This window comes from Ambystoma mexicanum, chromosome 6p (assembly GCF_040938575.1).
Source record: "Ambystoma mexicanum isolate Mex_15411 chromosome 6p, UKY_AmexF1_1, whole genome shotgun sequence".
Classification (NCBI taxonomy): Eukaryota; Metazoa; Chordata; class Amphibia; order Caudata; family Ambystomatidae; genus Ambystoma; species Ambystoma mexicanum.
In genome coordinates, this window is record NC_090935.1 from 744,072,887 (window position 1) to 744,144,975 (window position 72,089).

The following is a 72,089-nucleotide window of genomic DNA, read 5'->3' on the forward strand; positions in this document are numbered from 1 at the left end:
TGGAATGCACTGCCCACTGCATTGAGAGCTAACCTACCCTACTCCAGCTTCAGATGTAAGGTAAAAAAACTGGCTCTGGTCCTATGAAAATTCATTTTAGCTGTACCTAACGGCCGTGATACTCCTGAAACCCAGTCTAAGACTATTTTGCGTTTACCCTTTTTTACCTTTTTGTATATACGTATTCTCAATACTGTAACATGTCAGTTCTCATTTCAACTGCTCGTATTGACATGTATGCACTGCACTGACATGCTTCTTATCCTCTGTATGCAACCTAAGCTTAAGTTTCCTTGTACCTGCTGGGCCCGGCTACCCCAGGGTTTTGTGCGCATTATCAAATAATAAACTAAACTAAACTAAACTACAGTCCCCCTACCAGCACTTATGTCTGCACTTACCTTGCAATTGCCACCAGCTGGCCGTTTTATTATCTTATTTATTCTACTATCCTACGTACTGCACTTCTCCTCTCCTTTCCCCCACGCACTTTTCCCTTTCCCCCTTGCCATGAACTTGCACAATCTGAATGACACCTGGCCTAGTAGGATCGCTGTCTGTCTTCCCTTGTTCCCCCTCCCTTGCCTCGTCGCGCCTTCAAACACTTGTGTATAGGTACGTTGTAAATGCCTTATCATATCATATCATATCTGTGTCTCTCTTCCCTTCTGTGATCTGGTGGCACAGGTGCAACACTTTCTCTGATGCCCCCCTAGCTCTTAGGTGTTTTATCTGTCTCTGCAGCCTAGTGTTAATCTCCCTCAGTGCTTTGTTCTTAAAGTTATTGAATGAAGATGTTGTTTACTCTAACCAAGTAGCAAATGCCGCCCACTGTCTGGGCCTTATTTTGCCCTTATGTTCTTATAAGTCTCGTCTTAGTGCTCCCAATTTGTCCAAATTAAATGTTCCTCCTATGTGCAACTGAGTCTGTTTACCAAGTCACATCAGATAATGGCAGTAGTCTAGGACGTCACAGGTAGGGCTGTTAAAGTTAGTAAAACATGTAATCTGCAGGTGAGCCATTTGGAGGGGCTCCTACCTGTGTTGACTGACTTTTGCTTATGTATAGTCCCTACATTTTATCTCCAGACAATCCGCACTCACTTGCCCCTGTACCACTCACTCTTTGACCCTCCTCCTTACCGGTCCTGATAAAGGACAGGATTAATTGGAGACTCATAGGTGTGGTACTGAAAGAGCTATCGGGCACTCAACCTGTAAGCATCCATCTTTCCCTATTTAATTATTGCTGGGCGTTATGCCCCAGTAGAGGCCTTTTTTAATATTTCCTTATCTAAAACAGTGCCTGTATCTAAACAGAATCTGATTGCATTTAGACCAATCCAGATAGATATATCTGAAACCTGCAAGGTTTATTCAAAGACTAACCTAACTAAATCACCATTCCCAGTATTTTGCCAGATCAATTTGAGGGTAGAAATAATATACACATGCCAAAACCACCTCAATAAAACAGGCAAAAACAAATATTAGAATGTCATACCCAAGCCAGAATTTCCAACCCATAGCTGCATATCCCCTAAACCGATCCTCCTGTTGCTTAACCATTCTGATAAAAACCCTTGGCTCCCCTTAGCGGCTATGCATGCACAACAGTTACAGACCTGGACATCCTCCTCCCGATAAACCCCTTGGAGTTTTTAACTAGGATTCCTTACCTTTTCTGGTTGTCCATATGTGGACTTCCAGAGGAGGCCACTCGCCGGTCTGTTGCCCTACCCTTTTGGCGACAAGTCCGAGTTGCTGCACCAATCTGTGAAAGTCAAAATAATTGTCTTAATTTTCAGAGATGGTTAAGCAAAAGGATGTAGTTATCTGCTTGCAGGACAAACTAACAGAATTCTATCCATGTATGTAATTATTTATTGTGCATTTGTAAGGCACTTATACATCAAGAAATTGTGTTTCAAATCGCCAACAGGGTAACGTGGAGGGAACATGGGAACGAAAGGCAAATACAATAACTATGAAGAGAAAGAAAGAGGCGGTCCTACCATGCCTTGTGAGCATTCAGAGCTTGCAAGTGCAGAGAGAGAGAAGGGATGAGGAGGGGTGCACTGCTAGTAGTTCCACAGAGGGAAGTGCAAGGGAGTATGTTGCAAGCAACTGTAAAGTGCCTGGCAGAGATCACATGGTAAGAGTGGTCAACTGCCAATACAATAAGTGCGGCCTGTGAGACAGCACAGGCCAGTGGGCACCCAAAGGCAAGAACTGGGAGTTGGCGGAAGCTGAAGACGATTTGGGGGGAGGCCAGGAACCGGAAGGACAAATAAGGGCCCTGGTCACCAATCTCAGCGACTGTGGGGTTTAGCATGGGAGGGAGAGGGGGAAGGAGGAGGTGAAAAAGAAAGTCTTGAGGAGCTTCCGGAATTTGAGGAGATCCGGCTCAAGACAGAGAGGAGGGGGGAGGCTGTTACAGAGGAGGCAGTCAGACGAGGAAAGAGATCGCCCACCAGCTTGCTGTTTAGAGAAGCGCTTGACACGCAGAGAGATGGCGTCGAGGAGCGCATAGATCTGGAGGGAGAGTATTTGGTGAGAGCCAGTTGTAGGTAGCATGGTCCCCGGCCCCAAACAGCCTTATGGTGATGCAGAGGGATTTGAATTTGATTCTTGCAGCAACCGGGAGCCAGTGGAGAGATCTTAGGGCTGGAGAGATACGGTCCCTGGGCTTGAGGCCAAGGATAAGTCTTGCAGCCCTATTCTGGATAAGATGGAGGGGGGGGGAGAGAGGAAGATGGTAGATTAAGGAAGAGGCTGTTGCAGTAGTTCAGCCTAGAGAGTACCAAAGCTCTAGAGACACTGAGCTTCTGGGGGAAAGTGAAGAAAGGAAGGATTGCTTAGAGGAGGTGGAGTTGAAAGTGGGTCTTCTTGGCAAGGTACTGCATTTGAGGGAAGAAGGAGAGAGAGGAGCTTTCTCGCTTCAGATGAAGGAGAAGGGGAAGAGCCCATAGAGGGTGGCCAGAGTGAAGGGAAGAAAGAGGGAGCAGGAGTCCCATTGGGAAGGATCTCAGTCTTGCTGGCGTTGAGGCAGAGATCATTAGAGGCCCAACAGGACTGGATGGCAGATAGGCAGTCAGGAATGACAGAGGAAGTAAGGAGAGGATCAGAGGGAAGTTTGAAGAAGAATTGTGTGTCAACTGCATAACACTGGAAGTAAGGGGAGAAAGTGGAAATGAGGTGAGCAAGAGGAGAAAAATAGATGTTAAAGAGCCAGGGAGAAAGATTGGAGCCCTGGGGAACGCCACAGGTGGAGATAGAGGTGGGAGGGGAAAAAGAGCCCAGGATAACCTGGGAGGGGCAGTCATTGAGAAAGGAGGTCAGCCACTCCAAGTGCCTGGTCGAGATACCAAAGGTATCGTGGAGCTGTTTTATGAGGATAGAGTGTTTGACCGGATCAAATGCAGAGTAGAATGAGGACATCTGGAGAGTTACAGTCAAGAGATGTGAGCAATTCCTCACGGTTGTTCAGGAGAGCAGTTTCTGTGCCTCTGGATGCTTGGAATCCAGATTGGTGGTCGTGGAGACAACTGACAATCTTAGTATGCTGGGTCAGTTGGGGGAAGACCAGCGTCTCCAATAGTTTCCCAACAGAAGGCGGTGTTAGAGATGGGGCGTTAGTTACGGGGGTTGGTGGAAGGTTTATTCAGGAGGGGCCGCACAAGAGAGTGCTTGAGGGAAGAGGGGAAATACAAAGTAGCAAGAGAATGATTGCAGAAATCAGCAAGTGCAGGGGCAAGGGAACTGATATTGTCCTTATTAGTTCTGGAAGAACAGGGGGAGACCTGTTTGGAGGAGACCTTCATAGAGGGGACAACCATTGTGACCTCAATGGATGTGATAGGAGAGAAGTAGGAGTGAATGGCAGAGGGGGGATGGGAGGCCAAAGGTGACAGGGCGATGGAAGGAGGGGAGTGTGAAAAGGAAGAGATAGTGCTCTGGATGTCCTGTGTTGTTGCAGTGAAGTGTGTGGCCAATGCATTGCAGAGGGCCGGAGGGGGAACAGGCGAGGTGGAGCCTGCGGAAGGGTTGGCTAGTTCCTTGCAGAGTTTAAAGAGTTCAGCCGTATTGTTGGATGCTCCAGAGACACAAGTCTGGATGTGGGCTTTTTTCATGGAACGAATGTCTGTATTGCGTTTGGAGAAGGCGACAGACCAGTTTGAGCCTGAAGTCTGCCACTTCCGTTCCGCAGCTCTGCACTTGAGTTTCAGGGCTGCAAGTTCAGAAACGTACCAGGTATTACACTTGGCGGCATGTTTCAGGTGGATCCTCATGACTGGGACAAGAATGTCGAGAGTGTTAGTGATGGAAAGTTGTAGGTTGCTGAGAGCGGAGTCAGAGGTAGCGTCTGCAGTGGGAGCAGAGGGCGGATGAAGGTGGATGCAAAGGCAGCAGCTGACACTTGTTTCATTGGGCGGATGTCCGTGAACGAGGTTGGCAGAGCTGGGGGTGGTGCGGTCAGAGGGCAGAGAGGACACAGGTGAGCGGAGAGGAGGGAGTGGTCTGACCTGGAGAGTGGGGTGGTGAGTGGGGCGGAGAGCAAAAGATCAGTGTGGATCAAGGCATCGAGAGCCATGAACCCATTCCAACCAACTAACCTGCCCTGCCCTCCAGATCCATCATGTTTATATACTATTCCCACCTTCCATCTAAAACAATAATCCCAATTTGTGTCAAACCGCAATCCAACATCTGGGTGCATTCTGTGAGACAACAGAATGATGTTTCATTTTTGGGTAAACATGGCTGCTCAGTTCTGCTCTCGTCCTCCTCGGGCAAAGGGCATAGGGCATCCACACCACTGACGACTTCTGTTGTTGAAGAGAGGCTTATTGTCTCTGCTAGCTTGAACTGGCATGATACATTGGCTTCAATTCAACGTCCTTGCTCCAGTTCCCTGTGGCAGGCAGAAATCTCACAGTCTGTGGGTTTGGCGCACATGTGCAGTCCAGTTCATAATGATCAAGCATGGGCTGCAGCCAATAGAGGCAATGGGTCGTTCTATCCAAAGTCTGCTGTGAGTGAAAAGAAAAAATAATAAACACTAGGGTGAAGAAAATGGGATGATGTCATGATGGCTGGTATATTTTTGACCTGAAAAGAAGAAAAGAAACAGCCCAACCCGCCTTCCTTTTGTGTTTGTGGCACTGATCAGTGGTTTATTGGTTATGGTCTGCATTCTTCCGCAGCAGTAGTTCTACCTCTGATGCTGTTAGAAGTACTAATAGTGCTATTACCGCTGATATTTGAAATAATACTACTACTCCTGGTTATTGTAATAATAATACTAGTAGTAGTACAGGCAGTAGTATTATAACTACTGATAGTACTACATCAGCCACTATTGCTGATCGTAGTACTACTGCCAGTCATGGACTAACAGTAGTAGAAGTGTGAAAACCCTTTTACAAACATCTCTATTAGCAGTAGTAGCAGCAGTATTAATACTGCTAATTGCATCAAAAGTAATAGTACCATTACTGGTACTACTATTACTGCTACCGGCAGTTATACTGTACTACTACAACTTGTAATACAGTACTGGCACTGCTAGTACTATTGTAACAAAAGGTGCTACTAGCAGCAGTTATATTATTGCTGCTGGTAGTAATGGTAATATTGTTGGCAGTAGTATTATTCAGTAATAACAGAGGTAACAGTAGCAATACTACTTCTGATACTATTACTGTTGGCGGAGAAAGATTAGTAAGTAAGTAAACTTGTTGGTGAAATTAATTCTGAAGCATTGTGTGGACAGTCTCAAGGCTGGAATTTCCATGAATGTATTGCGATTAGTATGTTGAGTGATTTTGGTGGCAAAGCCTTGCAAATGTACAAAGATGTATGAGAACATTATTTGCATATGATCTATTGTGTATTTCAAACCCACTGTTATTAACTGTTATTACTCTAAGATGTACAACTAAGAGCAAGCAGAATTAGTAGGATATGTTGAGGGTCCTCTCATTTGGTCGGAGTGAACAGAACATCCTCATAACATGCATGGATTCCAATGCTAAGGGGGGCAGGTCTTAGTTATGGTTCACCACATCAATGAAACCCCTGAAGTAGGCATTTTTCGGGCCATTTTCTCTAGTAAGATAGGATGTTTAAAGAAAGGAATGCATTTCACCCTTGCTTCTGAGTCTACTGTCATCTAGAATATAATTTATACGTTGTGTGTCCATAAGAAGTCAGTACTGTGCTTGCAGGATGATATTTCAGTCACTGGTCCGAAAATATTTGAACATGAGGAAAATGTGCAAACAGTGTTAAATATTATGCAGGAAAGAGGTTTAACTATGCAAAAAGAAACATGTCATTTTAGGATAATGAAATTACTTTGATTAGGTCATAAAATGTAATGTAAAGGAATAACACAAAAAGATCAGTTGGTCAATTCAACTAAAGCAGTCAGGCTAAATACTTGGCCTAATTGCATTTTACTAAAAATGTGTCCCAATGTTTGCTGACTAGGTAAGGAACGTTTTAAAAAGTTGATGAGGAAATGGGGAGTATTTACTTTGGAAGAATAGTGTTAAAGAGGAATCCAGCAGATCAAGAAAGACATGTATTTTGCGTGGCCTTTTGTACAATTTGTTGCAAATTCTAAAACAATGGGGGTAATTCATGGAATCAAGCGCAGAAGTGGCGCACGCAGGTGGCGCACAGAGGGAGCGTGCGCCAGCTCGCGCCAGCCCCGTGTGCTAAAACCCATTTAGACGCACAACGTATTCATGGATACTTACATCCATAACCACCCGTGAGGCAGCGTGGCGCAGCCACCCTGCAGCAGCACCAGTTACGCCCCCAACCGCGCACCATGCACCAAAATCATCCACACAAATCCCCTACATGGTGCAAAGGCCAGTGGACCAGCATACAGCCCCCCAACAACGAAAATGTGCTAAATAAGCCACACAGCCCACACGCGAGAACGCAATCACGTGAAAAACTCCCTGCGCACCCCTCGGAATATGCGTACCCCGCTCGCACCAGGCCAATCGCGTGCAAAACTCCCTGCACACCACTCGGAATACACGTAGCCCGCTCGCGCCAGGCCAATCACGTGTAAAACTCCCTGCGCATCCCTCGGAATACGTGTACCCCGCTCGGACCAGGCCAATCGCGTGTAAAACTCCACACGCACCCCTCTGAATATGCGTACCCTGCTCGCGCCAGGCCAATCGCGTGTAAAACTCCCCGTGCACCCCTTGGAATATGCGTACCCCGCTCGCGCCAGGCCAATCGCGTGTAAAACTCCCTGCGCACCCCTCAGAATACGCATACCCGCTCGCCCCAGGCCAATCGCGTGTAAAACTCCATGCGCACCCTTCGGAAAACACATACCCCACTCGTGCCAGGCCAATCGCGTGTAATACTCCCTGCGCACCCCTCAGAATACACGTACCCCGCTTGCGCGAGTCCAATCGCATGTAAAACTCCACGCGCACCCCTTGGAATACGCGTACCCCGTTCACGCCAGGCAAATAGCGTGGAAAAAATTCCCCCTATGGTGCGTGCTGGCTGTGGGGCATGTTCAGTGGTGATGGGCCAGCTGCGGGGCATGGTCAGGGGCGTGGGGGGGGCCTGTAGTGTGGACTGCCTGTGGGCCATGGGATGGGGTGATGGGATGCCTGTGGTGCATGTGCAGGGGCGATGGGCTGCCTGCGGGGCATGTGCCAGGGTGATGGGCTGCCTGTTGGGCATGTGCAAGGGTGATGGGCAGCCTGTGGGGCATGTGGAGGGGTAGAGGGTGGACCACTGTGGTGTGGTCTGGCTGCAGGTGTGCATGTGGCTCCTCACCACACTGCTGCATGAATCTGGGGGTACGGAAGTGAGAATTACACGTGATTCCGATGGTGGAAGCGGGATACGTGTATTCCGGTGTATGCGAGTGAGAATAACATGCGATTACACTTGTGCAAGCGGGGTACGTGTATTCCGTGGTACGTGAGTGAGAATTACACGCGATTTGGAAGTCTGTGCCCTCCCCACGGCCCACAGGCAGCCCACACCACAGGCCACCCCGCCACACCCCTGACCATGCCCTGCAGCCAGCCCATCACCCCTCCTCATACCCCGCAGGCAGCCCCTCACCCCTGCACATGCCCCACAGGCAGCCCACATGGCACCATGCACTTGTGAGCCCCAACACAAGTCCCCCCCACCAATGACGGGCACCTGCCACCAGGCCCAGACTCATGTCCCTCCACCCCACCCCCATTGATGGCAACCTGCCAGCAGGCCCCGACTCATGTCCCCCCACTGCACCCCCATTGATGGCAACCTGCCAGCAGGCCCGACTCATGTACCCCCACCCCACCCCCATTCACGGCAACCTGCCAGCAGGCCCCGACTCATGTCCCCCACCTCCATTGACGGCAACCTGCCAGCAGGCCTCAACTCATGTCCCCCCAAATACCAAACACCTAAGATTCATAAAACTCTTGTGAACCCACCGCGTAGGCCTATTGTTGCGGGTATTAATTCCATTATTGAACCCCTCTCCATCTTTGCCGATCACTACCTTAAAAGGTATGTATCGCTGATGAAATCTTATCTAAAAGACACTAAAGACGTTATCAACAAGTTTGAAGATATAGAATTCAACCAAGAAACTCAATTTATGTTGACCCTCGATATAGTGTCTTTATACACTAATATTCCACAACAGGATACTCTGGGGAAAATTGAAGAACTTCTCCTGACTCGACTTGATGCTGATCCAGTCCCCACATCTTTCATAATGTGGTGCATCTCTTTGGCTCTTACAAAAAACTTTTTTGAGTTTGCTGGTGTTTTTTTTCAACAAATAGAGGGGACCGCTATGGGGGCCACTATGGCCCCCAGTTTGGCAAACCTCTATTTTGAATTTTTTGAGAAACAATTTATTATTCCAGTTAACCCTTTAAGTAATAACATCAAAGCCTGGTCACGCTATATTGACGATGTACTCGTTATATGGGAAGGTACACATGAAACTGCTGTTGCCTTTTTAAACTGGCTTAATAGTCTCAATAGACATCTTCAGTTTACTTTAACCATTGAACAAGAGGCAATGAACTTTCTTGACTTGACCCTATACCATGAAAATGGCAAAATTAGAGTTTGGCCTTTCCATAAAGAGACTGAGAAGAATTCTCTCTTGCACTACCAGTCACACCACATTAAACACCTGAGAGATAACTTGCCCTTTGGGCAATTTCTCAGGTTAAAACGTAATAGTTCCAGCAGAGAGTCTTATGAACAAGAAGCTCAACGTCTTAAAGGTAAACTCTCGAATAGAGGTTACCCGAAGAGACTTATTAAAAAAGCGGCTAAACGTGCCTTCAGCAACAACAGATCAGCTCTCCTGGAGGAAAAACCCCAAAAGAATTTGGGTGATCGAATTGTGTGTGTGAACACCTTTACCAACCATAGTTTAGCCATTCGCAGGATTATCTCTAAACAATGGAAAGTGCTTAAAACTACTAAGTCTGATCCCCGTTTACCTCTTTTTGCCTATACTAAATCTACTTCTATAGGAAATCTAGTTAGCCAAAGCAGATTTCGCAACCCTTCTGTGCCGAAGACCAGTATTACTAGTCAATGGGGCCTTCCCCCCATCACAGGTCATTATCCTTGTGGACAATGTGTGGCTTGTAAAACTACATCCAAATCCCATGAAGTCAACATAGGCTGCGATATAATCTGGACTCAGAAATCTTTTTCTAATTGCATTACTGACCATGTAGTATACATGGTCACATGCCCTTGTGGTCACATGCCCTTGTGGCCCTTGTGTAACATCTCTTGCAGCGACTGTGAGATTAATGTCCCCATTGCTAAAGAACTAAGGGGGCAGTTGCCTCTTTTGCCACCTCGGCACCTTTGTGTGTTATCTGATCCGTTAAACAAACTGCCTTTGACTACCTATCATTTGGAACTGAGCGAGGGGTGGTATCTCTTCTATAAAACAGACTGTTTTTTGACAACATATTATTAGAGTTGAGTTGGGAGTGCTAAACAGCATCTCTAACTACATGGTATTTGAAGCTGAACCCGGAGTGATGTCTGTTTTAGTTAAAAGCACACAGTCTCATGCTGAGTGCATTCAACTAGGTGAAGTATAAGCATTGTTTTCTGCTGAAATGTATCCTGTCTCTTGCTTGAATGCACATCATACATATAGCAACAAGCTGCAGGCCTTCATGAAACGACAACTAAGTGCAGGTGACTATCACATGCATAACTCAGCGGGAAGATTAAAGACATCTCAAATTAGAGCATGTAAGGTGTGAGATGGTAAACCAGTTGTTATCATCACATAGCATTCTTGTACTCATAAACTGGGCTTTACGTCTGAAACCAAAACTACAATGGCAGTACAAAAATACTGCATGAAGTGTGCCGAAAGCCAGGACTTGAACATCTGAGCACTTACAGGACACAACTCAAGAGCTTTTTGCCTGGTAAACAAGCAGCAGTGGGTTCGTGCACATAGCCATTCATCCATATTTTTGGTATATTTCCAGGACTAAAAAGGGGCTGGACAAAGGTGTCTCAGTGACATTTTGTTATGTGGTCACTCTAGTCATCCCACCCCCTCCGCTGAAATATGTTCTAACAATCAATATACACATAAAAAGCCAGATAACAAAATCTAATATGTATTGCTGCATGGGAACGGTTATTGCAAGTACTCCTGCCCAAACTTGCAACAGAAAACATCTGGTTTAGTGCAGCACAGGCAACATGAGTGCATGGGTTTACGCCCCATCGCACCTAACCACCACCTTAACATGGAACCCAGGACAGTAATAAGACCTCATCAAGATGGATACGTAACAAACTTGAGGTGTACCGATTCAATATAACCCTAAATCTCTAATAGGACTCCTGAGAGCCTCAAAGCACCTGCCGCTTCCAAGACCTTTCAGTATAGTAGAACCTTCAAACCACACACAAAGCAGGGCTCCAGTCCTGAATAAAATAGTGCGGGGACTGTGACACACTCATTGAGAAGTGACTTGATAGGAAGTGAACATGAGACATTTTTCTGTGGTATGACACAGACCTCATTTAGTCTTGCTAGGTTTAGTGGTGCTGCCTTTCAACTGCGCAACCTCGGTTCAAGTCCTGCTCTCGGTTCAAGCCCTGCTCTCGGAACTGCACATTTTAAGTGTGTTCAGGAAATGTATATACTTTTTTTAAAATCGTTAAACACACAGGGGGGGGCGCATGCCCTGTCTCGAAAAAGTAGGCAGACGCCATCCACCCGCATGGTCCCTCGACTTGTGGCTGGATAATGCAAATGGCAGATTTATCCCCACTAGCACCATCCCAACCACAGGAACCTTGGGAAGCAGCTCAGGGCTAATCACACCTTTATCTCTATCATATATTGTGCCCTGTCAGGGGCTCTCCCAGTCCTGTCATCTACGAAATCTTCTGTTTTTCCCTTTAGTTAGAACACATACTCAAGTGTTAATGCAACAAACAACATAGAACCATACGATCACGCAATACTCTGGTACGTTTGGCCCACACTCATCAACGCCACATGTTTAGTACCTGCCTCTCCCTTATAACCGTCCCCCTCTTTTGTTTTCGCAAAACCATATGCCACAAAGTCATCACAAACTTCGAGATGCACTACACAAGATCAGTTTATATTATATTACATTACTATTAATTTGGATAATTACAGCACTTATTACAGTACATAGATGGGGGAGGTATCTGCAATGAAGCACTAGCTAAACATTTGATTATTATAATTAAACTTGAAATCATGGAGAACGGTTGGTTTGAACATTGTTATGGGTTCTCGCCTCAGAGCATTGAGTGGGCACTTTAAGGACGTCCAATGAACTGTCATGTTGGCGCTGTAATATGTAGGTTTGGTAGGTGGGGGTGCCATTCAAGGTTTCTGTGGGTTTGAACCTTGAAGGTAGAGTGGGGGGTGATTTCATTTGTTTGATTCATCTTAAAGCTATAGCAAGAAATTATGAAATATGTTCAATGAAAAACACGCAGAAAAAAACGTGTAGAGCATGTGTCTGGAATTTCTGTTTAGGGCCTGTTTGCAACTGTTGAACATATTACCTTGATTGTTTTATCTTCAACCTACTCTGAACTTGCACAATGTCACCTTTTTAACCAGCTTGGTAAAACAAATGTTTCCTTAAACCAGTTTGGCCTGTTAGACCCTATTGTTGTGCCACGACCCTGCACCCGCTTGTTCTATTTGTGCCCACTGGTTTCCCCCTTATTGACTTCTAAAGACGCCACTCTTCAGCATTGACTTCCAAAAACATCTATGAACAGCCGCTCACTACCCCCGGGCTTTTTGTAAGTGCCTGTCTGAATTTCCTAACGCTTAGCTACTCCTCTTAAATTTCATTTTCGCTATTGAAGCTCTTGCCTGTGTGCGTTGCTATTCCCAAGTACAGCCTCAAGTCACATTTCCTACGAAATGGCCGTCTACTCTGGATTTTCTGTCAGCACAGTCACGCCTTGTGGTCTATTTGCGATGGGGTCACGTCAAAGGCAAGCCTTGCGACAGACATTCCTACGGTGTCTGGGCTTCCTGGCTGCTGCAGAGAAGTTTTTGCTGAGTTGTAATGTCATCAAGTTCACCGTGAGGGTCCGCCGCTAAAAATAGAAAGCCAGCCATGCAGTGGGATTCAAAATGGCAGGACTACTCGGAAAACGAGGGGCTTACTTTCCATGCTTCGTGTGCGGTCTCGTGGTCATCAAATTCAGACGATGATTATAATGCATGGTCAAACTTATTTCACATCTAATTCCATCCACTCCAAGCTTTTCCTATTGTACTCGTTCCACAGTTAATTTTCTGGCATTATGAGTTATGGCTTCCGCTGACATGTATTCCAATTTGTATGTTTCCCAAAGTTATCATTTGAAAATATTGCAGGATTAGCTTTCTTGCCTTTGGCCACAACAAAGGCCATCACATTTCAATTTATACAAATAGGCATGCATCCATGTGGCTTTGAAGCTAAGCACCTTCTGTTTTGTGTGGAATGTGAAACATTGTCTGCAGCCACATGCTCATTCCAGCTGAACAAGAGCAAAAGGAACCTAAAAACTGAAGTGGTCTTAAAAAATAATGGACCCCAGTGTAGTGTCTGGTCATGTGTACGATAACCAGGAAGTAATAGCATTCTTCAGTTCACTGCCACCTTTAGCACTACTACTCTGTGTAATAACAGAACTCGCTTGGCCCACAGAAGACACAACTCTTCTGCACCTAGGATGCTTATCCTCTCACAAGATGCTAAATGCATTGTGATCTACTGAACATGCCACCTAACATCCACAATCAAAGTAAATACCTAGAAGCGCCACAAAAACAAAGCAAATAATAAGCATTCACATGTACTATCTCAGCTCATCATGCTTTCATTATGAGAAAACAATGCCTAATGGTTCATATTTCCAACAAACCCACTTTAGGGGACACAATAGGAGCTTTGTTGGTGTGAAGGATTGCCATCTGACAAGGGCGTAGATGCCTTTGCTTTGTTGGTTTTCATAATAAAAAAATGATGCAGGTAATTCTGTCTAAGAAAGGGCAGGCTGCAAACCAGGACCCCTTTCAACCAACTCCATGCCAAAAAGCATAGCGTACACCTGTGCCCTCCAGAATCAGTATCCTGATCTGCGGTGCCAGCTCTCCAGAGGCACAGAGCAGGCTCAGGGGTTACAGGTGACAACTGGACAGCTAAGTCACCTCAGGGCAGGGGCTGCATTTAAGATATGCACCTCTGTTCCTGAAGCAAATGACTATGAGAGTTACTACCCTGATGGCAGTTGTACATTTTAATATAAGCCATTCCTGATTTAGGGTATGGCCGCTAGTATCTCTCATACTAATTAAATACGCATGAAATTGATATCATGCATGTGTCAGCACTGTGAGCCCAGCTGAGCTTTGGAAGGGTCATGTGTATTCTGGTAAAACGGCTTGGCCCTGCCAGCTTGCAAAGGAGGGGCCTGAATGGACAGGCTTCTCCTTTGAACCTTTGTGAGGTCTTGTAACACCTCTCTCCAGCAGGAGCTTGTCATTGGAAGCACCCATCATAGGGCAAACACATCCCAAAAGCACTAGCCTCAAGCCAGGGTGCTGAATACCAAAAGGGCCTTTGATGCTATAAACAAAGGAAGGGGGAATAGCTAGTCTAGACAGGGGAGCTCATCATAGTTGGATGAAGATTCCGCCATCTTGTGTTTCTCTATATCTCTCTTTCCTTCCTGTCTCAACTTCCTTTAGCACAAAGCACATTGGGTATGATGTCAGAAGGTAAGGACCACTGCTCTCAAGGACAGGTTTTGAACCATTAAAGCAGGCTTGCTTTACTCCAATCACCTGTGGGCTTTTGCTTATAAAAGAGGGAGTCTCCAGCTACTTTAATTCACTTTCGGACTTCAAGACGCAAGGAAGAATTAATTTAGACCTCTTTTGAGAGGGTTGGTCTTTTCAAAGCCTTCCGTCAGTGAGGTTATGGAGCAGTCCAAGGCAGAGGCAAGCTCTGCTTCCTATCCACTCCCAGGGCACGTTGGGGGTGACTCTTGCTGAAGATCAGGACCTGCCACACTACACCAAATCTCCCTTGGCTGGAAGAGCAGAACGTGAACAGACTCATCCTGTCCCAGACCTCCTGGAGTGGGTCTCACAACATCTGGAGGGCCAGATCAGCCAAGTCTCCCTGTGCTGCCACATTGAACTGCATTCAAACTGTTTTCACCGTGATCAAAACAGATGTACTCGCCGGTGTGGCTTTTTGCACTCCATCAAACTGTAACTAACACTTCATTGCACCTGTTGAACTGGCTCGCTGAAGCATCATGCCAGGTGGAGTATGCCATCTGCTAGTCTCGAACAACCTGCTCGCCACTGCAGACCAAACTCGAACCGTTGCCTCTTTGAAGGAAATATCTCATACGAGCGTGTGAAACACAGCTCTTGGGCACAGAAATGGCAGTGGCCATCTTAACTTGGTCTTCTCTTAATACAAAGTATTCACCCCCCATCTCAAACACCTTCTCCATTACCTATTTGAACTAACCTGGCAGTTTAATTTGTATTATCTCTAATTTAAAGATATTAGAGATTGCTTTAAAAACAGAAACCACTCCTGCCGACGGCAACAGAAGCCACTGTTCACACTCTAAAGTGAACCCTAATCAATCCTCAGACTAACAGTAGTCAATTTAAGAACATTCACAATTCCTAAACATCATTAATAAATTGTAAATCTAGCCACAAACGGCAAATAATTCCCCAATAATCTCACAGCCATCCTAAAATGAATAGATGTTATGCAAAAGATAATCCATCAGACATTAATCCCGCATGGAAGATAAAACAAGCTTCACCCCTCGTACAGTTAGGAACATCTAATCAACTTTAGTCATTATTTATGTGAACACAAGAGAAAAGACCACAGCAGGACCCATATTAGAAAGCCAAAGGGGGCTTAATTCCTATCAGTTTTCGTGCCGCTCACAGTCTGATTCAGTTCAAGTATAGTTAATTACTTAAGTATAAGTTAAGTATAGTTAGTTACTGTTAATCATTGATGATGGTGATTTTTAATAGGTTAAAAAAATTCCCCTATTTCAAAAATCTCCTATCTCTACCATCAGGGTCAAGGCATTCATGTACATTACAAAAAGAGATAGGTCCAATATTATTAAAATAAATCCTAGTATTCTCATAGAACAGGTCTCCCTCTCCAATTGATGATCTGGCACTAGTATCCTGAAATAATGTATCCAGTGCAATGTGTAACAGTATTTATCACTGATAATGTATTAATAATCATAAACATATATACATTCTATATAGACCCTTACATCACACAAAGTGGCTGTGTCTAATGCATATAAATCACTTCATTTTTCTTAAAACCACCAACATTGAATCAATAAACAGACACTGATGACAATACATTACAACATCACACAATAAACGTGTCATAAAACCACATGTTCCCAACATGTTTCAGTTCTTCTTGCCCTTAAATGGCTGAACATTTTTCAGGGGAAACAATTTTTTTCTAAAATGATTTCTTCAACGCCGTGTAGTAGGGGTCAAAAAGCATCAACCATCGGATGCCCTAAAAACCTTCAAATGGTACTCCATCAATAACAAACTTTTTGTATAGATTCGCCTGTAGCCCCTTCAATCAGGCTATTATTTATCTTAATGGTCCATTAGTCACCACAGATATTTTGATAACTGTTAGGTCCTAAGGATGACAACAGCAACACCGGTGGAATTTTCGGATAGACACCTTCCTATGCCCACATGGAAAGTTCCAATTGCACTGATGGATTACATCTGCTGGCTTAGTCTCTGATGCCCATGTGTGCGTTTACATATGATTCCAACTTCTATAGTCATCACGTGGGACATAAACGACCCAAACAGGGTACAGCACCATCTGTGTCTCGATGTACAGGCTGTCAAAGTACAACACTGCCCGAGAGCGTATGCAAACTGTCTAACGGTTGCTACTTACAACAATGCCAACGTATGCGTTGATCATTGATGTTAACACATTTATAACTCCCTGTAACAGCCACGACTTGAGTTCCGTCCACCTTATTTTAGCCTTCCGTAAGGTGATACCTATGTAGAATAGGTGACAGGGGCATTTCAGATGATATACAACATTGGTCGAATCACAAATACATTAATGTTTTAGTGGAATCTTAGACCAGAGTATGGATGGGATTAATAATGCTGGCACAATGCTGGCAATTATAACACGTCACTGTACTTCTATATGACTCCTTTGATTTAGAGCTTGGGCCAAATTCTGCTCTTAAAAGTAAACTCCTAAGTGATCTACTCTTTTGATATGAAAATAAAGGCAAATCAATGAAAAGCTTCTCAAGTGTCGGATCAAACTGCATCAGTTGCCAATTCGTTTTGATGATGTTCTTAACCTTAAAACGTTGCAAAGAGTATGTAGTCACGTACACCACCGAAGGATTAGATTTATTTTCTTTTACAGTCAATGCTGCATTATGTAGAGTCTGTGCTCTTTGGCTTACTTTCTCAATTAGTTCTGGTTCATATTGTCGGTCAAAGAATGCATATTTTAACACTTCTGTTTGTGCCAAAATGTCCTCATTGCTCGAAATGTTCCTACAATACCTCAAAAGTTGACTCAGAGGTACACTATCTAAGGTACACCTCGGATAAAAGCTGGTAGCTAGCAACAGACTATTGCAATCTGTGTCGTTGGGGAAATTGTGGGTCTTAACAAGTCATCTTCGCTGTACACATCTACATTTAAAACAGTATCCAGTTAATATGTCGAAATCTTTTTTTCGAATGCCATTTCGTCGAAAAAAATGTTGCCAAAAAAAAGTCGAATGTATTTTTTGTATGTTATGTTTTTTGTTGTTTTGCTAGTAAAAACAAAAGTGTAACTTACAAAGAAAACAGGAGTTTGGGGGGGAAACCCCCCCCTTTTAAAAAAAAGAAAAAAAAACATTTGATGTTTTTTTTCTGCATTTTGGCTTCGACAAAATGGCATTCAAAAAATGACATTCGAAATACTCACTATAAACCATCTAAAACATGTATCCTTGTAAAATTCTGATTAGTCATGAATTGTATCCTAGGTTTTAAATTATTCATATACTCTAAGAAATTCTTAAATTCAGTTATTGATCCATTCCATATAACAAAAATATAATCTATGTACCAAACGTACATAGATAAGTGCTGTGCCCATCTCTCAACTTTTAACATATGCTCTGTGTCTAGGTAAAGCATAAACGTGTTTGCAATAACTTTGGGCCATTGCGGCACCCATAGAGGTCACAGAGACATGATATGATATGATATGGCATTTGTAACGCGCCTATACACAAGTGTTTCAAGGCGCGACATGCTGAAAGAAACGATCATCTCATCTGAAGAAATTATTTTGTAACACAATTTTAGGAAGTTTCAAAACAAAACATTTTCAGCTTGACAAGTACCCGTTGTTAGTAAGAACCACTCCATTGCCTCCAGTCCTGCCTCGTGGAAGATGATTGCAATCTAACATGTCTCAATTTCTCAAGAAAATGTCCGGTTTATTCTGGATAAGTAGTTGTATCGCTTATCAAGATACTGAGCGAGAGCTTCCAGAATGCTGCTTGTAGCTGCAATGATGAAAACAAACACTGCCAAGTACCTGCTCTTCTCCCCGCTTTCTATCTATTTATTTAATTGTTATATTGTGTCACTCGCCCAAAGGCCTTGTGGCGCTCACAAGACGGAAAAAAAAAGAAACAAGGGGGGGTCAACCAGGAAGTGGAGTAGAGTGGCAATCAGACATTTAACCTATTTCTCTGTCAAAGAGGAACGTCTTTAGATGTTTTTTTTTTTAAATGAGCAGTTGACACACATTCTCCAAGGTCCGGAGGAAGTGCATTCCACAGGGCTGGTTCCCAAGCATTGAAATTGGCACCACCAATTTATTTGAGATTGACCCGCGGTTGGTGAAGTCTAATAGTGTTGTTAGAATGTAAAATAAGACTAAATGGAATCTTATTTACTCTAGAAGAAACATAAGAAGGTGCTTCATCCTGTAGACACTTAAGGACCATAACCAGGCCTTTAAACTGAATTCTTCAATCAACCAGAAGCCAATGCAGTTTCCTCCGGTCCACTGACACCTGAGATTGGCGCTTCAAACCACAAACTGCCTGTACTGCACCAGTTTGTGTTATCTGAAACGTACCTATGTTAGTCTGGGAAGTCCCTACCAAAAAGCTGTTGCAATAATCTGGCTTTGTGTTAACAATGGAACCAGCCATCAAGAATCGATTTATCTCAGAGAGGTAGGGGCCAATCTGCCACATCAAATGGACAAAATAGGAACAAGAGGATTTTAGATAAGAAAGATGTTTCTTGGAGGATAAATGGGAGTCGGAAAAAACTCCCTGTGTTTTAACAGAGTCAGAGACTTCAATTGCATTACCAGCAATTATGAAGCTTTTATATTGGTAGTCTAGTTTTTTAATTCGTTTGTTGTGTGCCAAGAATGAGCAGCTTTATTTTCGAATTATTCAGGGCTAAAGAATTGATGGCCTTCAATGTTTGTATGGCTAAAAAGACTTCATTGACTCTTTTCGAATTGTTGATATAAGAAACAGAGAGCTTCAAAACAATCTGGCTATCATCTGCATAATTTGAAAATTGTACCTCCAAAGAAACAAGAAGATCACATAGAGGTCTAGAGTGTATTTTAAAAAGTAATGGCGATAGACAGGAACCCTGTGGGATTCCACGTGCGAGAGACATTCTTCGTGATTGAGCATTCCTTTTGACCACATTCGCATCAGTTGGATCAGGGTTCTCCTTTATGAACAACGATGTGATCCATGCCTCTTTAATATTGTCTGGAACAAGAGCTCCCAAAAAGAACGGTTAATGAATCTAGTAACCCCGGTACAAGGGTCCTAGAAAAGTTCTTAAAGAAGCAGGAAAGATGCCCTCCTTACAAGATGTTGGTTTCAACTTATTTACCACATCCATGGCCTCCTTTCCGATACCTCTTTCAAAGTAAAGAGCAGAGCCACAGGATTACTTCTATTACTAAAAGAAGGCATTACATCAGCTGTAATCTGTGCTGTTTTCACTTGATCAAAAATGAGTTGTTGATGTTTTAATGTTTTCTGGCAAAACCATTGTGAATGCACTGCCACCAGTCATTGTCAATAATCATCGAAGATTCGACCAAAGTCCCCTTCAACTCCTATTTGCCAATTCTATCCCGGAGTTAAAATGTGTTTCTTTCGCTTGGACTTGAAAGACTTAGCTGCGTGTTTATACATTGTAACATTTCACCAGATGCGCTCACCTTTATGTTTCACCAATCAGGCACTCAAAACCTCTGGTGTATACCATAAGTTAAATATGACAGACCTCTTCTGACTCACAGACCTCATTGGCGCTAATATATCAAAAGCTTGATTTGTTGCTGTTCTGAAAAGATTAATAAACTCTTCAAGAGGAATATTATCTTCCAAAGAAGGTAAAAGTGGTATCACTAAAGCCTTAAAAGACTTGTGCATCACATTATTACAAACAGAATCGGTAATTTATTTGGATGAGACTTTTTGTCAAGAAGTTAAGGGAGACATACCTCAAAGGACAGGCAGCAGTGGTCTAACCAGATACAGTCCTCCACTAATATAGGAGACAACTTTTGATTTTTTGATAAAACCCAATCCAAGATGTTGCTGCCCTTATGGGTAGGAAGATTAACATGCTGACCAAAACCCACGGATGGAAGCATTTGCAATAAAGATGCCACATCAGAGTCCATTGGATTATTAGCCCACAAGTTAAAATCACCCAGCACTAAGAGAGTCAATTGGTGTTTGGAAATGCTGCCCAAAAATGCAAGAAATTGTTCCTCAAACCTCAGCGTCATCATAGGTGGTCTATATAATAATAGTAAATTGAATGTACTGACAGAGTTAATATTAAGCTTTAGAATCATGGTACAGTGATCAAATGTGGTCTCCCTACTTAACTCTTCTCCGATCACTGGCCAAGTCTCCCAGTCAAGGACCCGTCTATCCCAGCAAATGATTGTCCGCCCGTTCTTCCTGCCCCTGCAAAAATGGTTGATGCTCACATCACCTACCAGTATCAATCTTATCCTGAAACACAAATACTCCCTTTTCTGGCTTTGTTTGGCTCTAGACAGCACATAATCCTTCCCTGTTGCAGCCATTGATTATCCTTTTGATCCTTTTGGACCGAGCTGCAGCTCTAACATGTCTTAATTCTATTGGTGTGCATGACATGGCACTTCATTGGTTAACTTCTTTCTTCAGTGGCTTTCATTAATATTTTGCAAATATCCTCCTGATCAAACTCCAGTGACCAGGAATCCTTACTTGGATCTGCTGCAGTTACAGACAAGAAGGTACAGGAGTCGCCACTTGAATACATAGATTCAAAATGTTGTATCCACACTGTTTCCGGGATTGGGTTTGTTTGATTAATAGCTTGATTACTTTCCAGCTACTTAATCATAGTCCAAAGATTAGAGTCCCTTCTTTTCAAGATTTCAAGCATTTGCTCCCCATCTCTTTGCACCAAACCTATTGATGTTTAACCCAGTCTTTGTACACTTGGAGAACCTTTTTAATCTCAGTGTTATGGAGAGTAACATCAGTTACCCGTCTTTTTGAATTGTTAATAGCCTATCTCATTACTTTTTTTTCTTCTCAAATACCAGAGTACCAAATACATAGACGTGTTGTTTTGGCTTCTTAATGTCCCATTTGGTGATCTTAACATTTATAAACACATCATTTATTTCATCTTCAATAAAGGAGTTAAGGTTACCAAGACTAAAAGTATCTAAAATATTCTTCTGATGAGGAACTTTATAGGGGATATCAACCTAGGGACCACTGCGACCAGATTTTCTAGAGTTTGTTTCTAACGAAACACAATGTCGCATTGGTGTTGGAAGCTAGGAGACATTGAGTTCCTCTACTCCGTTGGAAAAACCTAATTATATTGAGTTTCTCACACCCCTTTTACTGCGCCATACGGAATTGGGTGATACCAATGGCATAGCAACGAGCGAGAGACATAGAACAAGACATTCTTTTCAAGCAGGATTTAACCCCAGAATATTTTCGATTAGCAAAGCAACGCAAAACCATTGGACATCAGATACAGGACTTGCCCTGATTTGAAAAAGACACAGAAGTGTCCGAACACGTGTTATAACAAATGGCCACTTTCAATAAATTCTTTCAACCACCATTACGGATGTGTGCTTTTCAATTCATGTAATCATAATGTTTATGCAGTATCACCCAATTCCATATGGCGCAGTAAAAGGTGTGTGAGAAACTCAAGATAACTACAAGTATCTAATTTCCACTCAAGTGTGTTTTCCCCAAGAACTTCCACAATGTTGTCATTAAATGTGTTAACACGCTTATCATACCACTTTATTCTGATATTTCCAGAGTTAATGACCAAATTGATGAGACCAACTCCCTCATTCATTTTTACATCATTATCAACATTTCCAGAGAGCATACCATGATCAATAAATTGAGTTTTTATGACTTTCAGGTACTTGCAACGATTGCATAGATTATTATCAATAAAGATTTAGTCCAAAACAAATTATTTTTCCCCCTCTATGCCAAACCGCTCGCCTCAGGATATCTCCTGGCAAATTACAATTCAGCATTAATAATCCAAAGGCTGATGGGAATGATAACAACCTTTGACCATGAAAGATATTATGGGAATAGGTGCTAGTGAGTTGAAGGCATTTCAGTTTATCATTACAGAGGGTTGCATTTAAAGGCATGGTCTAGTAAAAAATGTTATTGTCCCTACGGGTCGGCCATGTTTTTTTAAGCCTAAGTGGCTCGATTTTAGAAAACTTTCCCATGGACCTTACCTGAGTTTTCATCCATTAAACGCACGCGAAAACAAGCACCAGGGAGCTGCCATTTTCTGATAATCCTATCTTTTCCCCCATCGCCCGGCTGACCTGCTTTTGCGGCACTAAATCAAATCCCCCGCCCCAGAGCCTGTCATCAGCAGACTCGTACCGCCCATTTCCCAACGCCAAAGCACGTCTTGTGTCAACATTCGCTGCGCTTCAGCTAATGACGTGTCGCCATCAAATGGCAGGACGCCTCTTTCCTCAATAAGTATAAACAGACCGTTTCACAACACACAGCAGCAGATTTTCGATTCCATTCCTCTCTCTGTGTTACTTTGAGTATTCTGTGACTCGTTTCTGTGCTCTGGTCAGCTACCTTCATTGCTTGTAGCCCGTGTGAACAGATACCAGTACCACCGCTATAAATTATTTTAGTTTGTTTAACACACAATGGCTACAATAATGCCCTACATGTACGAGCCCGAGTATACCGAGGAGGAACTACTGGAAAGGGAAGCACGCGAAAACGATGGGGATTCGGACGGCAGTTGGCAGGACGAATCAACAGATGAAGAGCATGGGCCTAGACGAATGGACGTGGTCTCCACCTGGTGCACATGCAATCGGTGCGAGCTAATGCCAACTGAGGACGAGAACTGCTGCTGCCGAGAAAACTCGGGATGCCTGGCATACATTTCGGAAGGCGAGCCACGACCGCAATGCATCACCGAGCTGCCAGACTTCAGGGCAGCCTGCCTCACACGAGCCGTGTTGAGAATAATGATCGTGCTTATGCACGAACTTCGCACAACTGTTTGTCCTCGTAATCCGAGTAACGAGTAAGTATACTCTGCTTGTCATGCCACTCCTATTTCATGTTCTTCTACTATATCCAAAATTACATCTACATATCATTGTAACGCATGTAAGTCGTTCAATAGTGTGCATTGTCTAGATAGCATTTGTCTGTGCAGAATGCCATTAGTTACAAGAATTGTCATTGACAACAAACGTTTATTAAAGTTATCTTGGTCATTTAAAAACAGTTTGTTTCATTCCTTTTCACAGGTGGTAAAGGCTGGTGGCCTATTGTTCCTTTACATGGTGGCTCCACGGGAGGCTCCACGGGAGGCTTGGACACCGCGTTCGAAGAGTGATACCCGCCTGTGCCGTTCGTGCCATTAGAGGAAACGTTCCCGAGTGACAGCGGTCAGTACAGGGGATTTTCTCTCGCTGTGCTGCAACCTGACCTGTATAATCTTTAAAGTCTTGTATTTTTGTGTCATGAAAATAAGATACAAAATAAAACACCACATATATTTTAACAACGGTTGTTTCGATTTTTTAAATGAATCAAGTGTGTCTCCATTCAAGGATGGACGTCAGACATCTGTGCTCCGAATGGGTGAAGGTCTGGTCGCTGTGAAGCAGGGTGTTCACTATCTATCTAAGCTAACATAACATATTCTCGATAATGCATGCACTAAATAACACTTGTTCAAAGTCTTTCAGTAGGTTATGTCTCTATAAAAGTCACACATATATCTATACTAACAATTACCATTGGATTATACAGGTTTTAGGGTCTTGACCACTATAATACACCGGTTGAAGTGTGGGTCTGTGCTCACAAGAATCTCTGGTATGTGGCATTTGTTATTGATAAGCAACCATATACTATCATTGATATAAAGGCGATATACTATATATTGATATAAAGGCGGTTCGTGCCAGTGGATGCGCGCTGGCATGGGGGGCTGTCAGGGGCGCGAAAGGCCAAGGTGCCAAACTACAAGCACACTTCAAAAGGTATCCCACGCCCAGGGGCCATCGCTCACATGGCCTCCTCAGACCCCGTGTCTCCAGCCAGGCCTCCCCTTGAAGCAGGCCGCCCCCCTAAAACCACGACATACATACGTCATTCATTCACAAACACACCCCTGTTTCTAATACTTTATAAACCACTTGATATGTCTCATGAGAACATCTTTGTGCTTTGCAAGTCACCTCCTGAACGTGTTACCTGGCAACCACTGAGATCTACGCTAATCTGCTCGTCGTCGTGCTATCCGTGAACTTCTGTGACCGCTTAGAGCAAACCCATCAGTGTGCTACCTCTGGCCACCCACCTATTCTCCTGCAACATACTGCTCTGCTTGCTGAATCCAACTGTTTGTTGGTCAAGGTAAGGCCATGTATCCTAGTCATATTTCGCAGATTTTTAAATTTCTATCTATTTGCGAGTAGAGTACACAATAGTGCTATGTTCATTGGTCTCATTGCTATTGACTTGAGTTTCCATTGCTATGCTATCAATAGATCTATTTATTTTCATCTGTGTCTATTGTCATCGAATTGCATTCTTCGGGGGTCCAGTCTATAATGTAAGCATGTTTCCTTCTCGTGCAAGACAGAACATCCAAGGGACGAGTCACATGTTCAGATTTTAGACACATCATTTATACATTTATGCAATTTATGCAAATACTAAGCCGCACATAATGAACTGGTATAGTTCCTGCGACCAAAACAAACCTTGCATTGATCATTGTATGATTCATTTACTTTTGTATCAAATCTTTATTCTTGAAGATTGTATAATAATGTTGATATTTACTTTTCAGATTTATCAACAATGCCTGCCTGTTCGATTAGCAGTTGCCCTTCGAAGACCCATGCGAAATCTGAAGGCACTACAATGCATGTATTCCCGAAAACTGTTGATCGAATAGGACAATGGGTCAGACATTGCTTTCCAGCTCATCCAGTGGATATCAGCAGAGTCCAACAAGTCTTACAGGACAAGAGGGGTGATTGATACCGCATCTGCAGCCGACACTTTTCCTTGGACATGTACACAACATCTTGGGTAACAAAGAAGAATAAATGGCGAACGACACGGAAATTGCTCGAAGACGCTATTCCTACTCTATTCGTCCACATTCCGCCACCGGTGAATCAAGTGTCCGGATTTAGCTTTAGGCCTTGCGGTAGTGTGTAGGTAGCCGAACGGATTAATTGATATTGTAGGTGTTCTATCCCTTGTAATAATTTCGATATTGATATGAGTGTATAGTTTTTTGAATAATGACATTTATCAATATATTCTTTTTCGATTTCATAACCCACAAACGCAATGTATATATATGGGAACAGAGAACTGTGCTGTATTGAGCATTTTCCAAGTATTCTGTCGCCTTACATGGCTATTTTTAATATTGGCATTTCATTATCAATCATTAATTTACCTTTACAACTTCTTGACTATCCCTTGAATCTGAAGCAAGAACATTCTACATCCTTGACGTGGTCGCAGTTATCAACCACTTCTAGCGCGTATCAGGTAATCTTACTAGGTTAATCTTCTACAGACTTGTTTTATGCATGTCAAGTAATAGTTTTATTTTATCGTGTAATTATTTTACCAAATGTTTGGTTAGTGCTTTCCAATTGATATACACCTTAGTTATCGTCCACTGGTGTTTGTTTTCAGTTATAATTAGTGTTATCCATACTAATGCAAGTACTTTCTTTCAGGGAGATGCTGAAGCGTCCGCCACATCTACAACATTTCTAGATGTTCTTCACCAGCAGGAGGTATGGATACTGACAGCTCCATCGAGCGTCATCATCAGAGCTGGAATTCTTGTCGTTTGATTGTTCTACACAATGTTTCATTCGTGGTTAGCCGTTGATATGTACCTGTGCTGTCGACCCCAGGTGTGTGTTATGTTTTCACTATTGTAATCCTCACTAATGCAAGTACTATGTTTCAGGCAGTTGATGGAGCATCAACCCCTGCACTTGATGCAGAGCCTGACATTCAAGTAATTCCAGGGGAAGTGGAAGCGGGACCATGCGTATACGAATCAGCGCAACAGCTTTCGGAAGTGCGCACTACATTTGCAACATCCATAGATATTCTTCAGCAGCACGAGGTATGGATAATGACAGCTCCATCATGCATGATCATATAACGTGATTCCATTTGCTATACTTTCTTCCCTATTAACTCAAGTGCTGTGTTTCAGGGAGACGACGAAGCTTCCCCTACAATCACAACATCCAATTTAGACGATGCAGATGTAAATAAATCGGAGAAATAAGTCGATGAAATGTGATCATATTTAGATTTTCCTTGATTCTTTTGGACAATGCATCATTTGTGGTTATCTCTTTATATGTACCTGTGCGTTCGACACCAAGTGTGTGTTGTGTTTCCAATATTGAAAAGCATACTAATGCAAGTACTGTGTTTCAGGGAGATGCGGATGCCTCCTCTCCAATACAACCATTCATGGCAGTCCATGCAGAGCCAGAGGTATGGATACTGACAGTTCCATCGAAATAGATCATCACTGGTTGAATACTTGTCGTTTGATTGTTGCACACAATGTTTAAATCATGTTTGGCTATTGAGATGTACCTGTGTGTTCGTCCTCACGTGTGTTTTATGCTAACAATATTTTGACACAATATTTTGATACATAGAAATGAAAGTACTATGTTTCAGGGAGACGATGGAGCCTCATTCCGTGCTGCCGATGCGGATACAGAAAATATAGTCGTTGCAGCGCAAGAGGAAGGGAGGACATGCAGAAACGAATCGGAGCTACAGAGTGCAGATGTTGAAGGTCGAGTCAAAAAAGTTGCAAAGAAAAAAAAACAAAAAAAAGGTTAGTTACAAACAGTTCATAACTTTAAAAAAATGTTTGTGCTGGGGACTATTTTATGTTTTTTTCCAGTCAATTCCACTACACTCCAGCTTGTGTTTAAACTGAACATCCATTTTCCAATCTCTCCTCCAGTTACCCGTGGGTGTCAGAACTATACATACACAGACAGTGAAGCGAATGAGAGATGTGGCTTGCCAGACCGTGTACACTATGGAGGAACTATTAATTGAGGCGAGGCGTGTTCAGGCTCGAGATGCTCATGTCCAATGGCCAGAACATGAATTAACTGTGTTTGGAGACTACAGCAAAGTTGCATTGGACCATAGTTACAATGCGGCCGCACCACCACAAGAAGATGTTATTGAATGTATTGAAGTAGTTGCAGATCAATTCACACAATCTACACCCGCCAAAAATTTGCCACCAAAAAACCTGTCGACATTGTTGTGTTCTCCCTTCAATGTTGGAAGTAATAGATGTCGAAATGACAGAGAATGAACCGGCCGCAGCCTCCATAGACGCATCAGAACTTGATATCAGCGATATTACTTTCCAATGTGTTGAAATCTCCACAACGTCACAGGCCGAAACAACGTTAACACAGGATGACAGTCTAATGAAAGAGAGCAAATACATTGTATTCGACAGTTGTTTGATGGAAATTATAAGTATGCTGAAATGTGTGCATTCCATTAGAGGGAAAGTATGTGGGAAGCCATTGATTAATGTGACTCGTCAAATAAAAGGCAGTAACGTCAAAATAAATGCCGCCTGCAGATTAAATCATAGGTTCTCATGGTCTGCACAACCGATGCTGGGGAAACTGCCAGCAGGCAATCTACTGTGTGCAGCTGCATCACTTTTTAGTGGCTCCAGTCTTAGAAAGTTAGAGGCTTTCTTTCAGTTTGTGGGACTCCATTTAATTTCTAAAGCGCTGTACTAAATATACCAACGTGATTATCTGTTTCCGGCCATTAGTGATACTTGGAAAATTGAACAATTGTCTCTAGCAAGTACATTCGAAGGTAAACGATTCAGGCTAGCCGGCGATGGACAGTGAACAGCCCTGGATTTTCTGTCAAGTACTGCACCTACCACTTTCAGGACATGGATAGTAAGAAAATTGTGAGTTCGGTGGTCGTGCAGGTAACACAATGTACATCGTCAGTGGCCATGGAGAAACTAGGATTTATAAAATCAGTGGAATATCTACAATCAAGGGGAATGCACATCGACCTCATAGCCATGGATAGACACGTTTCAATTGCCAAGACAATGAGAGCAGTTCCCACATATTAAACATCAATTTGACGTATGGCATCTTGCTAAATCAATCAATAAGAAAATCTCGGCTGCAGGGGAAAAAAAAGGTTTTGAAAGTATTTTGCAGTGGTCACATTCTATCACCAACCATCTTTGGTGGAGCTCAAAAACTTGTGAAGGGTCAGTGGAAATACTACTTGAAAAATGGCAGTCACTGATGCACCACTGTACCAACGTTCACCGCTGGACAGCAAATCAACATATCCACCAATGTGAACATGGCCCTTTGTCCCCAGAGGAGGCACGGAAGAAGAAGTGGTTGATTCCATCTTCACCGACACACAAAGCCATTGAGAAGATTGTTTTCGACAAAACTCTATCACGAGATTTGAGAGGACTGACAGAATTCTGTCACACAGGAGATTTGGAGGTGTTCCACAATATGTGCCTAAAGTACAGGCCAAAGCGCTTGCATTTTAGCTTTCGGGGCATGAAACATCGCACTCTACTAGCGGTCTTGGCCCATAACAGCAATGTCGGACGTGAACAATCTAGGACTAGGGGTAAAGTAAGGATGCCTCGCTACACTAAGGTGTTTTCAAAACAAAGTAAGCAATGGGTGATCAAACCAGTCTATGATGAAATGCAGTTCGCCTTTGTGAAAGGCCTTATTGTTGCTGTGTTAGGGAAGCACAGATATGGAATTTTGGATGTTTCTGTGCAGAGCAGTGATCCATTGCCACCGAACATTGCGACTGTGCCATGCCCACCCGAAGCACAGCTGATTGTGAAGTACAAATCCCGGTTTAAATAATGCAATACGATTGTCTTTTTGTAAATAAATGTTATTGTACAGTGTACCTGTAACCCTAACCCCTACCTTCACCATCATGGGTGGCGAACAAGCTGGGTGTCATCTTTGAATTCTCTCTATTCACCTCATATGTGTATGTATATATTTTTCTCATGTCTCATCTCATGTAAATGTAAATGCTGCGCACTGTTAACGGAGGGGAGGCTTGCGTATTGCAAATAATAAAACAAACAAACAAACAATAAATCTCACTTTTAACTCAACTCCTGTGGTACTTTATACTTTCCCTGACCTTCCGCCAAAAATTAAATGTCTCAATTTGGGCTGCAAAGCTCGCAGACAACGGGGACAACATTGGGGCACTTAGAACGCGCCAGCCAAGCGGAGCGTGGCATTTGGGAGAGAAGCCAGTTCGCATTTGCACGTTGAGGCGCACTACATAGACGGATTCTAAACTTCAAGTTCTCACAGATGCCTATACTACGTGATGTTGCAAATAAAGAATGCGAAGGACGGCGGCTTTGATTTTCAGCTCACGCCCAGATGAGGCCCACAAGTCGCGCTGGAAGTATAAGGGTCTATTGTTTTTTGACCTTGAGACAGGGACCATGCCGAAAGAACTACATTTGAAGGGGGTGTGCGCAATAACGTAAGAGACGATAAGGCAGAAAATTCAGAAACTAGACCGAGTTTCATTTTAGTTCAGTATACGAAAAATCGTTGTCAAGAGCACGGTCCGTTTTACAGACTGCATTACGAAGAGACACAATGGAAATTTCAAATATAATGTAAGTAAATCTTTACACGCTTTTATACCGGAATGAAGATTTAATGAATGGATGCATGAATAAATGAATGAATGAAGAGCTAGGAAAAGCAAGTAAAACTGTTCGTAGTGGGCACATGGGCATGCAGGTCCACTGGTCTCACCGATCTTGGTCCTTGGACCAGCCACTTTTCCCTGCACTGCCTCCCTGCACTACCGGACTGTCTCTGTATCCTTCAGCCCCTTCTCCCGGCATTTTCCTTGCACTTGCCACCAGCTGGCCCTATTATTTAATTTGTATTCAACTAACCATGTACAGCCCTTCCCCATGCGCGATCAGAAAGACACCTGGCATAGTAGGATCGTTGTCTGTCTGCCCTTGTTCCCCACCTGCCTCATCGCGCCTAGAAACACTTGAGTATAGGCGCGTTACAAATGCCATATCATATCATTCCTCACGCATGTAGACTGTCGTTTATCATTGTGTGTTGGCCTCGATTTATTTCGTTACTTTTCGCATTGATTTTAGAGCCGAACATACTCCATTGAACTATCCTTGCAAGCAAATAGTTTCTGATCAGCTGTAATAAATAAAATAAGTAATATTAATGAAGATCGGCTGGCGAGACTAATTATAATTTTTTTGTTTTCATAACAGGTATTTGCTCCCCTTCTGCTACTGCCATCGGTTTGAGACACCAGCAGATGGCTTTTACAGTAGACACCTGCAGCTTTGTGTGAACAACTGGAGCACACTGACAATTTTATGGGACGATCGCCAAGGGCCCACATGCCCTTACGCTGTACTAGTGGCTAGAAGCAACATATCAACCTTTATGATGGACTAGTGCCTAGTGGATGGAACAGCCTTGCGGTTCACCGTGCTTCCAAAGTGCTTCTTTTAACGAAAAGCAACACCCTGTGTACCATGGCGGATACAGATAAAAGAAAATAAATGGCTTTCGGAGTTCATATGGCAATTGCTGAATATTCTCTAAACATTTAATGTAAAATAAATGTACTTTACCAAATGTACCGTGTTGCTGTTTGATTTTAAAGTACAGTTTCATATTCCGAATTGTGGCGCGCTGTGTTGTGAGATGGTCTGTGTTGGTTTCCGGGTTCTGTGTGGAGTCGCGTAGAAGACGACTGGGCGCGTTTGCCTATGCAGCACAGTAACGTCACGGAGAGAGGCGGGGAATATGAATGTTTTGATAGTGTTAGGCTCAGGGGCGGGGGAATTGATTTAGTGCCGCAAAAGCAGGTCAGCCAGGGCGATGGGGGAAAAGATAGGATTATCAGAAAATGGCAGCGCCCTGGTGCTTGTTTTCGCGTGCGTTTAATGGACGAAAACTCGGGTAAGGTCCATAGGAAAGTTTTCTAAAATCGAGCCACTTAAGCTTAAAAAAACATGGCCGACCCGTAGGGACAATACAATTTTTTACTAGACCATTGCTTTAAGTCACAGGCAATTATAATGTGGTTATTATTAGTAACGTGCAACCACTCCAATATAAAATGTGTGCGTCTCTGCAAGAAATAATTTAGAGGACACACCCAGACTTGCCAATTAATAAGCAATTGAATGATAAAGGCCCAAAAGACATTTCTACAACTATAGCCCTTCAAACTCTCCTCGGGCCTAAATATTACTTTGTGGTCTATTTTTAAAATGACTAACAGGGTTTAAGGCTCCCGCTAACCAAGACCAATTATTTCAATCCGCATGAAGGGAATCCCTGGGTGTACCACAAGTACCTCTCTTTCTCCTTTACTTTACCACCATCGCTTATTGAGATTAGGATGTCCTTAAGTTTATTGCTCACCATGCCATTGAAGCAGTTAGTCATCATTCACATAGGGTGCTTTATGACGTAATGTCATATCCAATTGTCTGAGTGGTACATTGTCCGAGTTGAATGCCACAGGTAATGAGAATATCTAAATGTAAGATCTAGAGTGGTCCCATCAGTTCTGTCTAGAACGTCATATACAATTTGAGAGGTAATAGAGAGTGATCCCGTCAGTTCTGTCTATATCAAGGTACTCTTCCAAGTCAATCTCACGTGAGGAGCTGTCTCTTTTTTTAGAGGGCGGACGCAGGCCCTTTTTTTTTAGTTTGGCAAGCTTGCTCAAGTATTTGGCTACCAGGATTTTACTCAGGTTCTCATGTTCTCAGTGCAGACGTTTACCCACAAGACCACAAGCACTTGTTTTGAGTTGGGATTTTGTTTTCCAGGAAATATTTCACGACAGATTGCCTGGTTTAATAGATACACACCTTTTTTTTACTTTGCCAGCATATTTATTGGAATATTTCCTCTCTCTGGTTATTATTCTTGTGTTCATTCCTTTTTTAATAAGTCCAGTACTATTTTATCTTGTGCACTTTCCTCCAAGGGGATGGTCAATTGAAGTGCATTTGTATAATTCAGTTTAAAATATATGTTCACTTACTGTGCGTATATTCATGGGTGCCAGCTTTTGATTTTCATTATGAAGCAAAGGTACATGGGCATAGGTTACTCTTGCAGTTGGTCATTACCCCTCCCCCCTTTTCCGTGCTGCTTAAATGCGGTTAGTTGGGGGCCGGGCTGCGCGATACATCAACAAAGTCACCAACAGACTGGCCATAAAACAAAGGGCTTGTAGCATAGTGCTTAACCAAAGTGTGCGATACAGGGCAAATAATTTAAAAACTCACTGCGCATTGCCTAAAAACATTGCGAGTTCTCAAAGCCTGCAATCTTTTATACATAACAATACCATTGTGAAAACAGGTCAAAATCAATTTGTGATTGATAAATGTCTTTGAGCAATGGGTTGCAAGTGCTTTAAAATACAGTGGCCATAGTCATCGCCCATGGCTAGTGGTGTGGTAGTGTTCTAAACCATACAGTGGGCAAAGCCGTAGGCCGTGGCCACTGTCCATGTGCGTTAAAAAAAAAATCTATGGAATAACAAAACCCTCGACATTCAAGGAAATATGTTGCAGGGACATAAAGGCAAGTACTTAATTCAGCTAAACCCACCTTAATTTAGCACCCCCTGTTGTGCAGCCTATGACCACAATGAAGGAATCATTGATGACTTCACTAGTAACATTGCTAATAGCATCATATGTGAAATCAATGATTAGTTAACTAATGGCATCAGACATAAGATCGCTCTACATATTTAGACCACCCTTATGTTTCTACATATGTGAGAATAGCATTTTAGAATATTACTTAACAATGAGTACATTGTTTAAAACAGTAAACAGATACTCAGGCATCATATCACAATTCATGAAGGTTTCCTTTGTAGTACTTTGGTGATGATATCTGAATTATGAATAGTACACTGCTTATAATGTTCCTGTTTGTGCCAAATATATCTAAGACATATTCACTATAACATAATCAGTATATACATTTACTAACGAGAATAGTAAATACATAATTAGAAAGTGATACATGTTGAACCCTAACTTTTTAACATGTGTAAATATTCAATTGTTTTATTGCAAGAAAATGTGTACACATCATTTTCTAAATGACCTGAGACGTGCTCCAAAACAAGGAACAACTAAGTATTAAGATATATTTTAAGATTTTCATACATGGGTATTGAAAAGTTTTTATTGCTATAAATTTGAAAAGAAATGAAGTTTTAAAATTCAACATTAGCTTGAAAACATGTCTGTACATTTCTTTCTGTGTCTTTTGTAAGTGATTAACAAGTTAAAATTGAAATAAAAACACATACCGTACAAAGTAAAAAATCTTTAAATAGTATGCAATTTGTTAATATATTGACTGTGTTTAGGTCCTAGATTGTGTCACGAGTGATGTCATCATTGTGTTCATAGGATGCGCAAAAGGGGGTGAGAAGTTAAGGTGGCTTAAGCTGAATTTAAGACTTTTAGTTGTGCTACGTTCTCACCTTATCGTCCCTGCAAGTTAAGTTTTCTATATATCAGGACTGGAGGTGACCTTCCAGCGATGGGTACCAGGTGGCGTGGAATTTGTGACTTGGCTCAAACTGACATATATATCACCAAGAAGGTTATGGTGGATTTGTTGTGAAAATATGGCCAAATGCTCCAACCACAAGGCTGTCAGGACTATACAGCACTGTTGATCCCTAATAAGGGTGAAACCAGGTATGTAATTGTCCCGACCGCCTTACAAAATGCCTGACTTGGGTTCATTAAGCTATGTATAAAGTAGCACAGCCTTCTTAGACAAAGAATTTCCTGGAGAAAAGGGTTGCATTTGGGCTAATTTGCATACCCACAATGGCCACAGTGGGTATGCAAGAGTGCAAGCTAAAATATATATATTATGAGCCGAGTCAGCGCCCCCAGTAGCCATCGCTGGAATTGCACCTCCAGTTTTGAGCCACAACAGCACCCACACACACACGAAAGATGTAGACTGCAAGTGATGAACATACCCTAGCTCATGTCTGCGGTCAACGCTGGAAAGTTACTGCCAATAGTAGCGCCTGCAACACCAGACACGCCTAAGTAAAAAGGCCAAGCTGCCAAGTGAGGGCAGTACTGTTGCTGCCAATCAGCAGTAATATTATAGCTTGCACGCTTACTCTCTCGGACTTCAACCTGCATAGAGCATACTGAGTTTTGTCCATTAGATTGGATTTCTCATACAGACACACCCAGGAAGAGACTGGTGTTGCATTCTTTTTTTGCTCCAATGTAAGCAGGGGTAGCAACATACATTTTAAGATTGAGTTGGCCGCACCTCATCTCTAAGACAAGTGGGGTGGATAAATGAAAACAGATTTTATACCCCAGAGTGTTGTATTACTCCAGATACAGAGATGCTACTACTTGCGCATTCAAAATAACAAACCCGAGTCCAATGCATAGATTAGTCTGTTTAGAAGCACTTCTAACAGCATTCCCTCTTTGCCATTTGAGTGGACCGTGGAAAGGCCAATGGGTGCGGCCATAAGTGGGCAGAGCCGTTTTTAACCAGGGAAGCACTGGAAAAATCACTAACAAAATGGAGGAAATAATTCAATTACCACATCCCGTAAAACAAGCATTGGCAATGCCAACAGTTTGGGCTTTTGTGTAGGCACGGTAAAAGCACTTGCCAGGCACTGGCACAGTGTTATTAACTGGCCATTGATGGTAGCAGGTGCGAAATTGTGAGTATCTGGGCATCTAATAGCAGTGCCTGGCAAATGCCTACTACTTATATACAAGCCAAGATTGTTGACTTTGCTAATGCTTGTTTGTAACAGGACTTCCGTGAAGGATGCATAGTGCTTCTAAATTGAGTGGTTGATGGTAGACCTGGTTTAGACATTTTTATTACACCAGTAACAGGTTTACATCTCCAATTAAGTCAATTGCTCTTAGAAGACTGCTTTGAAAAAACACTGGCAGGCATTTTAAGTGCAAAGTTTGATGGTGTGGCTGTATTAAAGCGAGCTGAAAAGAGTTCCCATGAGGCAGCATTTTGAGCGGGAACAGGCAACAACTGGGTGGCAATGGCCATAGGGAGTAGCATGGTCACAGCAAGTCAATGGGTATGCAAATAACCAAACAACACCTTCAAGCGTTGTGTCCCTCCTCATATGCCAGTTCTCCCACTCTGCACTCTAATGCAATGGTTTCGGCTTATAGGTGGCTGTGTCATCTAATAGCCCAAACTAAAAAAGCACAATTGAAAACTTTAAACACAAATCATTCAAAAAAAATTCAGAAGTAACACAAGGGATTACAAAAATGGTTTATTTTGTTCCATAAGGAAGAGCGATAGGAAAATTTCCACAATTTCCCACATAGTTTCCTTTAAACAGAGCCTACAAAGACATATTCAGCACCAAACAAAAATGGTTTACAAACAGCCATGGAATATATCTTATAAAGCAAACATTTAATATTGCACTTTGTCTATTGTTTTGGATTTTGTTTGTCCCGCAATTCCAAATCAGGAAACTGTTAGAACACTAGAGAACCTCATGTTTCTTCTGTTCAGAACTTGACCAACGCTTAGGAATTTATTTAAAAAATAATGCCTCTGGAAAACAGAGTAAAGAAATCTTTCCATGAACTTTATTTAATAAAGTTTATGAAATGTTTGTCCGACCACATTTCCATGCGATAGTACCAATGGCTGGAAGCCTGGTCTACCACACAGCGAGCCTACCGCCCGCCCCCCGCCCCAGGCCTACCTGACTTTCTGGGAGACCGTTCAACGCTGTTCGTGTCGATTTGTTCCCATGTCTGCTCAAACGGGAAGGACAAAATAATATGGGCAGTCCCTAATCCAAAAGAACTTTGAACGCCCGCCTCATTTCTCTTAAGGGGAAGAAAGTCGAGGACATTTACAAAATAATAAATTCATGAGCTTCTTTTTAAAACCAATCCCAGCTGTGATCTGTGTAAGCCACCCTAGTGAAGGCACCGCCCCTTTATATCGAATCACATAAAACGCGACTCATTTGAATTGCCGATGGGTCTTCACTTGGAAATACTTTCAAATTGTTTCCCACATTCCCTTGAAGGACACTTGTTACAAAAGCCCACGTGAAGCCCAACAACCCCCATCCTGCGACAAAACAGCGTTTCACTACAAAGTGGGCAGCCCAGAAACAATGGTGGAATTGTCCAGCAGCTCCTCGATTGCTCGGTGAAAAAACGTTATTTGCCCTTGCCCTCATGCAGCTGCCACAGCCTCAACTTTGAGCAACGAGGAAATTGTGCATGTCGCCCAAGTGCTTTACAACTGGCGCTCTTGGTATGTCAAGCCCACTGCATAGATCGTATTTTTGCAAACACTGCCAAACACAGAATCTTTCCAACTAACATTAGAACTATTTGTGCAGGCGACGCACTGCGGAATCTCATTCATCTGGGCTTCCACAAAAACCTGCATCTTGTTCCCTTCCTTACTCCGGAAGACATTTTGTAGATTGAGGGCACCAATAAAGTGAATGCAAAAATGCATTCATAAAAGGTTATTGGCTATTCCGATGACGATTACTACTGCGGACAATCAGAATCTGGCCCATGTACTATAAATCTAACAAAATGTTGACTGTTCTCCAAAGATTAATTTAAACCAGTAGGTAACATTATACCAAGAGGCCTCTTGCACAACTTCTTAATCTCTTCATGCACATGGATCCCTTTTTACCACCAAGCAGCTGTTTATTTTTGGTGCCCAAGAAAAACAGTTTAATTATAGATTTAAAAAAAAAAAAACGTGACTGCTGAGGTTCATCCCATCACCCTGATGGAACGTCCTCGTGAGCGGGTGCTGCAACCTGGCTCTAGAGTTAGGTGCACCAAGAGCAGTGACCTCTGAGAATGGAACACAAAAAATAAGCATTTAAAAAGGCTTTGTGCACAATTTCTCTTTGCGCCATGTCACTTTAAGCACCAACACCTTAGTGCAACACAGAGCACACTCAACCAGTTTGGCAAATGATGCTTTCACCCGAGATCGAGTGACTTTAGGCCCCCTCTTCATCCTCTCCCGCTGTGAAAAGCAGCTTGTGGAGACCATCGGAAAAGCAACATATTTTTGGTAAAGAAATAAAGAAGGTTTACATTCTTGAAAAGGGTCACTCTTCTCCCCATTTTTTTTTTAACACAATACATCTCTTGATATTCTACTCCAGCAGGCGGCAACGCAACAAACCGCAGGAAGGATTGATGTTTCAGTTCTTGATGGCAATCAATAAATCCACCATTGGAGCAAAGGTGAGGAGGTGACGGAAAATATGGTCAGCCAAAAAGGACGACAATCATAAACAGGTAATGTCCAGGCTACGTTTAAAGTACAAAAAAAAGTCAGTGCATTTGTCTTCTTTTAGCTTCTCAAAGCGTTCGCTCGCTCCTGGTTGTGCAGACCACAGGCATGTTAAACATGGTAAGAACAGTATAGTAAGGAAAAGCTGTAGTGATAACTGAGCCACACAACAAGAGCACTGAACAAGTGCAAATATGGAGCAGGGCGTGAATCCCTCTTTCACAACGCCGGTGCCCAGACACATATTCTATGTCTACTTGCCAATGAACTGACCCCTTAGGATGTGTCGATGTTGGGGAAGAACTCTCGGCTCTCCAAGCACGCAGAGCAGTCTTTTGATGTTGAAGGCTTGAAGTCCATCACAGGTTGCTGTTGTCGAGGATCTGTATTTTTTTTTTAGGACACAGCAAATCATTTTCTCAGAAAATGCATCTCTGCGATTCCTCTTCTGTCCTCAGTTGAGCATCAACAGTTCAACTTCAGTGTTAGCTTCTGAACTTTTCTTCCTCCTTCTCTTCAACGAGAGGGACAAGATGGCCGTTCATCGGTGGGATGGTCAGGGTTAGGGTCAACCTAAGTGGGAATACAAATGGTAAATATAACAAAAGCAGTCTTATGCAGCGATTGCATTACTTAATTACTTTGGATTAGACGTTCCTATAGAATGTTTCAGTAAATATGTTGTTTACTCCACAGTCCATGCCACAACATCAGTCACCATTGTTTAAACCCACTAGAAAAGGGAGACGGCTACAGTTGTTTCATGTCAAGGGTGGGGCTGCATAACCAGTCCTCGTTTTCTTAAAGGACTGGGCAGGCTACTCAAGTCTAGATTTTTCCCATGGAACATCGGGTATATATATCTATCTATCTATCGATCTCACAGAAAAACATTTCCTCTATTCCTAAATTTAGCAAGAAACAGAAGTATTCAAAACTAAGGTGCAACCCATCAAGTTAATCCGCTTGTGGGTATAGGAACAACTTTATCTTTGCACATGCGACATTCACACCAAGATACACTAGCAGCATTTTAAGGGGATGCATCCGTCCACCTTTTCTGGGAAAATGACTGTCAGATGGGAGGGTTTACATCCAGGCGAGGATGGAATTCTCACACAGGACTTCTCCTAGAGATCCTCCAACCTTTTCATACCCGTGCAGAATGGCAGGTAGAAACAAGATATTAAGTTTCTAACAAGCTATGAAGTTTCTACCATTGGTTTAATTGCAGAATTGCTTCCCCGCCCATCAGCAGGGTAGGGTTTCTTAAGAAAGGCTTCAATATGTCTATGCCTACAGGCTCGCCTTACAGAGAAAGCCACATTTTCCTAAAATGCTGCTTTATCTGAAGAGTAGAATTGCACAGAGTACTTTACACAATTATATACAATAGACACACTCTTGACCGCCAGAATGACTGCGGTCTGAGCTGTAGCTTATCAAGAAACGTATCCCTGTAAGGGCCAGAGTTTCAGTCTTCAAAACACAACAAACGAGTGGAAAAACGTACATTCTAGAGCTAGAACATACATCAGGGGTACTTAATAAATTCAAATGAGACTAGAGAACGAGACATCTACTCGGAGCAGTGGACAGCAGGGCCGCTTTCACAAAAGCACCCATGGCCTGTGACAGGCTACATGGTTATCCTGCGCTCAATGGACGTGAAGCCACCATCAGAGTTCAGGGTTTGCCCCCACCCCTCACACACTGTCGGTTTATTTCAGGCATCGCATTTGTGGGGATGCCTCAGGAATAATGCCAGATTGGGGTGTGAGGTGAAGGTTGGGGGTTACTTTTTCAAGTAGTATTGTTAATATGGAAATTGTAGGAAGGCGGTCAGCCACCCCTTTAGGCTGGCCAGGATGCCACTAATGGTTGTAGTACAGTGATGAAACATTAGGTCAAACAAACGGGAGATGGCTAGGACAAAATAAAAAAATAAATGGGAGGCTGGTAGGGCAGGATGGCGCTCAGTAGGCCAGAAAAAGGAAACCAGGGTCCAGTGATGATCAAAGGGGAACATTGATGTTCTAAAGGTGGTAGAGAACTCTGGGGTATTGGTAACTACTGGAACAGGAACGCTTTGGATTCCCATCATTAAAGGGACCTTTTATCAAACTATGATTAGATGGTGGTCTGTTCCATGCCACTTGCTCCCCAAGGTAGAGGTAGAGGTGCCAAGACTTACCTCAGAGTAGAGAGGTGGAGGCAGGAAGCGGAATTCTTGGATGTAAGCAAATAGTGGTCCCGGAAGGGCTCTCTCAAAATCACAAGCAGACGAGGAAGAAATACACTGCCGTTGTTCCTCTGTGACAACTTCTGCATAGCTGGGAGGGGCTGGAAGAAAAGCCAAGTAATGGACACAGTCACAACTTTGAAACGGTATATTCAGTCTTCCCTAACCCAAATAGCTTCCATAAAAAGGACAGGTTTCAGCAGTAGTCCCTCCTATATTGTAAACTAGCCACATGTAATCCTCTCAAGATGTGTGTGCATACCAGCACTTCCACCGAACATTTACTGCAATGTAGATTCTGGCTCTTTTAACATAGCAAAGTCTTCATGTGAAGAATTCAGTCTTAGTATTCTTTGCAGATTGCCCCTATGGCCCAGATGCATAAACGTGTAATAGTAGCATGTAACCGAGCTTATGCATACAAAAACCCATCACTTTCCTTGGATGTCTGGGGCTGGTAGGGACTTAGAAAGGAGCTTACTCAAAACGCACGTTAGTTCTCACCGGGTCATAACTTGACTAATTTGGTGACATGAATTGGGGAAATAAGGAGAGGAAAAAAAATGTCTAAGAAAATAGTGTCAAAATAGCTCTAATACTTTTTGGGTACTTTAAGAGATGGGATAGTTTTGATGAAAGCCAGTGTACAACCAACAGTCGACAATGCAGTGAAAATGTGTAAAAGGTTGACTAAGTAACAGACCTAAGCTCACAAACCCCATTTTCAAAGTACCTTTAATGACACCTCAGTATATAGATTCACTACCCCCAAGCTCCCACCTTCTACTTTCAAATCACGCCTCCATTTGGAAAATAATTTTAATCAAACCCACATGTTTGTACCAACACTTAATTCCATTTGTTCTCCATTGCAGAGTGGTGCCTAGTCCTTGGCAACACCGACCCACAGCGATTTGTGTCCTAGAACATTTCAGTCCCATGCTGCTCAGTTGTCCAGTCATTGGACTGCTGTGCACTGTCCAACCCCCGTATGCCTCGCCCCATCCCCGATCCCTCACGCCAAGCCAGGCACACCTCTCATCCTCACAACAAAACACTTTTTTCCTTCAGCTGTGATCATCAAGTTACCTTCAGGCCTCTCGGGGAGAGTCAGCCAGCTCATGTTGCCACTGCCCTGACTGCTCACACTTGATGTTCTGCTTCCAAATGGGTGCAAAGGAATAGTGCCAATGACCAGTGGTAAATTAAGGAATAAATCCATGGCTCCTGGAATGTCCACATATACCTACAAAATAAAGTAACAAAACAAATACAGTAAGACAACCCCAAGAATTCCGTTTAGAAAACTAGGTAATGTCCAAATAAAGTAAAATGTTGCTTGTTCCTAGGTTACATTAAAATACAAATTCGGAACATTTTCCAAGCAGAAAAGAATAGCTTGAAAATGAAATCAGCACATATAAACATTGTAACTGGGGGTCAACTGATATATTAACAGTAATTTAATGAACAACTAGTTTTCCACGTTCCCCCCTCTCTTCGTTTGTGTTTTTCATTTAACTTTAGCCAATTGTGTACGATATACTTTTACTTTTAGCCATAATATTTGACGTTTCCCTTAGAATATCATGGAACTCGGAGACTGGCTTTATTAGCCATTACTTTGAGTCAGAATCGACGGACAGTAAAATAAGGGTCATATTAAATACAGCGCCACATTTTCTCCCATCCAATCACCAACTACGTAAGAAGCTAACACCACCTATGTAAACTCATCAGTAAAGAGATTAATTGAAGTAACAAAAAAAGATGGTAAGGGAAAATGCCCATGAAAATTTCAAAGATTGATCCTATAGGAAGTGAGCATCATTTTTTGTTAGCAAGAAAGTGGAGGCCCAATATGCCCAAATATTTTTCTTTGCCGGCAGTTTACAAGTGATCCACTGTACATAACTGATGTGGGGCATTTGGGCATCCAATAAACTTCAAAATTAACAAAAAAGAATTAACAAAATTACTCACGTCTCCGAGTCTACCCTTAAATTTAGTTCGCTTTGGCAAACAAACATTTTAGATTAAGCATATCTTCCGAGACAATGCAAATTTATAGAATTACATAAGCAACCACATTCACACAAGGTGCAATGCTTTAGTTTCAAGGCATGCAAAAGTAGAGTGTTGAACTACTCTTCCGTGTATGTAAATATGCTGACCTGCAAAATAGGCAACTGCATAATTGCCTCAATACCCCATTTGTACGTTCGTAGTTCTGAACCGAAAGCAGAACAAACATCAGCATTCAGGTGCGCAGAATGAGAACACTTGGTTAGCAGTGGGACTTTGGTTCGTCCAGATCAAGGCACATATTTCAAAATAAGATTTTAATTTCCAAATTATGAAACGAATTCGTAAATCACGTTAACAATCGGTTACCAAAAGAACGCACGACATTGAAATAATCCCTACCATTAGCGAATATTCCACACGGATGATACTACAATCGAGAATGGATGGAGAAACTGGTGGAATTTTCAACAGCTTGCCGTTCCAGGTTTCCGTTTTTCCAGAAGATAACGATTCCCCACGTAAATTGGCGACAAGTTGTTTCACTTCTTTCATTTTCCCTTTGGCATAGAAGGTCTGTGTTTGGTAAAGGGCTGCCTTTGGCACAACCATTCGGGAAGAGCAGTTCTCAATTTCAGCAAAGATTTGAATTGTTTCACCTACATGGTTAAAAAAAACAATATTGGTTAATTTCTAGCTATGCTAAAGCAAAAAGCACAATCTGCAAAAACAGTATATTTTGTCAATCAGCACCACACCCTGGTTGTCTCTAAAGAGGGCACCAAACAGGGGTTCCTGGCAACAGCATTTGCTGCCCATGGCACGATCGCCATCATAAAGCAAGTAATCTTGGGAGCACGAAAACACATGATATGGTCAAAGGTACAGGGGGAAGAGTGCAATCTATGCCGGTCGCCCAGAACAGAGTAGCAAGCTGTGGCTAGTTCACGTATCCATGGTCACGTATCCATGGTAGAATATATTCGCCTCTCTCTCCTGACATATGTACCTCCTTCCTGGTACCTCAGACTCAAACAAGGTTTTTGGTGATAGGTGGGGAAAACGGACTATTTTCGGTGAGTTCGTTTTTTTGTTTGTATTTTTTTTTTTTTAAGTTAACCCATATGAATTTTGCGACCATACAGCCTTCATTAAAATAAGATATGCTCCACCATAAAACGAGAGACTGGAGCAGAACTAACAAATTGTCACACAACTCCAAAATGTGTATGCAGGTGGAACAAGACAAGACATCTTGCTTGGAAAACCTCACCGAACGGACAATTGCAGGGAGGGAGAAGTATTTTAACTGGAGTGATCCGAGAGATGCTGTTTGGTGAGTAGGGCTTGGAGGTTCTTCACGTTTAGGATGCAGGCGGAAAGTCTTATCTGCATTGCTAACTTGTTCCAGAGGCATAGCGTGCAGAGAAAAACTTCTAATTCCTAGTTTCTCTCGGTTTTAAGCCTAGTGATGTGAAGGATTTTTTTGATGCATTGGCAGGTTCTCTGCAAGGCAGAGATTATTTTTTGCAAATGCTTTCTAGATGATGCAGTCTTGTCTTGAACAAGTGTGATCGTAAGATACTCAGTGCAGTACTTTGTGAATAGGGGGAAGAAGGGACAAGGGAAGGGGTTGGGGTGTTGTGGCTGCATGCATTTTCTTCGTCCTGTGATGAGGTGTTCTGACAGCTTCCAGGTAGGAGATGACCAGGGTTTGGCCGCCTGCTATGAAATTCAGGGCGGATTGCGAGCAATGGTAAAGCTGAGCACCATTGCAATGATTGGGAGTTTTGATGTGAAATTGGTCTAGCTCCATTTCTGTCACACAATTCTGGACATTTGCAAGCATGGTGGGGCTTTGGAGGATGATGAATTTGCTGTTCGTAGGGTTGATGTTCAGATAGCCGCTTGACTTCCAGGATTGGACAAGGGTCAGAAAATGCCCGAGTTGATGGGGGTCAATGTAAATCCCCTTTAAGTAAAGCCAAATGTCATGTTCATATCTTTGCGTTGGGGTGGGTGAGGAGTTTCCCTTAGGTTTACAAGTAGTGGTTGAGGAGGACAGGAAATAACCTTTTGGAACTCTGCAAGTGACTGGGTAGCGCTGGATATGTTGAGGTACATCAATTCAACTTGAGATCTATTTCGGAAAGTAAACTTGCCTTCATCATTGCCAACTTAAAACCTACCAATTGTAATTAAGGAATGTACCCCTCTATTGATGGGCAGACTTTGTAAATGAAGCATTCACAAATTTGCAGATAATCATGTTCCATTGGAACTTCAACGCCTGTAGCACCCCCTTGCTGAAGAAGCCAGGTTTGTGTCCAGCATCTCTGGCTAATTACCGGCCAATTACCAATACCCCATTTCTTTTGAAGATACTGGACCGGGTGGCATATTTGCAAATTTCAGTATATCTTAATGAATGCAACATCCTGAACAAATGGCAATCTGGCTTCAGGCAGGGGCATGGAATGGAGACAGCCCTGCTTGATTTGAAATCTAAGTTGTTACAGTATGGATAAGGGGCAGTCTGCTGATGCCGATAGATCCATCGGCCACCTTTGACCTAATAGACCAGTCTAAGTTGGTCACCAGGCTAAAGGAGGTAGCACTTTTTTTGGACAGTGCTGCTCTCTGGATCGCGCCCTTTTTAAGCAATTGTTTCTTGTAGAGTTTGGAGTGAGCAGGCTGAAGCACTCCCAGCAACCTTGAATTACGGTGTACCTCAAGGAGCTTGCTTGTCCCCTTCCTTATATTTTTACAGTTCCTTCCTTTTTTAATTGTGTTGGAAGAGAATCACATAGGTTTTACTAATTATGTGGAGGACACTGAATGTGCCATCCTGCTTGTAGGAGTGCATAAGGATGATGGAAAAAACATCAATAAGGTCTATGAAATCATCCAGATACGATGATGGATAATTGCCTGGTGTTCAACAAGGTACAGGCAGAGCTGAGGTGATAGGTACGGAAAAATAAAGAAGTTGGGATCAGAGTATCAACATTTTTTTGTGGGAGGATCTAATTTCAAAACTAAGAAGAAGGTGAAAACCCTGGGCGTTGTTTTAGATCAAAATCGGAATATGAAGGCTCAGATTAACAGCTTGGTGTCCTCTACCGCATATATCAAGTTGCTAAAACAACTGCGGCCTTGTATATCTTAGATGAATTGTGAAACTGTGGCCAGGGCAATCATAGTGTCAAAATGTGACTATTGCTGTTGCCTCTTGGTAGGAATTGCCAAATCGGATATGGCACGGCTACAAATGCTACAGAACAGTATGGTCAGGATTATTGCCAGTCTGAAAAAGAGAGGTCATGAATCAGATGGTAGACGGGCCTACACTGGTTGCCAATTGAAGCTAGGATCCACTTTCGGTTGTTGGCGATTACTCGCAGGTGTGTTACGGGCACCAACACTGGCTATTTAGTTGAGGCTTAGACCAATAAGTCTAATGCCAGGACTCTGCGGTCTAACAATTCTAATCAGCTAAAAACTCCAAAGTGTAATCAGACGCAAGTTATAAGGTGCACGTCGTATGTGGCTGCGCCTAAGGCCTGGAATGCCACTCCCCCCGGATCTGGGGGGGGGGAATACTAAATCTATTGCAACTTTCAGGAAAGGTATGAAGACACTTAGGGAGTCCTTCCTATTCTTCTTATCCCTGCCCATGTCTTTTATTGTACCTCTTTGGCCTTTGTTCTCTGCCTGTTGTCATGTTTTGTCTTTGTTTTTTGTTGTGCCCTTAAATCTCCGGGTCCCATGGAGCACAATATAAATAAAGTAAAGTAAAAGTACGAGTTGGTGTTGGTTGAATAGAAGCGAGGCAAACCATTGTAAGACAAGACTGTTCTGTTAAAGCCCATGTGGATGGGAAGAATGCTGATCTAGGATTCATGATCAGCAGTATCGAAATCTACAGTGAGCGAGTAGGCAGTCCCTCATCCAGATTGAACAGACAACTTTCATGTGTCAGTCTATGTGTTACCTCGTAGTCAGAATGCAGAACGGCCTTTGTGTAGGAGATTGCGCAGAGGGATCCTTTTGTGCATCTGATTGGCAACAGTCTTCTCCATAAACAGTCTTCTCCATAACTTGGACGACAAAATGAGGTAATAGTTGGCCAGGATCCAGTGTGGGCTTCTTCAGCAGGCTGCCGTTGAGTGGTGCAAGTTTGTTATTTTCACAATGGATGAAGGAAGGACAGTCTTCTTAGGTGGTGGGTTTCAGCGGCAACCGTCTTGGCTTGATGTTCAGAAACAATATAGGAGTCCGCTCCATCTTGCGATGTTCCGGGCCAGTATGAGAGGGACGCCTTGTGTGTTTAAAGCCGTCGGCATGTTCCCTTTTCTAGTCTGAGATGTTGATAGCGGTGGACTTGTCTACGGACTGCAGCATTATAGGATCTGGCAGGAGATTGAAGGAGTGCTTCAAAGCCTAGAAGATCACTGTGGTCATTTTTGAAGATTCTATGATGAACGTTATGTGTTAGTTTGCTTTAACTGTGGTGATAAATATTCTGTGTTTTGGAATTGGCGCACTTAAGTTGAAACTATATTATATGTTCTGTAAGATATCAGCAGATATGAGGGCTGCAATGGGGATTTTCGGGGGGGTTCCAGTGGGTTCCGTTCCGTAATGGCCGATCTACTAGCAAACAGTTTGTGGAGGCTGGCTCTGGACGTCTTTTAGGATTACAAAAGTTTAGGGAGGTATTACGGGCTTTATGAACTAGGCAAAATGTTTTAAGTACTATCTTTTTCTTAACGAGATCCAATGTAAACAATTAAATTTAGTGGGCTGTAGAAGAAGCACCTCTAACTAATGATGATGCAGCCAGTCGATCTGGGCTCTTTAAACAGGGTTTATAAACATCAGGACAAGCTTGTGGGAGAGGGCTACGGAAAATAAGAGGTGAGACAAGTCATTTCATAAGGTGTTGAAGAGCATGGCATTAGTGGGGCAAACAGTTACATCTCTGTATTAGAAGGGTTGGGGAAGAACAAATGATAATATGTGTTTTTGTTGAACAAGTCAAGTCACCCTTTTTTGAAGGTTGCCCCAATACCAATTTTGTATTTTGGGAGATCTGGGCATCGGATTCATGAGTCATACATGCACATGAACTAGAAGAAGTTCTGAAAGTTTAAGATATACAGGTGCACGATCACAAAAATATTAAAGAGTGGAAAGATGAGAGGCCAGCGATCATACACAGTGGTGCTTAAATAAGTTAAGACATCTGTAAAAATACACGTTTGCTCCACCTACCAGGTGTGTAGCCCTTCCTTTCTATTTTGGCACTTAAGGATATAGGGCCTGAGGTACAGAGCCAGCAGCATAGGGTCTTCTCTTTTGAGCCAGCTTGCGGTGACTGTAAGAAAAACACCACAAGAGGGTTGATAAGATACGCTGTTTCATATAAACCCACTAAGGTTTTAAACAAAATCAACAAAGCGGAAAATTGCAAGGATACCATTGAATAGGCAACCTGCCTGGCATTAAAATGTGTGATACTAACAGGGCATGTCAGTCCCGCTACTATTTGTACAAAAGGCCATGAGTTGAAATTAGAAGATCTGCAAAACTAATTTCGCATTTAACAGACCTACAATAGGATTAGAGGATGGGTTTGGTTTCTTTGAGATCGAGCTAGAGGTCAGAATACGGTTGTATATAACATGCAAAAAAATAATTGCATGGTAGATTCTCAACAAACTGCAACAAATAATGTCAACCAAAAAATGATATAATGATTTGCCCGCAAGGACTCTGCAATGGTGCAGCATCCTCGGCCCATGGGGCGTCAACCATACATCAATTTGTCACAGAAGTCAGCATTATGCCCAGTTTAACATTCACCAGTTTCTGTCACAGAGAAAATGCCTTCAATTGGGAACTTGTGTGCAGTAGGGTTAATGTGAGGTGGAGTTAAAGCCACTTATGTAGTAGTACGGATGGTCTTCTACACAAGTACCATGTAGTAGTACTGATGGGCAGGCCTTAATGAGGGCTTACGAAGAAGGTAGATATGATCAGGTGGTGGGATGCAAAGGGCTGGAACCAGCTACTTGGGCATCTGCGTATGGCTTAGAAAACAAACCTAGGTTCTTAATTACACACACCTGCACAATGCACAATGGGCATACCGAATAAAAGCTTCACGGCTTACCAGTAACAGAGGAGTGTTGATATCGATGTGTTCAAAGACTGTAAATTCCTTCTTCAGTTTTACTGGTAGAAGCCAAGCCCTGTGTAATTCGGCTTTCACCCAGTAGCGTACACTGCCATGTCTGCCTTCAAATGAGGTAGCAAGTGGTCTGCATAAGATAAAAATATAATCAAAATACCGTTAGTCATTTCAAGAAACCACAGTGCATTAAAGTGGCATATCAGCCTATGATGCCATACAGCTAACACTGTATGTTAAGTATTGGTTTGCCAAATTGAGAAAGATAGCTATGCTTTGGATGATACATACATATTTTGATTACCATCTGAAACTATGCTAGGGGCAGTTGGTCACGGAAAAACCTGTATATAATCATGGCCAGGTTTTAAATTTGTGATTTAAAAAAGTCAGGTCACTATGTCGAGCTTACATGTTCCCAACTGATTTTGCGATATTACCAGATAGTATATTAAAAAGGAGCGCATCAGGTAAAATATGTATATAATTTAATAGGGCATGTGATATATCGACATTAGAATTATTGCAATTTAAAAAGACCCAACTGAACAAAGGCAACGGCAAAACATGCCACAGATTAATTTGCCTTGAAAGGATTATGTCCGTGCAGCAAGTAAAGTTATTGACCTGCTACTACTGAAAGGGTCTAAGCAAAATGAACATTCCACATATCAGATTTTCTAGCACTGATTGTATTTCTTTTTTTACTACAAAAAAAAATACTAACGTCTGTGGAAGCTCAAAGCTGAATGCATATTCATGCCTTCCTGAATGAATAGTGGTGAGACCTTCTTCAGAGTTGTCATCATCTAGGGATTAAAATAGAATGATGTTACCATGTATAAAATCATACCATTTTAAAAGCTCCTTATATGGCTATGCACATGTTTACAGTGGTTCTGGTCACAAACAAAGGCCGACTAACGAGAACAAGAGTAAACAACAATTCACATTGTGGGTGTATAGTTACACGTACAAAAAAAGTAATTAAAAAGGTGCCATTTCGGTCTGCGTGTATAGATTCCCAGTATAATTGGTTTGACACCACTGCAATTGTGGCCAAAATTATAGGTAATGGCAATGTGTGATAGATAAACCCTCAACAGAATCTCCATTGATAAAAGTCAGAACACATTCAATAGAACATTTAAAAGTTCTGTTATCTATATGGGGCTATGCTGTTACAGAGCATTATGATGAACAACTGCAGTAGCGTGGCGGGGAACTGTCGAGATGATGCCCAAGTCAAAAATATTTGCTTTAAACCTAATTTTCACCCATGTGTCTTCTACATACACACAAAGTGGTCCAATGGGTAATGTTGGGCTCATCTTTTCAGCTTAATGCCAGGTTATGGAAAATATAAAAAGATGTTCAACTCTCCCATCAAGAGACTACAAAAACAACCCCCTCTGCTTAATGACGCCAGGAGAAAAATGTTATCTTACATCGGGCAACGTTGTTAGAAAACAAAAATGACCCCACCCCCAATCAGGGGTGCATGTCTTCCTTGAGGGGCTAAGAAATAGCTTAGTTTCATTAAGGCAGCCAAGCCAGTGGGCCAAATAATGTTTGGGAGGGGCTTAATATTTGCAGTAAACCTCTTGCCCCAGTTGCCCGTCCTTAGATACGTTGGCGGTTTTCGGGTATGTGCAGACAGGATACTGGTGGCTCGGACATCATCTTAACCCCTTTATGCAGCACTTTTTACATGAAAATCGGGAGTAGCCATCTTTCACTGCAAAAGGTGGCAGGTATGAGGCGTTTTTATACGGCACGCCTCCTGGCAAATTTCGGATTTGTTTTTTTTTTAATGTTGGAGCATTAAAAGCGACAGGTCAACGTGTCGAATACACTGTTACTCCAAGTAACGTTTAAAACGTCCGTTGGCAACTGTGTTTTCCAAGGAACTGGTACAGTATGCTCGTGGGCAACTAAAAGGAAAATTACTTATTTTGTGCCGCATTACGGTTCCTTTCGTTGAAATCTTTTAAGTTGGTCTAATGCGAGGGTGGTGCCAGCTCAGCAATTTTGCGCCGAGTCTCTCGGCAGGGAGTGTGGTAAACAAGTGCTGCAGAGCTGTCAATCAAGCACAGGCTGGAACTGGAGCAGGAGAGGACCGGCCTAAACCGGTGCGAGCAGATCCCGGCAGCAAGCGACGCTACCTCATATGCATAGACGATGACGCGGGTCGCAGCCTAGCCTGCTAGCTACCAAGACACGCCCTTACTGCCATTTCCGGGATTCGTGCAGATAGAACCGCAAGGCCCTGCGTGGCGTGCAGACTAGGTTTCGCATTCATACTATGACCGAAGCAGGCAAAGTGAAATAGTGACCGCAGTGTCTACTTATCGTGATGGTTCTGTTAACCAAAACGTAGCACACATACAATGCGAGTAGTTTAACAGACGGTTATATAAACTGGCGCTTAATCTGTGATAGGTTGTTCCACCACATAAAACGGGACAGTTATGCTGATTAGTAGCGTGCCCTTAATGGGTTTGCTGTGTGGGCGAATGTACTGGTTTGCACTATAGCAGCGCACGCTTTGAAAACGAAAGTATAAAAGTTGGCACGTGGGGCTTCGGTGCCGCAAAGGCGGCCACAGCTTGCACGTTGGCGAAAAGGTACACGTTAAACCCAAATTATGGGCAAGGGGGAAACCTGAGAATTTGGCGATACAGCAGAGGGAGAAAACGCCATTAACCTACAAAGAATGAAACGGCGATACACGAGTTTACCCAAAATCAGACAGGGACAATGAGTTTCGGAAACATCCGCCTTAATATTTATTTAGCGAGAGCCTTGCGTTTAACATGAAGAACCATTTTTTTGAGACGCGAGTCTCCCTCGAGGTCCTTCCAAAAAAGTCGATTAGAATGCTATTAATAGAGCCAATGCGCTCATTACTCAGAAGAACCAGTTGTGAAACCTTCCCACCACCGACTCGGCAACAGCGCCATCCAATCAAAAAAATCCACCGTCTCCTTGGGAACGCACCTAACAAACACGATTCACCAATCCGCTGCAAGGAAGGGGTGGTTAATAGTACAGTGGCGAGCGAGCGATAAAAAGGTAGTGTGAGAGGCAGTGACGCAACAATAAAAAGCCGTCTCTGATATAGCCCGTTCCCAGTACGAGGAAGAAGTACATCGGGAACGCTGCACTGTGGTCCGTAATGGTGCTAAACACACCACCTACCCATCACCCTAATAGGGTGCCAGGCGTATAGTTACCAGCGAGGACTCGCTGGGTGCGTGTTCACTGCTACAAGGTGACACAGCTGATACTCCACCAGTGCATCAACATCTTTTCAATAGAGCGAAGAGAATACATATGCGGACGCAAGTGGCGTGCCATTTAATACCCCCACAGTACACGTAGATGTAGAATGCCTTAAGGAGGAGACCCCGGTGGAAATTTCGATTTAACAAAATGCCACACTCCTCTTTAATGATCTATAATCAAACTCACGCAAATCATCATTTGCGGCACGTCCTCAAACTCCGGTGGAAAAGCATCTTAGATATCAAATATGAATCCTGGTCAAATCACCGCCAGGTACACACAAGTAAAAACAATGAAGCCAAATAAAATGGCAATGTATCAGGGCACCTCAGATACACACAAGTAGAAATAACGAAAGCAAATTGCAACATATTAGGGCACCGCTGGGAATATGGAGTTAGCTTTGCGTATGAAACGGCAACGAGGAACCCATCGGCACATGACGTATCCAGCCAATGCCAGTAGAGGGAGCGCTGCAAGCCCCCCCCCCTTCCCTCTCCTTCCTCCACACCAACCACCGGTCCCAAACAGGATTGAACCGCTTTCAACAAAGGGTGGAAACTTCAGAAAAACAAGATGAGTCCCACTTCCCCATATGACCAGCCACGCGAATATAAGCTTATTTGCAGGGCTACAGTTAACACCATTATCGAAGAAACATGCCAAATTGCACAGAAGGAACGGTCCCATTGGATAAGCCATTTAGCACATTAAAAACGTAAAGTGGTAGTGGGCACAAGTTACAGCAAAAACTCATACTGCCCCGCGATAAACGTCTATATCATGGAATCATATGTACATCTGCCAATATAACAAACATTGCTAGTAGATATTGCTAGTAGCTATGCATTTAAGACTTCTACCGGTGCACACGGACTGGAAAGCACGTGGGTGGAGTACGGCATGTGCAGGAGATAACCACCTACAGACTTGGACTGGCCTATAGGGCAAGAGGCCCATGGCCGAGCCAAAAACACAAAATGGTTGTGTGGGCCACTTTTTTTTGGCCAATATGATATGGCATTTGTAACGCGCCTATACACAAGTGTTTCAAGCATGTCACAATCTGCCCAAGTTACTTCACTTTGCGGCTCATAGTTTTGATCACCGTTGCTGAATAAATATTCTGTAAAATGCACAATGTGCATCACATTTTATCAAAAACATCCCCCCTGGGTACTATTCAAAACAGTGTCACAAAATGAATGAACAGCCATTTGCAACTGTGGCCCACTTTTTCGATGGTGCCCGAGACAATTTTATGGCCCAGTCCGACCCTGACCACCTATTCCTCTGAACCACCACCATTCTGTACACTATCAATTGCATGTTTTATAAACACGAAATACAACAGTGCAGGAGTCTTGGGTTGTGGAAAACGTTCATGAATACCAAGTTTAATCAATTAATGTTAATTTTGGAGCGTAATACACCCAGGTTGCTGCTCACCTTGGAGCATGCGACTTTTTGCTCTACCATGAAATAATGTCGCTAACTAGTGCAATGAAAATATAAGCAAAAAGCTGAAAACGAGGTCTATAGGAGGCTTCACTACCCATACAAAGTAGCCATTGCCACAGAGAATGCATCAGTTGCAAACAATGCAAATCACATGTAGTACTATCACTTACCTCTTTCGTGCCCAATGAGGATGTCCTTGTGTGCGAAATATTCAACCTCCTCGGTGTAATTTTGTGTGTAGGCAGTGTTTGATCCAGCATTTCGTGATTCAGTCCAGCGTACTTTGACGTGCCCCCGTCCATGGATCTTCAGAGACTTCACCCTTATTTCCCCGGTAACTTCCAGATTCACCCTCCCTGAGACCGTGTCCCCGCTAGAGTACACGGGGACGTTGCTGTCATTGAGACAGTCGAAGGCTATTGTCAAACTCTTGACCTTCCCCAGCACCATTTTTGTAACAAAAGCTTATAAAAAATATACTATGGAAAAAAAGACGCTTCAGATCTCATATAAAATGCGATCGCGGACTACACTGATTAATTCCTTTGCCCTGCAGGAAAAATGCTGGCGGGGATCAGTGGTTCCTTTTCAGATTGTTCATTGGGGTTTTGCGTAGAAAAAGTCACAGCGCCGAACGCCGCTAACATACTGCTCACAGCACTGCGGTCTCTGTACAAAGACAGGGAGGCTCGGGCTGCCAGCTCACTTTAAGAGGCAGCTTTTTGTGAAAAACAACCTATCTGCGCATGCGCGGTCTCTCCCTGATGCTCCTGCTACAGCCCAGAACAAAGTGGGCCAGCTGCCAACAGCTGATCTAGGGGGACACTGTGTCTGTCGCCCAAAGGTTTATAATCGTGCTCTTCCGCAGTTTCTTCTCGTTATCGACGACACAACCCCCTATTCGACTTCACTATCCCACAGGCTTGAGGGTGCTCCTCATCATATTCAGGCTAGGTGCTGCTGGTAACGCTTGGAAAGTTCTACTCAGCCTGTCAAGTTGAATTTAGTGTTACTTTTTCGGTGATTCCTTATTATTGCTAAACATGTTTTTAGGCACCGTGTCAGAGGCTACCCTGTTGCATATGAAGTCCCTTCTTCCTCGTCCTAGTATTTACAAGTCTGAAGACGTCCTGTTTTACTGTCTATCTCTACCCTTTGAGTGCTGAGAGCCCATTGAACTGAATGGACAGTTAAGGACCTTGGTAGGTGATGTGGTGTCACGTGCCCAGTTAGTTCCGGGTCACGTGACACTAGGAAAATAAAGGAATCACCGGAACTGGCGTCAGCACGCCAGTCCGGGTTTATGCACCCAACAAGGTGTTTGTGTGATTCATTGCCTGCGGCCCCTGCGCGCTGCACGCCACTACCAGGCCCTTCAAAGCCTGCAGCGATGTGTCGGGTCTGCGCGTAACACGGCAGACCGACATCACACTGGCGACGAGGCGGAGAGAGAGCCACGCTACGACCGCACCTCCTCTCATCTGGACAGTCGAGTCCACAGAGCTGCGCAGCCCTACGCACACTGGTGAGCCAGCATTGCCCGCAGCTGGCAACTAGGATCAATACCACGATCCAGGAAGCGAAGCCGCGTAGCATACGCGCCGCGAAGAACCCGCGTGGCATGAGGCGAAGCTGCGTAGCATACGCGCCGCGAGGCATACACGCCCCCTCCAGCAGCAACCGAGCTACGCGGACCACGCGTACTGCGAGCACCAACAGAGCTCCACCCTGTGAAAGCCGTGTGTCGGCCCAGCGCATCGGTTAACTAGAACAGAGTCAGAAAACACTCAAAACATTCTACGTTCAACGTTCCAAAAAAAAAAAACGTGTATTAACACGCGCTGCCAGCTGTGTGTTTGCAGCCTCCTATAATGCTGGAAACCCCATCACAAACTCTGAAAGACCATCGATAACATGACACTGGAGTACACTGTCCCCAAAAGAAGGGAAAAGACATTCACAAGCCGGCACTCTTTGGGCACCTCTGAAAAGACTGCTGCAGGTCTCGTAATCTGCCCCCACAGCACGTGGAGAGTCCCAGGACAACCTGTGCTGTCACCAGGAACTACTAACACCGGTGAGTGTACCCCACAGCAGCACACCATCAGGAAAGGGGCACCCAGTTAGAAGACCCCAACAACATGTCAAGCTATAAACCAGCCCCGTGCGGGCCAGCACAAGCTCAGCTATGAGAAAGAGCCTCACCACAGACCACCCTGACCCAGCACTGACCACACTTATGCCGCCATTCGACCCATTCACCACGGGGGCAGCCATCAGATGGGAAATCTGGCTACAACAATTTGAAATGCACCTTGATGCCAGGGACATCCATATAGCAAAAAAGAAGCGCACCTTCCTTTTACTCAACGTCAGATCTGCCCCAGACCGCGGAGACCACAACAACTACGACGCGGCTAAGGCGGTCCTTACAAACATGTTCAAACCAGATCTTAACCCTGACTACGAACGCTTCCACTTCTGCATGGCCAGGCAGCGCGAGAAGGAAACTGTAGACAAATTTCACGCTCGCCTCCGCGAAATGGCAGTAGGCTGCGAGTTCCCAGACGAAGAATTCGCAATCCGCCTCCAAATAATCAATGGCATATCCTCAGAAAAGCTGAGAAGAGCGATACTCTCGGAAAGGAACTTGCGCCTATCCCGCATTCTGGAAATGGCGCGCCTTCGTGAGCAAACTGAAGACCAGGTAGCAGTGATCGAAGCAGCGATCCAAAGACTCCCGCTGGATAACCCTAAGCCATCAGAAGATGTTGCAGCCATATCCAAACACCAAAACACTCGCATGAAATACGGCCAGAAAACACAGGCGCCGCCAGAACGAAGCAAAGCCTGCAAATGGTGTGGCGGCCCATGGCACAAAGGGGAATCCTGCCCAGCATGGAGATCCACGTGAAGGAAATGCAACCGTCTAAATCACTATGCTGCAGTCTGCCTGAACCCACCAAATCGGAGTGACAGAGAAACTGCGTCACAACCGGCACCTGGGCGCCGAAACAAATTTGCACCGAGGGAGTCATCACACCAACAGGACCGGAAAGGAAAAGCCAGAGCCGTTGACCACTCCCAAAGATCCCCAGACACGAGTGATAGTGATGACAGCGATGACAGCGTATCACCTGAGAGGAAAGAGAGACGGAAGAAAGGAAGCAAACGGATACACCGAGTACATCTCATATCAGCCGTCGAGCCACACCGGTCACGACAGAGGAAGAGACCATCCTGTACCGTCATTGCCAACGGTGAACCGCTGAAAGTAGTCATTGACACCGGCGCAACAGTGAATGTAATGCCAGCGACAGCATTCAGCAAGCTTCGCCCGAAGCCCACGCTTCACAAGAAGAAGGTCCGACTATACTCGTATGGATGTAAGAAACCCCTTCCCGTGCAAGGGTCCTTCAAGTCAGACTTCGCCCACAAGAACACTAACTGCAGGGTGCGCATCTATGTGGTGGACACTGGCTGTGAGACACTGCTCAGCTGCAGGACAGCAGAAAAACGTAGACTAATCCCTTTTGCATTCAACCTCCAACACAACGAACTTGACGATCTACTTCAGCAACACAAAAAACTATTCCAAGGCATAGGATGTCTAAAAGGCCGCACCATCAAACTTCACATACACCCCACCATAGAGCCGAAAGCCGTGCGACATCGACGGATACCTTTCCACCTGAGAGAAGCTGTGGAGAAGGAACTAACCAAGCTCGAAGAAGCAGGGATAATCGAAAAGACATCAGGACCAACCCCGTGGGTATCACCAATGGTGGTGGCCCAAAAACCTAAACAGCCCAAAGCTGTAAGAATTTGCATAGACATGAGACTTCCCAATGCAGCGATTGGAAGAGAACGCCACATAACCCCAACGATAGACAAGCTCATTGTGGACCTCACTGGAGCAACAATCTTCAGCAAACTGGACCTTAGATCTGGCTATCACCAGCTCAGATTAGCAAGAGACTCCAGGTACATCACCACATTCTCCTCTCACCTTGGGCTAATGAGATATAAGTGGCTCAACTTTGGAATATCGTCAGCTGCCGAGGTATTCCAGTATGAAATCCGCAAGGTCATCACTGGCCTAGATGGCACCACGAACATCAGCAACGGCATCCTTGTGTACGCATCGAACGAGAGAGAGCACCACAAACGCCTGGCAGCAGTCCTGGGCAGACTGGAAATGGCAGGCCTAACGCTAAATGCAGAGAAATGTGAATTTGCAAAAGAAGAACTGTGTTTCTTTGGATACATCTACAGTGCCAAAAGCGTGTCCCCTGACCCTTCCAAGGTAAATGACATTAAGAACACAAAGGCACCTCAATCAGCCACAGAGGTGAGAAGTTTTATGGGAATGGCGACATGCTGTGCGCGGTTTATTCCAGACCTCGCCAACATCGCAAGCCGACTCCGAGAACTGACCAAAAAAGACCAGAAATGGGAATGGACATCGGTCCACCAACAAGCATTCCAACAAATCAAGGACACGTTATCAGCATCCACAACCATGGCATTTTTCAACTTAGAAAGGCACACTGAACTCCTAGTAGACGCCAGCCCGGTTGGCCTAGGAGCTGTACTAACCCAAACGGACAATGAGGAGAACGTGTTCCCTATTGCATTTGCCAGTCGGGCGCTCACCAAACCAGAGCAAAACTATGCTCACATAGAGAAGGAAGCCCTTGCCATCCTTTGGGGATGTCGCCATTTCAAAGTATACCTGCTCGGCAAGAAAGCAAAAGTCTATTCCGATCACAAACCATTGATCCGGATATTCCGAGGCTCCGCTCCCCATCCGCCAACACAAATTGAGAAATGGATGCTGCAGCTACAGCCCTACAACATAGAGGTCGACTACCGTCCAGGGACAGACAACCCAGCGGACTACTTGTCCCGTCACCCGAGACCTGCCACCGAGGGAGAACAACACCACTCGAGGGAAACCGATGAACACGTATGCCACGTGGTCGCCTGCGCCCCACCGCGCGCCCTCACCATACAGGAGGTAGCCTGTGAAACAGAGGCAGACAACATCCTGAAGCACACCACTGCTGCCATCCAGTCAGGCAACTGGAAAACCTACCTCACGTCCATAGCTCAGCGTACCACATCAGCTCAAACCAAACTCTGAGCACTGTTTGGGATACGACACAAACTCTCCGTCGCCCCTGAAGGAGTGCTCCTCAAGGGTCACCACATTGTACTACCCGAGTCATTGGAGAAGAGAGCCCTCCAGCTAGCTCACAGCGGACACCAAGGCATCATCAAAACAACGGCATACCTCAAATCCAGAATGTGGATGCCCAATATACAACAAAGGGTAATGGAGCTTGTAGAGTCATGTGCTGCGTGCCAAGCATCCAGGAGACCGGAAAACCCTGAGCCCATCAGCAGCGCTCCGAGAAGCAGCAAGCGATGGGATGCAGTTAGCATGGATCACTGCACAATTGCTGGCGAAGGATACCTACTGGTAGTGATCGACGAGTTCAGCAGATATCCTGAGGTAGAACACGTTGCATCCACAAACGCAGGAACCACGATCCTCACGCTGGAAAAGATCTTCGCGACACATGGAATTCCGAGAAAAGTGAAGAGCGACAACGGCCCATCATTCACCAGCCAAGAACTGCGAGATTTCTTCAAGGACATAAACGTCAAACACCAGCGCATCACCCCCAGATGGCCCCAAGCGAATGGCGACGCAGAAAGATTCATGGGGTCGCTAAACAAAGTTATTCGCATCGCCAAAGAAAAAGGACATCCCTGGCTGAAGGCTGTCTATCGGTTTCTAAGAACGTACCGGCAAACCCCACATTCATCCACCGGCGTCAGCCCCGCCGCCCTCATGCTCGGGGTACCGATACAGGCAGAGCTCCCCATACACCCTCTGTGGGTAGCCCCCGAACCGGACATCCCAGCAATGGACGCGGTGCGACTGAGGCGGAACGAACAAGAAAGCATCGCCCGACGAGCCCGCCACAGAGAGCTAACACCAGGTGATACGGTAATCGTCAGAAACCGAGCAACACCCAAGAAAATGTCCCTTAACTTTGAGCTACAACCGTGGACAGCCAGCGCGACAAACCACAGCAGGGTCACCGCCACCCGTGGAAGTGAGACCGTGACAAGAAACGTGTCGCATTTCAGGAAAGTACCAGCTGAACTATGGGAAGAACAACCAGTGTCCCCAAGAAGCGAGGCAACAGCACCACACATACCCCAGAGCCAAACATCGTCCAAGGCACGCACTACGACACCAACCTCCAGAACACCGTTCCAGCAAGATGACCCAGCCAGGCCGGAAACCCCAAGAGCGGAGGCACCTGAGAGAAGTAGCACTCGGTACCTTCTGAGGGAAAGACCCAGACCGTCGTCCCGTCTTCAAGGGTACGTGGTGGACGGAATCTACAGACAGAAAACCCCGCCAAGACAGACTCTGAGACAGGTGAACAAGTAATACCCTGTTAGACCACTTATGTTGAACAGTTGTGTAGACACCTCCAAGTTGGGGAGGAATGTGGTGTCACGTGCCCAGTTAGTTCCGAGTCACGTGACACTAGGAAAATAAAGGAATCACCGGAACTGGCGTCAGCGCGCCAGTCCGGGTTTATGCACCCAACAAGGTGGTTGTGTGATTCATTGCCTGCGGCCACTGCGCGCTGTGCACCACTACCAGGCCCTTCAAAGCCTGCAGCGATGTGTCGGGTCTGCGCGTAACACGGCAGACCGACATCACAGGTGAGTGACATGATTCCATGGCAGGTGTTATCTGCCAAAAAACGTGAGTCTAGAGCTACATTATCGCCAGTTTCTCCCAATTTGTTTTGTACCTTCTTGACCACATCTCCATTCGGCTGCAACACTTGCTGCCAAGAGCCGCCTGTCCTGCTTTATTTGCTGTTGACTCAGCCACTGTCTCTCTGGACATGCATGTTCTTTGCTCGTGCATATTGATTCTCATCAAACATTCGTGAGTGTTCTCCCACTGCCCCTTCTCTGTTTGGGCCATGGTGGGTGGATGGTCCTGAGCGAGTTGGTGGGACTGCATAATAATAATAATAATTTTAATAATAAAGAAGAGCTGGGCCTGGTCTTGCAGGATTGTTCAGTGACTTTACTCCAGTGTGCTTTGCTGTACCAGAAGGGCAGAGGGGAGGCAGTTTATCACCAGGCCAGACGATAAGAAGGGATTGGTGGTGCACTATGGTTATTGTGGTGCATGACCCTTTAAGGAGCTTGTGACGTAGTAAGTCCGGAGGTAAGCTATAATAAAAGAGGCTGCTGCGTCACAAGGCACGTGAACACGGAGACCCGAGTAGCCACCAACAATGGCTCTGTGTCTTTCTTTCCTGGGGTAGACCCCTGTCTCAGCAAGGCCCTACCCCACAACACTGACGACAAGGCGGTTTACCACATCGAGTCTAGCCCACGTGGTTGTCAACCCGCTGCCCTTTCAACCAGGTGTTGCCTGCAGCCAGCACTCGCCACGTGTTGGTGGAGCTCTGTGCTCCAAGCGCAAGTGCTCCCCATGAGGTCGACGTCGCGGGACACCTGCCCCTGATAATCCTGGGCCGCCGGTGGTGCGTAGATACACTGTGAGCTCCCAGAGCGCTGCACGCCTGCCCGACGGGGCACGTGCCAAAGGAAGAAAAAAAATCAAGTGTGCATCGCTCCGACCCGGCCGAGCGCTCTCAGGTCCGCTCGTGTGGGGGCACATCCAACAAAGACACAGTGCAGAGGAATAGCCTAAACAAGAAAAGGGGGAAAGACAGCACATATGCTTATTAACACCAAAATAAGGGTTGCAGCTCCCACCAGGAGTTCTTGTGCGCCCTGCAATTTACCATAGGGTGATCAATCTTACGCAATGGCACTCACTGTGCCATCAAACAGGAGAATCATGGCTACACAGTCATATCACAAAGGTTGCAGCTCCCGCAAAGAGTGCTTGTGCGCCCTGCCTTCCCAGACCCACGCATGTACAGTGCAAAAGAAACCAACCTGTCCATAGCATAACAAATTACCGCCAGATCAGAAGTAGCATATTGCCTCGCAGTTCTGTCGCATTCGGCCATTGAAGATGGCAGACAAAGCTGGGGGTGCCGCTGGGGCTGCCAGGGTGTAATGCCCTTCCATGTGTCTCACACCATCGCTGCAAGAATTTGATTTGATCTTTCAGGAGCACCGTCGGCCCTAGGCCCCAGGTGGTATGCCTGGGTGAAGTGCCTAGAGATGTTCGTAGCAGCAGCATGGGAGGACAACAATGATGCAAAGAAGTCGGTCATGCTATACTCAGCTGGTCTGTCGTTTGTAACATTTTTGAAACTTTACAGCCTGCCGACAGGACGTTTGCTGCTGCCAGACACGCACTTCAAGAATACTTGGCACCCATGGCGAATCTTGACTATGAGAGATCACTCATGAGGAACACCATCAGAGCAAGTTTCTTTGTCAGAAAAAGTCACCAGAGTGACACTACTAAGATGCGCCGCAGCAGAAGCCCTGCACATCGTAAACTTTACTTTTGGAGTATACGTACAAGACACCCAATCCCTGCTGAACAGACATGCAAATGTGTTTACAGGGATAGGAAAATGTACCGGAGATCCAGTCCGACTACACATTGACCCCACTGTACAGCCGATGGCATTGAAACACATGCGTATAGGTTTTCATCTAAGAGCAATGGTTGATAAGGAACTTGAGAACTTAGTCAACATGAACATCATAGAGAAAGTAGAGGGACTGACGCTGTGGGTCTCTCCAATTGTGATTGCCAGCAAGGCAATCAGACTTGATTTGCATATGTGTGGATATCCACCTGCCAAACAGAGCGATCAAAATGGAGTGACATGTCACCCCAACGCTTGATGACATTCTGGCGGACCTAGAAGGAGCAACATTTTTCTCCAAACTGAAATTGAGATTGGGTTATCACCAGTTGGTAATAGAGCCAGCATCCCGCTGCATTACTAGATTTACCACGCAGTGTGGGCAGTATAGATACACGCGCCTCTACATCGGCATATCCTCAGAAGCAGAAGTGTTTCAGAACACGATTTGTGGTGCACTGCACTGTGTTGGGATGAAAATGAGCCTATCCCACCCCCTATGTGCTTCCAAATTAGGCGGACCCCATATGAGGCTATATAACCTACAAGGGTGGAAGAGCCCACACCCGCACAGAATTTATAAAAGAGCCTTGTAGCTCATGGAAATAGACAAATAGCGCGAGCCATGCTCCTGCCCCGCGACTCCATTTTGTATTAGGCCAGACCGATGTGTGTGTGTCCCGAATTTACCTCAAGGCCGACATTGACACACCAAGCCCGCTCCGCTTGAGCCTTGTTCCCACGGAAGTCCATCTTCCTCCTGTCCTCTCAATGTTGCAAATATCTAGTATTGCTCCCAAGAATGCCCCCTGCAAAGAGTGTGAGACAATACTAGGCCCCGGCGCAGTGTCCATCCATTGCCACAAAACTGCCACTGCGCCTCTGACCCCTGCCAGGCCGGAGCTGGCCACACTTCATCACTCCAAACCCCTACCTCTTCACATACCGATAAGTATCCAACCCAATGATCCTGACCCTCCCAGAATGCCCACCACAGATCCTCCAATAGCAAGACATGTCTTTTCGTATCGCACCAGGGAAGGTAAATCATAGATCAAACCCCCGGGGGGAAACCTGGGTGCAGAAAATGCAGTATTAATGAAGGCCTGAATGTGGGGGTCAATATAACGGTATATTATCCTCCTTTCTCTCTAGCACCCCTTTCATATGATGTTCAGGTGCCTGCCATGATGAATGAATAACTAGTTCCTGTTGTTTATCTTATATTAGATATAGTGTTTCTAATGTTCACCCTGACCTTCTCCACAAAGATGAGCCCAGCTGACCCACGTGCACCAAGATCGACTGGGAAGAGGCAGCCAATTAGCGCCTGGCATCCCCTATGGAGCAGGCCTAGATATATGTCCGCACCAACCAGTTATGTGATTTTCTAATGTATGTTGTTACATCACTAATGATGCATTTGGCCTTTTTAGTGTGCTGCTTGTGTAATTTTTGGCAGAGCACTCTCAGGCAGCAGAGTTATTTGCTGGCATTGATATTATAAACCTTTTTTGTCCTTGCAACACTATCTCTTGGCTTTATTCCCTAGTGGGTTGTATTTACTTTGGAGTGTACGTTCAGAGGTCCATGCCTTCATTTGATGACCCCTGTGACATGATTCCTTACCCTTCGTACTTGCAGCAATATCGGGGGGCCTCTCCGGAAAGGCTGTGCCCGCCTACAGCTGACCAGTCCCCTACAACCTCTACGCAGCAAAAGCGGTTCTTGTGGGTTCCGGCTTTGCAAATACCCCACCTGCTCATTGGAGCCGGGTGCGGCCCCAGGGAGAGGCCCACACGTGTTGTGGATTAACCGCAAACTGAGGCTTTTGGAAGAACACGGATACATGAGTATAGACTGCAAGAGATAACAAAGTCTGGGGTCATGAGTTTAAAGCAGTATGAGTGAAGGGAACACGTATTGATTGAAAGTGTATGAACGGTTTGATTATTTGGATGTGGAGACTTTTTATGGCCATTTTGTATTCTTTTTTACATTTTAAGTTACACAGAGAATGTAAAAGAGGAAGGAAGGGGAGCCTACCCCCGCCAGGGAGTAGAAGGTGGCAGACGCAGTGCACTGTCCCGACCAGTGCAGAGATTTATAAATACAGAGACAAAGTAGGAGCCCCGTATAATTGGAGGGCTCAGGAATAAGTAGTGGTTGTTATTTTACCTTATTATTTTAGCTTGTTATTTTTAGTGTTTTTCTATATGTATGGAGGAGGCCAAGGAGGGGCAGATGTGATGTGAATGAGAAGTGAGGAATGGGAATGCTCTAAGGGGAAGAAGAGGGGTCGTTAAGTATATGTTTAGTTTTTATGTGTTGGGGCTTTTTTATTGGTTAAAAAACATTTGTGTCCACTTTTGTTTGAGCACGTAAAAGACAGTCCCAAAACATATGTGACGTTTATCAATTGACTGACACTGTGGGCTTTAATGGTTTAGACGAACGGGGGAAGGGGGACTTTTTATAAAAAAAAATTGTGACACACAATTTAGAAAGAGCGACACACCATGGGAATAGACACCCCACTATCTCATATATGTAAAAGCCTACCCCTGTACAGTGATACAATTAAGAATTATCATGAACAGTGGGTGACAGAGACAAAAGCGGAGGGACAGCACCACGCCGGGCCAGAGGACGGGTCATTCGATAAGGGAACTTTAGACCACATGTCCACATATTTGACTGCTAAGTACAAGGGGAAGTCACTGCAAAACAGAAGAGAAATATTAGATCTGTGGTGGAGGTTTGAAGAAACATGCGTCACAGAAAAAAGGGAAACAGTACCATAAAACTTTGTCCTGTCCGCAGTTGACCGTAATGTGGGAGAAAGGGAACTGATGAATATTTACCCACTACTAACACGACCAGCAGATGGGTACTCAGATCCAACCTATGTGTCAGGGGCACGTGCTCAAGCAATGGCGAGTAAGGCACCACCCCGCCATATGACCCTTCGACCACAACAACCACACAGGAGTAAGCGCAAGGATATTAAAGTAGCGTTGACTTCCACCTGTACTGAGTTGGCTAGATTACAGCCGCATGAGAGAGCGAGAACACCAGAAAGTGGACCACAGCTCCGGAGTACCCCTCCTCCCCACCTGAAGATGAATGGAAGTCAGGAGACTATCTTTTCAGGATTGATAGCGCACCTGTATGGGCTATGCGCGTAGAAAGGGAAGGAGAAACAGATAGTTTGGGATATGAGAACATGGGGTCAGTAAGGGATGAAGAGAATTGGAGTGACTTTGATGTGGTGGAAGAAGATGCAGTCTAAGGGGTCGAACAGTTACAGTTGACCATACTGAGAGTGGAAGGGAGATGGGAGGGGAGGTTGAGAGAAAGGTTTCGGGAGAATGGCCTTAGCAAAAAGGAAATGGAGTGAGGTAAAAGCTGGGAAGGTGAAATCAAAACTACAAGTGGGAGATCAGGCAGAGTCAATATGGGTGAAAGCAGGGTACTCGGGAGTAACCATAAGTAATGACCCCCATGATGGGGCGTAATTTAACAATGTTCGGGCGCACATGTGGGATGCACTGCAGAGAGCATTCCCAAATACTCCTGATTTACACTCAGTAATGCAATGCACTATGGGAGATGAGGAAGTCGCTGCGCAGTTCATTGTTCAGGTCCAAGAGATGTGGAGAGCAGAGACGGGCACTTGCATGGGACCAATCAACATCCCCATTTTACTTTATTATAAAGCGGGGACTCCCGAAGGAAGTACATAAGACGCTTCATAAGATAGCAGGGATAGAAGCAAAAGAATGGCACAAAATTCAAAGCATCATAGTGCGTCATTGTAGGAGGATCAAAGAGAGGGGAAAAGAAACTATTCAGAGAAGGCAAGCTGAGGAAGCGAAACTTGTACAAACAAAACTAGTGAAGGTAGCCGCTGTGGCAGCAGCACCACCCCCAGAACAGAGGTGGGAAGAGGGGGGTGTCTCCATCGCAACACAGGCGAGGATGGCTGCTTTGTGGGCAGACAACGGGCAGGAACAGTGGGGAGGAAATCAAAAATACATGGGACCACAGTGGCAAGGACGACCGGCAAGAGGTCGAGGTGGGTCCCAGGGACAGAGAAGGAGGGGGATTCGCAGGACAAGGGCCCAGAGGAGGGAGCCAGGGCAGTGTTGGTCATGCAAGAGGTGGGGGCAATTCGCCAGGGAGTGCCGCAGCAGGCAGGGAGAAAACTATCCATATTACCAACCCTGTTACAATCAACAACAATACGGGAACCCCCACCCTGGTAGCCCACAGGGGCCAGCACAAGGAACATATGAGATACCCCTACCCCACCCCCAGTTACCTCCTTAGATGCACGGCCCCAGTACCCATCGTCACCCTCCTCACGCAATTCAGATACCCCAGAATCGCCCCAACTAACAGGTAGGAAGAAACAGTAACCCTTTTGCCACCGCCCGAACGGTGCACCAGCACCATATCAAGGTGCCTGTGTGCTGGGAGGGTACCCCTTTGCTTGCCCGGGGACAGACACATATCCCGACTAGGACAGCCCACAGAGAGCACTTGCGTGTCCAGTACTATCGACGACCTTGCATCCAGAAGAGGAACCACTGGTGGGGGCACAGCTAGGTAACAAACAGTTCATCTTTATGGTGGACTTGGGGGGGCAGAAAAATCATGCATTTGCGAAGGTGACTGTCATGAACCCATTTGGAACTCAGGGCAGTCTCAACCCCCACCAACATGGACACCAAGTCAGGACTTGGAGCAGAACTCAAGATGGCCCCCAGTTGTCCTGTGTTTCCGGGATCCCTGGTGGTCTAATGTTACAGGGTGCAGCGGAGGCTATAACACCACTCTTCGGGCCACATCCTGTGCTTAGCATTTCTTCTGCTACCTGTGTGATCAGTGTAATGCTTACCGCTCCAGCTTCCACATGCACAGAGGATTTCAACCTTTCTGCTGTTTCCTGCAATCTTGCTTACCTGGTATCCAGTAAACTCCTGAAGCTCTTCTGTGCTCCGGATCTGTTCCAATTGCAATACTTACTCGATTAGCAGGACTCATCACTGATCGAGCTCTGCAGCGGCTCCAGCTATTGAAACGAGAAAGACACGCAGTAAGAGCTCAACAGTCGCAACAACGCCCACTTGAACCTCACTCTGCGAACTTGCTTACCTGCGCATGTTGCCGGTCAGCCAGGACTCTCATCAGTTGTTGCTCCGATCATCACCAGCGCAGCGGCTCCAATATGGTACAGAATTTTGCGCATCACACACCTGCAGAAACAAAAGGAGACAAGACATTATTTGCATTATTCGCGCTCTGCGTCATCAACAGACAAAGACACAGAAACAATATTAACAAGAGACAAGAACAATACCAAGTCGCACTTCGCGCTACAAGCTGCTAGAACTCCAGAAGGACACACACAGCGCTATATAAACACTTAACTCCACACCTCTAGTGTATCTTGTGCGCTGCAGCTGGCCTGGGCCACTACTTCCAGTGAAGGACCTGGATCGGATGCTCACCTGGTACCTTCAGTCTTCAGCTCCACACCAAACAACGGTGAGCCAGTCCACCTGCACGACAGCCAGCAAACCTTGGGGGAGAATAGAAGGGAGGTGGGAGGAAAGCAGAGAAACACATACTAAATACTCTTGCTTGTTTACCCATAAATCCTCATCCAAGCCCCCTCATGATCCTTGCCAGTGGCTCCTAACCCTACCAGGCCACTCCCAACTATACTGGGCTATAGCTCTTCAGTTGTACAGTTGGGAAGGAGTGGTTTGGGAACTCACACCCAGTCCATTTGTTGAGGGCAAAGCGTCTGACAGTCTGGACCAGGCGCTCCTGCAGGGCACCAGAGGTAAGCGTTACAGAACGGTAAGCCCATGTTTATAACCCCTGCTCGAGCATCATGGAGTCGGAAGTAGATCAGTTGGCCGCTCTTTTAGGGGAATTGGAGGCAGAGGTTCATGCAGCCTGCTCAGAAAATAACGCTATGAGGAAGCAATTCATTGTGAACAGGGAAAGAATAGAGGAACTAGCAAAACGCTAGGTCCATCAGATGGCGCTGTAGCTCAAAAGTTACCACTACAGTCACTGTCCCCTTAGCTCCCCCGAGCGGTTTTTGGTGGATCCACAGAGGTATGCCATCCTTATGAACCAGTGCCGGCTCCATTTTTTGTGTCGACTAGGGGATTTTCCTACAGATCAAACTAAAATCGCCTTTGTGTTATTGTATTTGGGTGGCCACGCAGCCAGTTGGTCCATGACTTTAGTCAACTGGGATGAGCCCATTCTATACAATTTTACAGGTTTCCAACAAGAGCTAGATAAGCTCTTTGCACATAGAACACAGGGGCAGGCATTGGGCAGGGAGTTATTAACCCTACGACAATGTTCTCAAGATTTTCTAGTGTGCATTACTACATTCAATCGACTTGTCGCTGAGAAGAATTGGCCTGAAGAGAAAAGGACTACCCTGTCCTATTGAGGCCACCGTAATGAACTCAAAGATGTCCTGGCACAGGTGGTCAATCCACCCGAACGCTGTTCAGAGTATATAGACCTGGTGGTGCAGTTAGACCATCGGTTGCAGGAAAGGAGAACTGATCGATCCCGTTCAGAAGGAAGGCCCTTGTACGTGCGCCCATCGGAGATATCGTCCCGCTCCTCGGAGAACCCGCCAGAACCCATTCAATTGGGTAGCGTTAGAGGGCCACTGACCAAGGAGGAAGGGATAGATGTCGACGAGAACAACTCTGCCTGTACTGTGGCAAGGTGGCCCATTTCCTGAAGGATTGTCCCAGTAAGCTGCTGCGACAACCTTTGGGGGCAGTTGATGTCGAATCAGTTGAACTTAGTAAGTCTTCAGAAAACCTCATGACTCGGCAAGAGTAGAGATCAGCTTGTCGAGGAAGGAGAAGACATCAATGGTCTCCCATCTCACAACACCAGTAATCCTTCTCAATCCAAATCAACCACAGAGGATATATGCACTTGAAGCGTATGTTGAGTGTGGAGCGATAGGCAATTACATGGACCTTGCTGTGGCCCAGCGGATAGGCGTACCAATAAAATAGAGGGAAAAGGTTGACAAAATAGTCTCGGTTGATGGTTCGCAATTGTCATCTGGACCAGTAACGCAGTGTACAGAGGAGGTCAAACTGTTGTGCCAGGATGGCCACCGGGACCGCATAGTATTTTACCTAATCAATGCACCCCAGTTCCAGCTCATACTAGGCATGGCCTAGTTGGAATGCCACAATCCAGTCATAAACTGGCGGACTCATGCAATGGTCTTCTCCGCTGAATGCTCACAGACCTGTTATCCATCCGCGCCCATGGTCGGCCACTCCCCGACTCCAGGAACTCTGAACCAAGATAAAGTACTACTTGGCATAACCGGGCAGTTGTCCCTAGCATATGAGGATTACCAAGATGTTTTCCAGAAGGAACAGGCCAGCACTTTAGCACTGCACAGGCCATACAACTGCCAGAAAGACTTAATACCAGGATCCCAGGTCCCATGCAGTCGCACCTATGCGCTCACTGAGAAAGAGAATCAACACTGATGTGACTATCTGGACCGGTACTTGGCGAATGGGTTTATTCAACCTTCAAAGCCGCCAGCTTCCTCTGCTCTCTTCTTCGTACCCAAGAAGGAGGGAAACCTCAGGACCTGTATAGGCTACAGAGGGGTCAATAAAATTACAATCAAGAACCGGTACCGCCTGCCGTTAATTCCAGGAACTTCTGTACCAAGTGAAAAAGGCTAAAATATACACGAAGTTAGACCTCTGAGGGGCGCACCACTTGGTGCGCATAAAAGCAGTCAATGAGTGGAAGATGGCCTTCTGAACAAAGTTTGGGCTGTTCGAGTACACTCTTATGCCCTTTGGCCTGTGTAACACACCAGCGGACTTCTAGTTCTTCATGAAGGAAGTCCTGAAAGAACTCCTGGATGTTTGTGGTATGGTATACATAGACGACATTTTGATCTATTGTACTACACTGGAGGAACATAACATGTGCAACAGGTGAATGCAGTCCTGGAAATGCTACAACAACATCAGTTATATGCTAAGTTAGAAACATATTCGTTTCATGTGACTGAGGTGGCGTTCTTGGGTTTCATCTTGACTCCGCAGGGAATCCAAATGGACAATCGAAAGGTGGAAGCAATCCTCCAATGGCCCTCTCCTACATCAGTAAAAGCAGAACAGAGCTTCCTGGGGTTCGCCAATTTTTATCAGCGGTTTATATCCAATTTCTCAAACATCACACATTCAATCACCTCACTGCTTTGGAAAAACAAGACCTTCACATTGACCACAGAAGCTGAACAAACTTTCGCCAAGCTCAAAAGGCTGTTTACCACTGCGCCTGTACTTAGGCAGCCGGATCCAGAACTCCCGTTACTGTTGGAAACTGATGTATCCAGTGTTGCAATTGGCAGCCGTGCTGTCCCAGCGAGACCCTGAGACCAACCATTTACACTCGGTGGTGTTCTGGTCTAAGAAATTCTCCTTGGCTGAGTTAAACTATGTGATAACAGATAAGGAGCTACTTGCAATTAAAGCAGCCTTTAAGGAATGGTGACACCATCTGCTCGGAGCACGTCACATCGTCACAGTGTTTACCGATCATCGTAATCTACAATACCTATGGACAGCCCAAGCACAGTCTCCGGGCCAACTAAGATAGGCCCATTTCTTCACAGAATATGACTTTACAGTAACATATCGCCCTGGAGTGTGAAATGGAAAAGTTGACGCTGTTTCTCGTATCGGCCGGGACGCAGAGCCAGTTGCCATAATTCCTGAAAACAAACCGTTGGGAGTTACAAGTTTTACTCCATATCCTTTGGACCAGGTATGGGATGAGGTCAGACACTCTATGAAGCCTGACTAATTGCGGGTGTGGGTCTCTCAGGATCCTCAACGAACCAAAGACAATGGTCTTCCTTACTACCAAAAACGCTTGTATTTAACAGATTTCGTTATGCAGCATAATGTCAAGGGTTTTGACCCATGTTGAATCAATAGACTGGGTAGATGTGGGGATGAGCTGTCGCCGCCCATTATTCTATCCCAGAACAAACTAAATCAATAGACTGGGTGGATGTGGGGATGAGCTATCGCCGCCCACATTCACGCCAGAATAGGAGAACTGCGCAGTTGGCACGAGACCACTCCAAAGATGCAACCTTCTTGTGGGGGTTCTACATCACCACTCTACTGTAAGGATGCCATCAAAACAATGTTAAGCAAGGGTCCTATACTATCAAGCAAAAGACCACTCTATTGAAATGCAGTAATTCAAGACAACTCAAAAATGGATGCAGTACCGACAAATTCCCCAAGGTGGCGCTAGCGGACTAAACTCTGACAGGGAAACTGTATTTAGGAGTTGCAATAGGGGCAGGGACTTCAAAGCTTGTTAGTTAATTGGAAATCTTAGCCACCTGCTGTTCCCAGAGGCCAAGAGGCTGGGAAACCTTAACACCTCAGAGATTCCCACCCAGGAGGCAGGATATCACATGACCCTGTTGATTGATTGAGGAGAGACTTCCAGGCAGCCTGCTGGAGCCCACACAAAAGGCTCTTTCTGTTGAATGGGGTATGTTAATTTTGAGTGTTTCCTGTCAACAGCCCTCTGCCAGCAAGGAGAGACATGTAATCACTGACCCACCCAGACTTCTGGAGGCGGACCCAAACACTTGGGGGGTAGAATTGCAACAAATATATATTTTATAGAAACAGTGATAATTTATTGTAACCAAATGACAGGAATGTACAACTTTGAGAGTCTTAGTTTGAAAAATGCCCTCACGATTTGAGTCCAAACTCCAATTTGTACCATGTTCTGGGGCAAAACCCCGCTAATTATGATTATTGTAGACAATGTGTTTAAGCTAGAGACATGGAAAGTTACTGGGATATATGTGGAAGGGAAATGTACCTTTGTATAATTTTTGATGAAAAACCAATGTTGCAAAACCCACTAAAATCGAAAATAAGTTGCCATTTTTGAATGCAAGCTCCTAGAAACGCCAGAGTCGGGACAGGGGCTATCTTTAGTAATATATGATGTGTGTATGTGTTGTCAAACAACTGTGTACCTGGGAAATATGTATTTGGATGAGGAATAGGTTTGTGTGCACATTGACCAGGGGAGTGTCATTTCTGCAAGTCATAAAAATGACATCACTCTGACACACTATCCCTTCCCAAATCAGGGACCAAAGAATCTATTGACCTATCAAATCAAGAGAGGGGCAGGCTTAGGGATGCTAGCCTATCCACTCACTTTTTAAAACACATAAAAAGAGACTGCTGGGACAGGTAGGGACTTTCAATTCCATTTGCTGCGGAGCATGCTGACCGACGACCTCACATCCAGAGATCCAGAGTTCAAATCCATCAATCTCCAGAACCTGTAGCAGAAATTAACTCCAGAATTTGTAGCAGAGAGGCCTGAATCCACCAGCT

At 44.6% G+C, this 72,089-nt stretch overlaps 1 protein-coding gene across 2 annotated transcripts; it reads right to left on the bottom strand.

Annotated features, from left to right (window-relative positions):
• Positions 1 to 35,726: 35,726 nt before the first annotated feature.
• On the bottom strand, positions 35,727 to 53,701 carry ARRDC3 (arrestin domain containing 3). Of its 2 annotated transcripts, XM_069627625.1 has the most exons (8): positions 53,149 to 53,701; positions 48,957 to 49,038; positions 48,212 to 48,359; positions 47,311 to 47,413; positions 42,436 to 42,692; positions 41,098 to 41,254; positions 39,961 to 40,109; positions 35,727 to 38,339 (listed from the first exon to the last, which is right to left on the bottom strand). In XM_069627625.1, exons 1-8 carry the CDS (start codon positions 53,426 to 53,428, stop codon positions 38,283 to 38,285), a joined length of 1,233 nt encoding a protein of 410 aa, XP_069483726.1. In that variant the 5' UTR covers positions 53,429 to 53,701; the 3' UTR covers positions 35,727 to 38,282. The 2 variants fall into 2 exon arrangements, with proteins under 2 accessions (XP_069483726.1, XP_069483727.1); XM_069627626.1 differs by lacking the exon at positions 48,957 to 49,038.
• Between the last annotated feature and the right edge of the window lie 18,388 nt (positions 53,702 to 72,089).

What these genes read in the sequence shown, in the direction of transcription:
- ARRDC3 (XM_069627625.1), bottom strand. Translation starts at nt 53,428, where the DNA reads ATGGTGCTGGGGAAGGTCAAGAGTTTGACAATAGCCTTCGACTGTCTC. An exon ending in CCTCATTGGGCACGAAAGAG is followed by an intron (nt 49,039 to 53,148) that starts GTAAGTGATAGT and finishes TTTAATCCCTAG; the next exon opens with ATGATGACAACTCTGAAGAA. An exon ending in TCTCCCCGAGAGGCCTGAAG is followed by an intron (nt 40,110 to 41,097) that starts GTAACTTGATGA and finishes CTTTTCTTCCAG; the next exon opens with CCCCTCCCAGCTATGCAGAA.